The following is a 57,881-nucleotide window of genomic DNA, read 5'->3' as shown; positions in this document are numbered from 1 at the left end:
TGCCGTCCACCATCACGTTTACGAGAGCTGGGTTAGCTTAGTTGAGTCGATGTTGTTTGAAGTCTGACTCCAAACATATTTTCATGCATTTTAAATGTAATTTTTTGTCATTTTTTGGAGGTCAATAGAAAAATAAACGGGACGGTTGGGGCAGAGCTGCTGTAGCCTCCTGTTTATTGGCAGAAAGTGATGACGACATTAGAAAGCGCTAATATAGCGCTAAGCTAGCCATTCCGTTTTCCTCTTTACGGTGGTATTTTTCTTTAATCTTCTTTTATACAACATTAAATTCTGGTCATACATGATTTACAAAAGTAAAGCAAGAAAAAGACGAGCTGCTGGATGACCTCTATTGTTGTTGCTTTTCTAGTTGTCACGCTACAATGGCGGCCTACAGCACCGCAAAAACAAACCGTTCATTGGAAGCGAGGCTTAACATAACAGAAGTCCATCCGATTGGTCAAATGCGAAAAGAGCTCTATTTATTTTGTTAAATACATCAAGATCCCAGCAGATTGTTTTCACACGTGTTAACATTAAAGGTAACCATTTATTGCATCTTTGTCGATACGTGTATTGCACAGGCTTATAACGTAATGACGATAAATTTGAGCAACAGTAGTTCATTAAAAATTCACTTTTGAGTTGTAGGCAGGACGCTGAGTAACCCCGCCCCCCTTCCCATCACCCATAACTTATAAGCACTTTGTTTACATGCTCTCCAGTGCATTTTCTGTCACAAAAATACGCTTTTTTCAAACATAATTTTTACGTTTGCTCCTGATCCACAACAATTTGAATACATAAATATACAAAAATCTGATTTTAGGCTTAATTGTCTTTGAATATGTCCTCCATACCATCATAACTTGCTAAAAAAAACACAAAAAAGGTTTTTTATCAACGTGGGTCATCAAATGATGCTTTCCCATAAGGGATTCTTACACATATGGCAACTGTTTTCTTAATCTGACAGTGGATTACTGTAATTATCCATTTAGAAACACTAAATGTTGAACCTTTCTTCACTTGCACATCTCTGCACATCTCAGGTCTTAGCAGGAACAAAGTTTAAAGCGCCACTCCCAAAATTCCTCCCAGTTCCTTCCATTGACTTTGGGAGTAGGAAGACTGAGTTCAACACCTGTCTGTGTGTTTCTCAGAGAGCCTGTCTCACTCCACGCAGCTGTCCCTCTCTCCGCTGCATCAACAATAAAATTCCAGCTCCGCTCTGGACCCGGCACGCCGCACGTCCTTCCCTCCATTCATCTTCATTCTCCACCATGCTGTCGCTTTTCTCTCACAGCATCGCTCCAGTCTGCCACAGGCGGCTTCCAAATTGAAGCTTTTCCAGACGCACTGATTCTATTGTTGCAGCGTCCCAGGAGATAAAAAAGCTGTTTTACTGTCCACACACACAAAAAAGCCCTTCCCCAGCCCGCCGCACCTCCCACTTCCTGCCTGTGAACAGTGACATCAGGGGGAAGGGGGATGAGCATAAGCCCTGAGGCTCCTCCCCTGGGCTGCAACAACCCCCGCCCCTCATCTTCACCTCCCTTCCTCCCTGGCTGTCCTTTCTCCCAGCTACTCCCACTTGCTTCACTGCAGAACTTACAGCAAAAACAGCTATTCTAAGACTGAAATAGATGTTCTTGAGCAGAATCTAAATGAGAAGAGCAACATTTAAAAATGCAATCATCCACTACGCATCTGCAGTTAAGCAAAAAGCATCTAGAAATCACAGGTTATGGAGGAAGCAACTGATAAAGAAAACTACAGAAAGGAGTGTCAGGTCAGTCACTTGCTGGGTCAAAATAATACACATTTTGTTTGGGTTTTCTGGAAAAAAAACGTATTTTACAGAGTACAAGTTGCCTTTTTGTTACATAGTGGCGAGGGGTGTTATTTTTCTTCATAATAAATAGGCTCATATGTTTGTTATTTTCCTACTAACAACCACTAGAGGGCACTAGAGGTATGTGTATCAGTAATTCCGACTAACAACTAAGCAGAAGAAGAATTCAATGGATTTACTGATTTTAAGCGACATTTGGATTAAATCTGAATTCCCACCCTAATCCCCAATGACTAAAAAACTATACACTGTGGGGGTATATAGTTCCCTGGATTTTAAAGGCAATTCGAACACGATGTCCACTACTTTTCTTTCATTTTTCTAAACGCCGGATATGACGTCACCGATATCACAAAATCAAATCAATACAAAAATGTCACATTTATTTATGACTCAACTGTATTCTGATGGTGAAAATGTGGTTTATTCAAAAATTACAATTAAACACATTTTTTGTTCGAATTTGTTTAACCGCAATGCATTGTGGTCTATATTATAATCTTATACTGGACCAGGTGTGTGTCATTTCACCCAAAATGACTTTCTGCCGAAAATAAAGTTAATACCGTTGCCATTTTTTCATGATATGGACGCTGCCATGTTGGAACCAGAAATCATCCGTAAGCAGCAATTGGTCCAAGTTGGGCTGAGTCAACATTTCTATGGCAACCGTTCTCACCAATCAGGAGTGAGCTTCCCTTAGGGATCCCCACTTGTCTTTACCAATGTAAAGATTATTCTTGCTAGAGCCCGCTTCTACAAATACATCCAGTTTTATAAGAGTTTTGAATAAAGACAACATTAATACATAGCATATTCATAGTCTTTACAATTATTAAAAATTGCACATTTTCCTAATGTTTATTTCTCAATAGAAATTTATTGAATTTTGGCTGTTTGAGACCAGAAGTTACTTCCTGTTTCTAAGGGGGATGGGTCTCTCAGTCCAGTTCTTATATACAGTCAATGAGTACATTAAACTGTGAAGATGCACCTGGCTCTTGAGTGTAGAGCTATTAGACTGAAAACTATCCATCATGCTGACAGACGAATACAATTCGATATCCAGCTTCTACAGTAGGAGAAATGCAAGATTAGTATCTTAAAACCACAACTTAAACGGTCATTAGTGATGTTTCCCTCACTGCCTGCAGAAACGCAGCGTAAATGTTGACAAAGTCAAAGATGCATCGCTGGTCACTCTCACCCCAGTAAGTGGCTTAGGGTTCTCTGGCAGGGTCAGGTGCCGTCTGTCCGTCTGCCGTCAGGATTACTGTCTCCCACAGTCAGATGGCATCATTATGCCAAAGTCATTTAAATGTGTGTCTGCAAAGAAAACAGGCGATGGTCCGCTTTAGTCCATAATAGGGTTGTTAGTGGGCTTAACACCTTGATCCTAAAGAAAAGGATGTTTAACTGGATTTCATTAACATGACCTCATAATTACAGAAAACATTCTCATCAGCCTAATCTGCTTAATCTGTGATGCGTCAGAGAGCTGGTTTATGTCGCCGTGACAACTGCTTGAATTCAATGAATAGTGCACAAGAAATGATCCATACAGTATAATCTAATCAGGAAATCTGATCATTTTAGCAGCCAATGAAATACACAGAAATTGCCAGAATAGCCAAACATATTAAAATAAACTATAAAAAGATGGTTGAAACGATGGAATATGAATGAAAGAATGTGTTGCACAATTCTCTATTTTAGTTACTCTGGTACCTTTAAAAGTGTAATAATGATCTATTATAGTATTCTTTTTACATTTATTAATAGGCGTTCATTTTCAGACATTGGCAGGCAATATTTAATTTAAAAAATGTGTTAAAAAATGTGTTGGCCAAAACGTCACTATTCTTTTCAGTTAAGGTTTCAACAGACTATTTTAGGTCTATAAATGTAGGCTGACTCTTTAAGAAAGCTTTAAACTTGCTTCTTTGATTCCTTATGTGCGACTTCTTGGGATGGCCGGATGCGTCTGCCTCCGAGGCCATAAAAAGCCTTTCCTCTTCCTTTGTTTGAACCAGAAGAAATGACCTTTTCTCCCATCATCTCTGGAGGAGCGTTTAACCGCTGTGTGACCATATTAGACTTCACATCAGGAAAACTTCTGACATCTGTGCGACTGTATTTGCAGACGGTGAGGATTTTTGTTTCAGCAGCTGCCTCGATCCTGGACTGAGAAACAGCGGGGAGTGCTGGCTGTGTTCAGATTGTGTTTAAATTTAGACTGTTTTATGTTTTTCGCCTCTCGCTGGCGTGTCTGTAGGCTGTAATTGTCTCTGTATGGTTAGTTAGGGAAAAAATGTAAATGTTCAAGTAAACAACAGCACAAAAAAAAGGAAATGAAATGAAAACAAAGCTGTTTACCAAAGAAATGTTCAACAGTGTATTAGGGCCACTATTAAAAAATACAAAATAATAGACATATATACAAGAGTAAAGCCATAAATGATAAGAAGAAAGTAGAATTTTACAAGAATAAAGTTATGTGCAAAAAAGTTAAAAAAAAAATTGCAAGAATGAAGTTACGAAATTATGAGAAAAAGTAATAATTTTACTGGATTCATTTTAATGTTAAAAAAGTTTAAAAAAAGCATTAAAATAAAGTTCAAAAATTATGAAAAAAATGCATTATTTTATGAGAATAAAGTTGTAAAATTATGAGGAAAAAGGTCATAAAATAGTAAAATTATTAAACAAAAGTTGTAATTTTACGAGAATAAATTTCTTACGAGAAAAAAGTAAACATTTTAAAAGAATAAAAGGATAAAATTATGAGAAAAAAAGTCATAATTTTACGAGTTCAGTTTTCCTATGAGAAAAAAAGTTAAAAAAATGCACAGAAATAAAGTTGTAAAATGATGAAAAAAAAAACTTGTAATTTTACACAGAGATCTGGGAAAATTTAGGGGAAAAGTCATAATTTTACAAGAATAATGTCCTTATGAGAAAAAGTCACTAGTTTGAAAAAATAAAATCGTAAAATTATTAGAAAATAGGGAAAAAAAGTTACAAGAATAGTTTTAAAAATTATGGAGAAAAAAAGTTGCAATTTTACCAAAATAAAACCACAAGATTGAGGAAAAAAGTTCAAATGTTACCAGATTAAACTAGTAGAATTTTAAATAAAAGTGTTGATAATTTACATTAATAAATTTATAATTCCATACATTATAAATTGAGAATTTACAAGGACAGACCCTTAAATTTCTGAGGAAAAAGTGTCCTTACTTAGAAAAACATACAACAAAAAAAGGACCTATATCATGTTTCAGTACGAGAGAGCCCACTGTAAACTATTTCTTCAGCATTTGTTTCCAAAATAAGGAAATATTAAGACTTTTAGCAAGTCAAAAATGGTAAAATTATGGCTTTTCTCACATTGTTTGAATTTATTCCTGTGAAATTACATTTTTTTTCTCCAATAAATCTACTACTTTATTCTTATTATGTTTTTTTTCTTTATGTTTATATTGGCTTTAATACTCAATCTATCAAAAGTGTCCAAATCTAAAATAAAATAAATGTAATAAACATCCTGAACTAATTTACCCTGTTTATCATGTCAAATATTGAAGATTAGCTGAATGTTTAACAATATCGAATGCAGGCAAAAGTTAAGCACGCTTGACTTTACCATTATTTGTAATGGCAATTATACCATCTGTATCAGGTATGTCAAAATAGGGAAAAATGCCTTTTTGTTCCCTTAAAAGGCCACTGAGCAAAACAACCTGGCTTCATGATGACTCATCCGTCATGACTCATAGCGTCAAAACTTTAAAGCTCTTATTAATGTTTATATCCGCCCTCTTTTTTATTTTTCATTATGCTACACTACTGTGAGAAACTGTGTTTCAAAGTAAAAGTGGTTCCATAAGCAGCACTTTCACATTTGCAGTCAGTAGATTGCAGAAAATTTGACTCACATTTTCACTTTTAGAGGCTTCAAATCCCTAAACTGCAACAAAACTAAAGACTTGAACAATCCTGCATTTGTTTTTGGGAGATTTGCGCGTCCTTCCTGCTGCGCTGCCACTGCGATAAACAGCAGATAGTGCTGCATGCAGGCGACGTGGCTGCAGTGTCAACATGCACTGCAGATTTTTCAAAGGTCGGTCAGCGCACAGGTTGCCCCTGCAACACTGTTTTGTCTGTGCATCGGTGATCACTTCTCGAGTGACTCAGGTCAGCATCATCCATTTATTGTCCCGCATCCACTTTTTTACTAAACTCCTAGAAGGTTTGCAGTGATTTTTGACTGCAGTGACTTAATTTTAGCTGACAGACTCTCAGAAATCCATCATAAAAACACTATTAAGTTAAAAAATCTCCACGAAACAACTAACCCCTAGGGATGACACAATTCTTGATTTAAAAATCTAACTAAATTGCGGGATAAGTGAATTATTGCCCTCCTAATAAATAAATAAATATGTATGTAAAGTATGAAAAAAGAAATATGTATGCACGGATTAATGAAAAGGTGTTTTTTTGTTAAATCTAAAAAAACATGATTACTGTTCCTGTATGGTTTGTATATTTATTTATTTATATATATTTATTTTACATCTTTTGATCTCTTTTAAAATTGTTCCAGATGGTCTTTTAATGATGATTATACCATTTTTTGGGAAAAATCTAAAACCTTCTGTTGTTTTTTAGGATATAGTTTTAGTATTCTGGCAGGAGTTCATTAGAAATTCACCTAATTCAGAGTTGTGGGTGGAGCAAGCCTGCCCTAACTTCCCAATGTCCCTGTGCTTAAACGCTCTCCCACTAGCTTACAGCCCCTCACAACCCCAACATAACATTACTGGTGCAACAAAAATGACAATGACATAATATTGTATTTACATTGCAAATACAATATTATTAAAATGTTTTTTTTCATCTGATCCTGACAAGGATTTGAATAAAGAAATACTCAGAAATCCAGAAAAAATGCCACAAGAACATGTTAAAAACTCCAAAAAGAGTAGGACTAGGTTGATAAAAATCAATTTGAATCAATCAAAGCTAAATATATAAAATATTCAATCCATAATAATACATATCGATCTAGCACATAAAGCTAAAGTATGCTAGCTTGAAGCTAACGTTTAATGGAATTTCTCATAGGACGGCTAATGCTAACGCTCAGTCGACGTAAACATACATTGCTGACTCACAGACATGAATTTTCCAAACAATTTAAGGAAACATTTTTTAAAGTAACCATTTATGGTCTAAAATATCATTTTGTGTTCATACTTTCTTCTTCTTCTGGAATAAGGTGTAATGCTAGAGCGCAATCGCCACCTAGTGGCCAAACTGAAACGCCCTCCAGGACAAGCAGAACTTTTATAGAGATCATTCATTTATTTCTAAACAAATGTGTCTAAATGTGACAATTGTGTAAACAACAAATTGAATTGAATCGAATTGAGTGGATCGAAGGAAATTGAAAATAAGAAAAATCCGATTTGAATCGATCCAGGCTCTGGTCAATCCTAAAAAACACAATTTAATTTTCATAAAGCATATATACCTACACAGCTTAGAAGGATGGCTTGAATGCAAAAATCCCACTATCTTTCTGCTTTTGGGGGGGATTGGCTGCAGATTGCGACATGCAGAATCTGCTGCATCATTTATTTCCTTCTATGATTCAATTCAAAGGATGCTTCAGATGGCAGCTCCCATCTAACAATGTCGACTCTGTCATCCTGTTAGTCTGCACGTACACAAAATAAGATTTTACCAACAAAAACAGTGTAGTTTGACCATATCTATGTGTCTGATGGAAGCAAATACAATCTATCTGGTGGTGCAGCAGCAGAGACTGTCTGACATCCTCCAAACCTTCATAATTCCATGCAAAGAACAGCAAAGCATGGTGGCACACACCAACCCACCACCGCATCCCCTCATGGTGGTCCCAGACTGATGCATCACCTGCTCCTGTTGCTGCATCTTAATGCAACGCGCCTCAAAGGCTGCAACATGCTGATTCACAAGGGCCTCGTGGAGCTTCCCACCATCCCTCTGCATACAGATTCAAGACCCCTAATCCTCGGAACAAAAGACAGAGTGTGGTGGATGATGACAGAGCCCAGCCCACAGCACAGAACTGCAGCAGGGATGCCCACCTGCCACGGAGCCGGCCGGCCGGCAGCCAGCCAGATCCGGGCTAAAATGGAGAAGTGAGGGGGCTGGATAAGGAAGCGTCCAAACATGTTTAGCAGCTGCTGCTCTCTGAAAGGCTGCAGGGCTTTCTAAACGCTAACAACGTTTATTATCACGCAGATGCAGCTCTGCACGAGATAATCAATGATTCAACCGATCCGTCCTCCAGGTGAAGCGGGAGGACGCGGACGTCTGATCCGGCGCAGGGAAGAGGAAGAGCGGCGTCTACTCACATGAGCTCCCGGCAGGAGGGGCCGCGGTGTCAGCTCTGCAGGCCGCTGAGAATGCTCGCCATTGTCGGCCGCCCGTGCTCGCAGACTGGGCCGCGGAAGGGAAAGGGCAGGGTCTGTCTGGGAGGGAAGGGGGACAGCAAGACGGAGGACGAGGGAAAGCGGCGGGGAAGGGGCGGGGCTGGGGTGTAGTATTGGCTGGAAGGGCGGTGGGAGGAGCTAGAGAACCCAATAGCAGGTGGAGGGGCGGGGCGACGGTAAAGAAGGAGACATCTCGAGGTTTCACTGACGGTTTCTTGGCTCACTGGATACTAAGGACAAAGGAGTCTGTTTATTACCTCCATATCAAGGCCGGATAAAGGCAAGGTCGAGGGGGCCTGTGACTGCCCCCCAGATGTGATAAAAAAAATAATATAAATAAAATAAAAAAAAAAAAACAACAGTTCCCTAAAGAAACAAAAATTATCACACACAAATAATAATAACAAACCAGAAAAGTTGCATTGTTGAAAGTAGTCGTTGACGACGCTAAAGCTTTATGCTGAAACTGGTGACGCAATTTACTTTAATTGCTGAAGGGATTTGCTAAAAGACGGGAAATATCATTAAATAACTTTGAAAAAGTGCTGAAGTTTAACTAAATTACAGAAAAATTTGTAGTAAAATTGCACAAAAATCCCTAATACATGCCAATTTTGCTAAATCATTTTGTGTCGCTTAAATATGAGCTCAACTCCAAATTACCCCCCAAAAAAACCTCAGTGGATTTTTAAATTAGCCAAAAAAGCTAGTTTGTTGCTTTAAAACTATAGCTAAACTCCAAAATAGCCAAAAAATTCTCACTAAACTAAACTACTCAAAAACATTAGTTTGTTGCTAAAACATAAGGTAAACTCTAAATTAGCCTTAAAAAACCCTAGATGCCAAATAAAAAAAGAGGCTAGCACAATGCTTACTCACTAGCTAAACTCCAAAACTGCCTAAAACTCCCCAGTAAACTATATTAGCCAAAAATGTTACCAAAATGTTGCCAAATGTTTGAAAATTACTATAAAAGTTTAAAACTTGGTCCATGAATATATTGAAAGGCTTGTTATTAATTTACTTAAAATAATGAAATTTGAAGACTTTGTCATTCATTTCCTATGGTTCATATTGTGCTCAATATTTCAAAAGCTATAAAGTTAATGAATACTAAAAACACAAGCAATAATGTCCTGAACAAGATGAATGTTTTGATACCAAGATTGCATAAATTGCTAGAAATGTGACTGAGAAAGGAGCAGGAGAATCACACAATATTAAACTCCACAGAAAACCACAAACTACAACAGAGTATTAGAGCCACCAGAAAAAGTAATATTATAGTATATAGTATAGTATAGCATAGTATAGTATAGCATAGCATAGCATAGCATAGCATAGTATAGTATAGCATAGTATAGTATAGTATAGTATAGTATAGTATAGTATAGTATAGTATAGTATAGTATAGTATAGTATAGTATAGTATAGTATTGCATAGTATAGTGTAGCATAGCATAGTATGGACTTCTGGCACTTGAATAGCATACAAGTATTTCCATGTTCTTGTGCAAACTTCATAGACTGTTTTAATTCCTCTTGTTTGTTTTGTGATGAAATGGGACATTTTTTTGGAGGAGGGAATGTATGTAACACTTTTCATTCCCCTCCAATACACAGAACTCTGGTGCTTTCTTTCATTAATTTATTACTTTTTTTCTCGTAAATAAATGAAATTTTTTTCACATATATACATTTATTTTTAAAAAGTCATAAATTTAGCCTACGACTTTTAAAAAAAATGGCTAAAGGACTTCATCCTCATAATCTAAAATTTACAACTTTTTTTTTCATAAAAATGTAAGAGAAGTTGTAATTAATTTTTTTTAAGTGTGTTTTTAAGTGTGTTTGCAAACTGGCCCTAACACTCCAAAAACAAGCAAAAAAAACACAGAAATAAAAAAGATAAATAAACTGAATATGAGAACTGGACTAAGTGAGTGTGATGTCACCCATAGAAAATGCCTTACTTCTAGTTCCAACCAAAAGAAAGTCAATTCAGTCAGCATTTTTCCCCAATTCGCTTGTCACCATGTTGGACCCAGATGTCCTCAGTAACCCGTAATTGGTCCGTGTTGGTCTCAGTTTACATTTGCAAGGAAACCACTCTTTCCAATCAGGCATGATCTTGTTAGAAGACCACACCCCTTCCCCAGGAGCCTGATCATCTGACAGTAAAACACTTTGAATGCCACCTATGATTATTGAGGCATCTAATTGGTCTGTTTATAACTTAAATAACTTACCCCACACCAAAAAAATATATATAAATTGGCAAGAATGTGTAAAAAAAGATGCAGCACAGAAACAATGGTTATTCTGACATTGATCATGACTGTTTGTGCTCCTGTAAATGCAGAGGGTAGTGTCTGGAAGAGCATTAAACATTAAATTGACATATCAAATAGATCAAAGGAGACAAATGAATAGATGAACTGATATGATTTTTTTCCATGTATTTTAGTTTCACAAATTGACACTAAAACTCTCAATGGACCTCAAACTCTCAGCACACCCAGATTCACCAACGATTTCCTTTTATATTTTGTTTTATTGTTTATTGTGTGAACCGTTTCCTGTAAAAAAAAAAAGAAATAATGTGCTCACTCATGCAGATTTTCATAAACTACAAAGGGCATTGTGTGATGAACACCTGATTATTCTGCACAACTGGTTTCTAGTGTTACAGGTAAGGCCGCTGTGTGCCTGAAAGGGGAGTGGAAAGTTACAGACCAAACACAATAACTGTGAAGGTCAGCTTTTTATTGCAGCCAAAAACCAAAAAAAGGATTATTTTGAATTTTTTTTAGAATTGTTTTAAATGTTTATATTAGTGGATTGGGGGGAAAAATCTCTCACTGTAGTGCGGCATGTTGCGGTGTAACAGTGGGGAATTTGTTGGGGGTGGGGCTCCCGGTAAACATAGGCATCTATGGGTTTTATTCCGCAAGGTGGCGTTGCTATGGAGACTGCTTCCAGCTTAGTCAAGATGGCTGCTGCAGTGTGTCTGTGGCCTTACAGGCAGAAATTATGATTGAAATCCTTAAAAAACTTATTTGTTAAACAGTATTCAGTTAAACCCTTAAGTTCATTTAATGCATGTATTTCAGGAAGTTCTTAAAACATACTAATATTTCTGTTATATTATCTTTATTTTATTGACTTACATGCTTCGTATAACAGGTCACCACAAAATTAGTCTAGAGTTAAATGACGCAGAGTTTCTACATAAAATGGCAATTTAACAATAAAAGTATCACTTCAATAGGAATTCAAACCCTAAATGGGATCAAGACGCAAGAAATATATGTAATTATGGGAATAAATGAAACAAAACATCTTGGTTTTAGATTCACTCTCTGTATTTGAAACATTGTACTGTTTTATTTGCCATAAAACAAACTCTCATGTAGAGCGGACATAATCAATCGCAACAAATTGAAAGCAAAAACATTTACCAAAACTTTTTTCTGTTTTCATTTAAATGCACAAAACAGTAACTTTTTAGGTCACAAATAAACATATACAAAAATTACAATAACTGACTTCCTTCTTTTAAACGTTGTATTAATTAAAACCATTTAGCACACATGTCATAAATAGACCAAATAAAAGAAGAATTCAAAAGATTTTTAAATTGCAAATCTAAATCTGAGCTCATTTTTTAGGATTTGAAAGTACATTTGAGCTTCATAAAGAAGCAGAACTCTTAAGAAAAAGTTAAAATACAAAAAAAAAAAAAAAATCCTAAACTTTAGTGTTTTGGTATAATCTAAGACATCATTGACCTTTGACCTCTTCCTGGCTAATTGCAATAGCACCCAGCAGTGTTTAAAGTCCTTACTTCATTTTCATGAACCAGTCACTGTGGGTCATAGTTTCAGGCATGAAAATAGCTTTCAAGTCATTTTGCGATCAGCAGCCTTCACTTTTCCACAGACTGTCATGGTTCGGTTCAGATAGAGGGTCTCTTTGTATTCTCAACATTTTTGAGAACAAAAACAAAAGCTGAATTCAGCCAGACTCTGCGAGAGCATCCAGAAATGTCTGCAATTCCACAGAACACTCGAGACAAAAAGAGTACATCTATCATTACCATTTAAAAAGTTACAGAAAAAATAGTCAAAGCAAAAAGAAAACAAATAACTTTCAATTTTCTTTAACACTAAAACTCTTCTGACCTACATCCTCAACACTCCCAAGCACTTCCTCTGCACATTCTCCAGGGCTGCCCTCTTTGAACAACACTCACTGTCAGCTTTTTTTTTCAATATATTCACAAAACATGAATATTATTCTGAATGTGCTAATTTTTCTGTTGAAATCAGCAGCAAACAAGCTGTCAGGATTTCAAAAGCCCTGTTACCAACTTACTGTAAAATACCGCCATTTAGTGGACCAACGTTCATATGACCTTTCCAAAACAAACTTTCCAAAATCCTCAACTTAGAGCTACTTCCAACATTCTTTATTTATACAAGTCAGACAATAAAATAAAAACACAGTATCTTTTTTGTACTACGGAACCCCTAAAGGGACAGAGGGAACATCAAAGTAAAGAAAAAATGTGTAAAAAAAACTAGTTTCTTGTGCGCACCACTTGCTGTGTGTGATGTGCACCAGGTACTGTATTTGGTGTGTACAAGTCACTATATCTGGTGCTCACCAGTCACAATATCTGATGCTCACCAGTTGCTAAATCTGGTGCACACCAGTTACTATATGTGGTGCTCACCAGTCACTATGTCTGTTACACACCAGTCACTATATCTGTTGCGCACCAGTTACTATATCTCGTGCTCACCAGTTTCTATATGTGGTGCGTACCAGTTGCTAAATCTGGTCCTCACCAGTCACTATATCCGTTGCGCACCAGTTGCTAAATCTGGTGCACACCAGTTACTATATGTGGTGCTCACCAGTCACTATGTCTGTTACACACCAGTCACTATATCTGTTGCGCACCAGTTACTATATCTCGTGCTCACCAGTTGCTATATGTGGTGTCTACCAGCTGCTAAATCTGGTCCTCACCAGCTACTATCTGGCTATCTGGTGTTCAGAAGAAACTAGTATATACTTTTTTAACTTTAACCTTTTTTTTTTTTTTTACTTTGATGTTCCTTAGGGAGCTCCAAACTTCACCAAACTGATTTATCCATTTATCTCAATTCCTGACCTCAGTAATTCTTTGCAGTGACACTAAACCTCACATCACATGTAGACAATAGGACTAAATTTTTCACTAGATAATTTTCAGAAAACTAAGGATTATGAACTTTAAACTACATTTGTAATTTAAAAAAAAAGCCTTTTTCTAAACCCAAACCCCAGAATCCACATTCTCATGAAGACTTTCTTAGTTGTTCTGTAGTTTGCTTAAATCTCCGAGGCGTTTGAAAAAGCTGAAAAAAAGTCCGGAGGTCTCAGTCTTCAACCAGGCGTTCCTCTGTGGAACACTTTGATTCTTCACCTGCAGGTGGCTCTCTACGCCTTCTGTGCAGCCATGCTGTGCAGCCTCTGACTCACAGGATGAAGAATCATCTGGTTTAGTTGTCTCCTCTGTTGAAAGAGAATTATTGCCTTCCACACCAGATTGTCCTGGATTATCAGTAAAATGAAACACTGGGAGTGTGTGTCCAACACTTTCTCCTGGCTGTGTTTGTTTGTCTTGTGCCACACGGTTTGGACTTCTAACCGAAGTCTGCGTTTGCAGATTATCCTCTTCCTTTTTGTTTTTAGAGCTGTTGGTAGGGAGAGTATTTCGGCGACCCAGCTCACGTTTTGAGGGTGACTCCGCACCCAGCAGAAACTGCACCAGCTCCTCGTTGGTGGGATCTCCAGGATACCTTTGGGTCTCCTCGTCAAAGGTCAGACGACGGCGTAAGGTGGATTTCGCCGCTGGAGCCTTCGGCTTTTCGAGGGAGAAATCCTCGGATGAGACACTACCGCAGCTGTTCTGATAATGCAAAACTTTTTTAGACGCTTCTCGTAGCTTTTGTGCCTCTTCTTCCGTGTTGTCTTGCAGGTCGTTCTCATCGCCGGGCGTGGTGATGCTGGGGGCTCTTTTGGCTTGTTGTGGTTGGTCTTCAGGATCCTCTTTGGTGGACGCTTTCTTCTCTTCTTCATTTAAACTTTGACCTTTCCTCTTAGTATCACGTAGATGTGAACACTCTTGCTTTGGTGAGAAGCTCCCCGTAAGGTCGACTGCAGAGTTCCACCCTTTTCTGCACATTTCTTTAACTCTCAAAGTGTCTTTCTGATTCGGACTTTCTGACTGAGACGAGAGCTCTGATGTGCTCCCGTTGATTGGGCTTCCATTATCCGACGAGAACCTTCCAGATTTCCTTCTAGGGATGCGGTCTGTGAGTATATTCTGCAGTACGTACTCCAGAGCAATCCCTTTCATTTCCTTGTCTCTGCTGGAGCAGGTAGCCGTCGATCTGCGCTTGACTGTGTTCTGCAATCTGTCTCTGAGCTTCTGTTTCATTTCCGTCATCTCTCTGGCTTTGTTTTCCTGAAAATTCCAGCAGAAGTTAATCAAAAGAAGATAATCTCATTTGCCATTTTTCACTCAGCAGAAGAACATGTCAGCACTTGGCTCACCTGCATGGCTCTCATGAACTTCTCGCAGAAAGAGTTGAAAATGGAGCAGCACTCGTCCAGTTTGAACTTGTTGGAATCTTCACAGAAGTACTCGGCTACAGTATCGCTAACCGACTGCAACTGATCAAGGTTCATCTCTACTTCTTCCAAACAGACCTCAGCTTCCTGTGTCCCAACCAAAATAGGGTTAAATGAATTCAAATTTCATGTCAAGATCTTCAATGAAAAGCCCATCTCACCTTCAGAAAGTTCTCCATCTGTGTCTGCAGGTCTGGCTCTTTCTCGCTGTCTGCTTTGGCGTCTTGTATTTTCTTCATCAATCTTTCAAACTCTGCCTCCACGTCACTTTTATTTATTCTAAAAAAAAGAAAAAAAGTAAAAAGAAAAATGTGAATTGGTTCTTTATCGTGGCCCAAAAGTGCAAATCACAACAACGGATCAATTTAAAGATCACCAGTAAAAAAGCAAAACAAATACTGTAATAAAAACAGCCGAAAGGTGAACAACAACATGTTGAAGGTTAAACAATAAAAAGAGAAAACAAAACAGAATTTCCCCCCTAAAAATAAACTAAACAAAACAAAAAAGTTTCAGAAAACAAAACTATTTACCGGAAATAAAAATTTAATTTTAAAAGATGAAACACAAGAAATAACAGGAAAAGATTATATATTGTTAAACATCACTGATTTGATGATGATGTTTGAGTTTTTTCAAATACGTCTTGTAGTGGTGGGATTATATAAGTTTGCTTCTTCCCACTCCTTTTCAGTCACTCAAACTCTATTTGACTTTAGTTAATAATTAATTAATCAAATATGAATATTTGTTTTTGTTTGTTTGTTTGTTTTATTTTAAATCAATACATTTCATCGTTTCTGTCATAAGCTTGAAAAATCTACTTGATTTTTTTTTGTGTTGTATTTTCCACAATTTATGCTTGAAATAAACCAATAAATCAATCAGACTTTAATGTCCGCATGATTAGTATGGAGCATTTCCAGTATCACTTCAACTCTCGGTTAAAATAATGGACAAATGTCATCATCCAACCAGCGATGTCCCATTGTACTGTCCTTTTTTGGTTTCTTCCTTTGTTTCATTTCCTTTAATTTCTGAAAATACTTTTATTTCCCAAAATGTTTTCTTTTTTTTATTTTACAGAAAACGAAAAAGATGTGTACGATGCAATTAATAGGATGATTTGTCAAAAATTTTAATTAAAGTTATTTTAACCAAAAAATCCTTGGCGGTAATGTCCAATAGTAGCTACCTTCTCCTGTTTTTTTTATTGTGTTGGGTTTTTTAACATTTCATTTTGGTTTTTGGAAAAGTCTCATTTTCATTCAGTTTAATGTTTTTAGTGTTGTGTTTTGACTGGAATTTAATTCTGATTTCTAAAATGTAATATTTTTTATTATATTATATTATATTATATATTATTATTTGTTTTGCTTTTTTTATTATGTTTTAGTGTTGAGTGATTTGTTTGTTAAATTGACACTTCAGGGCCACAGTAATTCTTCCCATTGCACCAAATCGCTAACCATTGTGAAAAAAACAAGTTACAGCAACAGCAATGAACAACTTTGCTATTTTTGAATGAACCACGTGTTGTTTCTGAAGGTTTCTGATGGAGAACTGAAGGGAAATAAACACTTTTGTTGGTTTAACGTGAACCTCATAAAGCACTCCACCCTCTTTGTTAACCACACCCATATCAAACAAACAAAAGCTGCTGGTCAGAGGTGGATCAGGCATATGTTTTTGGAAACGAGCTCAGAAAACCTCATGTTTAAATATTGTCTCAGACTTGTAGCAGACAAAGTTTGGTTTCCAGCACTCAAATGTGTTCATCCCATCGCCGTGCGGAGGATTTGGTCTGTCCAGTAAACTCCTCCTCCCACAACCCAATCCATCAGTTCTCCATCTTTGTGATCCGATTTTTGTTTAGTCAGGATTCCTTTCTACTCTGCCATTTGATATTCACTGAAGTTTCTATTGAATTCTCATTATATTATGTTATATTCTCTTTGATTGATTTTTGGCAGCACATTTTCCGTTAGATAGGCAACTTTTTCACACAATCAGTGTTTGAAAATTTAGCTACTAAAAGTCAAAGAAGTCAATTGAAAAAAAGTGAATAAATTGAGTGCAAATTCATTAAAGACACACTCCAGTAAAATTATTTTTTGACAGTTTTTATTATGTTCTCACAACATTTACATAATGAAAACTAACCTTAAAATTGCATTTCTGCGTGTTTCTTCATTCAATTTGGTTTTTTTTCCCCAAATCAGACATTTTAGGAGTTTTCCTTTACCAGGACGGAGGGTCTAAGGACAGAGATAACCAGATTTATTTAGTTTGTTTAGTTTAACAAGTTTTTATTTTATGACCGACCTTCAGCTTCTGGGCAATTACCGGCATGAAGCCCAATGAGACATTTTTCTTTGTGATATTGGTCTGTATTAATAAAATAAAATTGAATTGAATTGTTGAAAAAATACCACTACGGCAAGCCACAAGCTCCATTCTGATATATCCACCTGTAGACAAATAGATCCATATAAGTTATGTGGCTTAAAGCTGTACAGCTGGATAGATGGATGGATAAACAGATGGCTGATGGGAAGGAGGCGGGGTTACTCCGCCCTAATGGTCCCGCCCACAACTTAGAGATAAATTTCTAAGGAGCTACTGCAGCTCTGCAGAAACTATGTCCTAGAAAACATCAGATTTTTTTTTTTTTTCTTGGTTAAAAATGGCATAATCATATTAAAAGACCACTGGAAATGATTAAAAATAGATCAAAAGAGGATCAAAGTGAGACTTTAAATTATATTTTTGCCTAAGTAAGGTGGTCTGGTGCGAACCAACTGGAATCTGAGGGTAAAATCTGGGAAATTAGGTTGTTGCGTATTTAGACAAAACCTGTTTTTGAGCTTTTCAACAAACTGCAAAGACTTTTTTCACTCTGAGAGTTGAAAACATGAGTAAGGATTGTGTAACAGTGTAACAGTCATTTAAGTCTTTGTTTAATTAATGTTGGTTAAGTTATGAGAAGTTTATTTTGAAAGTAATTTTATTTTGAAAAGACCGGAAGTTGTTTGCGCAAATGCTGAAAAGACAGAAAAGAGAGACGCTGGACAGAGCATGTTTTCACGCGAAGGATACCACGCGTTGATGAAAGCACACTAAGACAAACACCCATCTCGGCATGCAGCCAACGAGGTGATTTATTTCTTTTGTTTGAACTTTCTGCTTATATTGTATGTTTATTGGAAAAGTATTCATTTTACGTTTGTATGTACAGTTTTCACGGTGGATTTGGAGAGACCAAATAAACCCGTTAAGAGAACCATTTGCGTCTGTGAATGCCTGGGGTGGAGTTACATATTGGTTGTTTTGTACCTTGCAGCACCTTCAATGTGCTTCAGTTGTTCGGGGAAATGCAGAAGGGCTTCATCTGCTTTCTGCGCTTGCTGTGGACGACATTAAAATCTACGTAAGAACAATTTTTAAAAAAGGGATAAACCAGTCAAAAGTATTTAAGGGACGCTCACCATCACGACATAATGCATGAGATTCATTCCAGGTTTGTTTGCCTTGGTATCAGCCAGCTTCAGCAGAGACGACATCCGGAAACCAATGGCGCTGCCCGCATAGCCACCCTGAGATCAAATAAACGTGTTGAGATCAAAAGATGGACGAGAACAAAGCAAAGTCGTCCGACACACGATCTACTCACAGCATTCATGTAATTCCCAGTCTTCAGCACCAAGCGAATGACAGAATGGAGGTTTTCACACTCTAACAGCTCTAAAAGAAGACATATGACGATGTAAAATAAATCCTAATTAACCCTTTAACTCCTGAGGTGTCACGGAATCTTTAACATACTAAAAACTTCAGCGATCTTAGGAAAAACAAACCTCTCCCAGCAGCTGTCAGAGTGCCAAGGAACTTTTTAAGCTCATCCATAAGAGGAAAAAATTCCTCCTTTAGCACCAAGCAGTTCAGACGCTCTTCATAGCTGAAAACATTCATAAAATAACATTATAAATCATCCATTTAAATGACTTCTTCCTAAATACAAGTTTCATACCTGGGGGTTTGGACCAGCATTAACATGAAAAGATCCGCTTCACAGAGAGCAGAGAGGTCGCCTTTAAACTTCAGGAGTTCCTTAACCTGAATCCATAAATGAAAACGATTTGTGCATTTTTATTTTTATTTTTAAGAGTATCAATATAGAGGAGAAAAATTACCTCCCCGTCATCTGGCAGCATCTTGCACAATTCCTGCAGCTTTCCGAAACCAAAACTGTTCCCACTTCCTGATTTAATGTCCTCGATCAAGTCTTTTACAGGTCTGAGAATAGCAGAAAAAACACACCAATTTACAGCTAAATTGTTACTTAGTGTCACTTTTTTAAATGTATTTTTATTTAGCCTTTAAAACAGATACACAAAGTTCAAAATAGTTCAAAATTCAAGACTCCAGATTTTTTAAATTATAGTATAAAGGAAACAGAAAACAGCAACGAGGGTAACTGCAAAGGGATACAAGTCTGTATTTGTGTTTATGATTGTTACAAAATAAGATATAAGACAGGAGAAACCAAAGTAAAAAGGGAAATCCTTGTCACATGTTTTGTAGTTTGCATGATCTTGTGGAATTTTTCTGATAATGAGGAAAAATTAAGCTGAAAATTGAGTATTTATTTCTTAAAATCCCAGTGAAACAGGAGCAGAGAAAAAAATATAGTTAGGAAAAAAGCTTTTTTGTTTGGTAAAAATAAATTGGGTGGGTAACAAGCTCCCTGCTCCACTCCATTGTGATGGAGTAGATGACTAGATCCATGAACGTCTTTGTTTTCCTCGTCTGAGCTGGTATCTAACTTAAATAGGACTGCTGGTAGTGTTGGGCGGAATTCAAAATATCGATAGTATTGATCTCAAGATAATATCGTTATCGGATCGATACTGATATTGATATTTCCACTCTTGTTTGAATTTTTTTCTGAATCAGTCGCTGACTCACTTGTCCTTTTGAAAAGTTACTTTTCATCTGTTTTTATTGTTCTACTTAAAGGCTAAGAAATTATTTATATTTGTACAATTTTTTTTTTAATTGTTAAACATTTTTGTATCATAGTTACTTGTTTCTTTTGGTTTCTTGATTGTTTTGATTTCACTTCTTCACTTTTTATTTAATTTTGAGATGTTTTTATTTTAGTAAACTATTTCCATTTAATTGAAAATATTGTCCTCATTCTATTTGAATGTTTATCGAGTACATTCAAAAAAGGACATTTCTAAATAATAAAAAAAACATTCACGGCGATTAAAAACTATTAAAATTTTGAGGTTCAATTCACATCCACTGCATTTACGAAAAACATCGATATCTGTATTGATATCGGCGATATTGACTGGTATCGGATCGATACCCAAATGCTCAGTTTCACCTAACCTTAACAGCTGGATTGTTCCAATGCTGGGCTGCATTTTTGTTGCACCTGTAATGTCTGGTCGGGGGTGTGAGGGGCTGTTAGCTAGTAAGAGAGTTTAAACAGAGAGCTCTCAGCAATGGGGGAGGGGAAGAGGGGGTGGGGTTGCTCCACGCCAACGGTTCTGCCAACAACTCTGAGGTAAATTTCTAATGAACTACAAAAACTCAAACTATGTCCTAGAAAACACACTTTTTTTAATTATTCATAATAAAAAATAACATGGAACACTTTTATCTAAGACGATTCGAGTGGGAAAAATGAATGAAAGAATGACAATTGGGAGCATTTGTCTCCAAGCTTCTAAAATGACCTAAAAATCATTTATTAATTTAGAATTCATGAAATAATGTGATTTCTATATAAGATCCTGATGCTCTTAATACATTTTATTCCATGGATAAATAAGGACATTCCTGAAGATCCAGTTTTTTTCTTACAATGCCTCAGTTATGGAGCTAAATCCTAAAGGGAGGTCACCCGTCGGGGGCGTTGAACCGACCTGGGCAAACAGACCTGTCAGGGCATGTGTGGCTTTTCGGAGATGTTACCGAATAATCCATCTGCCTCATCTTGTGCTGTCAGGGAGGTTACTTTGTAGGAAAAAACTGAGAGGGAACGGCATCTGACTCACCGCTTGAACTGCTTCAGGAATATTCCAACGTTCATGCTCCTCTTGGAGCTGAGGATGGAGACCTGTGAACGGACACAAACACAAACCGATCAGAGGCTGAGATAACTTCACCTTTGGCTCTGGAAGCTTTTTTTTAGAATTACAGATACGTCCGAGTTCCACAAGAGCCACTTGATTCCAAAGGTTAAGGTTTGCCTCAGCTGATTGTATTGAACAGTCTGGTCAAAGTTACTATGTTGTATCAGTGATACCTTTTTTTAGTGTCGCTTTTTCAAGAAGGTACAATGTTTTTTACATTTTTTAAACACGTTCTTTTTTTTTTTTTTTTTATAATTGTTTTAATGTCTTTTAAGTTTTCAAGGTGAAAAAACAGAGCTCCAAAACGCCACTGCAGGCCTTTGTCCAAGGAAAACAACAAAACGTTCCTTTGGCAAACATATTTGGAGAACAGTGAGACTCCACCCCGTGATGTTTGACATCAATACATGACCGTTTGAAAACGAATACTAAAGGTCATTTTACTAATTAGTGTATTTTCCAGAGTTTAAGTCTGTGGTTTTTTTTTATAGTTTAGCCACTTTTTTGTGATTTTTTAAAAATAGAAATAGGCTCATATATTTGTTTTTTTTCCACTAGCAACCGGTTTCCCTTAAGCGGTTGTTTCTACTAACAACCACTAGAGGGCGATGTATTTTCTTCTGACAGTGTCAAAAGAAGAAGCAAAACAAACATGGAGGAGAATCTGATTGTTTTTCTCTTAAACTATATTTTTCTCATTACATCTAAGAATTATTATTCTTGTTTTTGTTTTTTGCCATGGCAAATGTAAAATGCAACTTATACTCCAGAGAGACATATAAATGGTTTTCTTCTTGGTTAGACATTTTTTGCTCCTGCGACTTATTCTCCGGTGCGACTTATAATACGGAAGACACCTTTTGCTTTCTTGTTTTCTAAAATATGTATTAAAATGGTGCTTTATTTTGTAGAGTTTTAGGGCTGCTTTCTGTTGATCTGAAATCCATACTTTCAGGGAGAAAAAAAAAATCAATGGAGGTCAGAAGAAAGAGTCAACATATTTCAAAGTTGCATTGCATTGACCAACAGCCTTACAGTCAGTTGACATCATCACATGTATTGGTACTTGGTAAAAGCAGGACACGCCGTTTCGTTGTACTCACCATTTCTGTTCCTGTGCCAGAAACCGGAAGGCCCCTCAAACTTTGACGGTTCAGGGCCCTGGTATGTTGGTGGCCCTGGTTGTGACTGAACAACTCCTCCATGTGATCAGTGTCCAGCTCATACTCTCCGTCGTCTCTGTCTGCTGTCCAGATGTTGTGCTTTCCGATCACGCTGTGCTTGGGAAGGGTTTCCCAGTTGAAATTGCGCATCCGAGAACGCCGGCGATCCCCCTTCCCAAAAGGTCCATGGTGGGATAGAGGGGGCGGCGGAGGTGGTGGTGGGAGAACGGGTGGCGGTGGTGGTGGAACTGGAGGACCTCTTGGATGCATCTTTTAGAAGGATGGTTTTAGTATGTTGGAGAAACCTTCATGATTCTTGTCTCCCTGGAAAACATAAGTTTGAATTATTCTGTTGCCGTAAGCTGGAGTCTTTTCCAATAAGTTAGGACAGGCATGTCCAAAGTGCGGCCCGTGGGCCATTTGAACCCTGCATTTAAATTTTACGCAGGTTCCTTTCATAAATATAATAATATGCAGACCACAACAATTTTCTATGATTTCTTGATCGTGCTTGGTGAAATTACCTTTTAAATCATTGTTAATTTGTTGTAACACCATCAGTCGACCCTTCTGTGATACTATCTAGCTCATTTCTAAGACGTCCACTGGAAATAAAAAAAGGAAAGTTGACAGTGAGGACCACCGCTTCCATAACAAGCTTTTTCAAATCTTGGGTTTTTGTCTTTTCCTGATCCTAAACAATTAGAATGAAGAAATACTCAGAAACACAGTTTTAAGCTTAAATTATTTTATGAATGTCTTCTATCATGAGAAAAATGAACATGTTAAAAACAGAATTTTCACTGGAGTGGGTCTTTAAGGCCTGACATTCCCATGGATATCATATTTAACACAATAGTTTATGCTTAACTCTGTGACTGTCACATAAAAAGGCATTTCAGCTTGGGACTTAAAAGGTTAAATTATTTACATTGAGTGTCATTAAAGAATGGCTGACCATCAAACATTTTAACCTCACCAAATCTTTGTAAAAAGTTTGATTTAGGACAATTACACTGAAACAATCACAACAATCATGTTCTAAAAATGCCCCGTTTTACCACAATGAGAAATATTCAATTATTTTAAGGGTTGTTGAATCTCAAAAAAGAGCTGACAAAGTGAAAACATAAAAAAACCTTTTATCTAAAGTTCACTGGGACAGAAATGTTCAGTCTCTCTTATCCTCTTCAGTCATCATAAGCATGTGACAGTGATTTCAATAAGAGGAATTATTGAAACTAAAACAAAGTTTGTGAGTTAAAATGCATCAAAAGTGCATTTTGTAACATTGTAATGTCAATATTCACAAAAAATGATTAAGTGTTGAGAAATTCAAATAAATAGGAATAAAAACTTACTCTCATTTGAAGTCATAAGCAGCTTATTGCAGTGTTTTCTTCTCTCGAGTGACATCAACGTTGATATGGCAAACAGCGAGTGTAGAAATCACCTGTGGTTTTGACGACACACCCAGGTAACTCTCCTATTTCCATAGTGGACCGCTCCTTCTCCAGCGGGAAGAAGTCAGGAATTTATGAGTGTGTTTTGGGCGGTTGGTGTCCCGGCATGTTAGTGGAGTCTGGATGTGCTCTGCTCTCTGTCCAGTTCTCAGGCTGTGTAGGCAATCACATTCTCTCAGATAAATGTCCTAGCAGGGAAACACCTATTGATTTTTTTGTTTTTTTAAGTTTACTTTAAGATTCTCTCAACTTAAAACAGTCTATTTTATAATTTACCAGGTAAGCTATATTTTGCACCTAGATGTTTATTTATCATTTTTTTCAATAAAAAAAAAGAATGATCTAACATGTTTGTTGGGAAACAAATTGGAAAAAGGAATGACAGGTCATGTGACAAAAAGCACCCAAAGTCCACAAAAGAGAACCGACCAATAACAGGCAATTACAACACTCGAGTTAATTCCAATGACGGTTAAAAGTTAATCAGCAAAAAATGTTCAGAACTGGGATTTTCAAAATAAAATAGGATACATGTAAAATATACAAGGTGACCGTTACGACTCTAATAATGGTAACAAGAAAAAAAAAATTAAGCAAATAAAATCTTGAGTAAACACAGTAAAATATTTTATTGGCTGCTCAATGAGTTATTTGTTTTTATACTACAACAAACAGTAAACTGGGTCAAACAAAAGGTAGGCCTATAATCTATATGTCAACACCGTTAATTCAGAAGTCTTGTTTTCTTTTCTTAAACATGTAATGAGTGTGACACACTCACAAATATGTCTATGTGGAAATTCATAAATACACTTAATTCCACTTTTTATTTTTATTTCAAGCACTTCGTTGTGAATTTGTTTATTTTTTAGAGATATTTATTATGCATTATTGTATATTATATATATATATATATATATATATAGGTGTTATTATTATTTATTTGTTCTTTTTTTTATCAAGAATTTGAGCTGAATAGTAACAAATCCATGTCCCCGTTGTGGGATAAATTGAAGCTCTATCTCTCTTTTCTTATAAAATGAGTCCTTACAATGTAAGTTTTAAAATAAAATGCTTTTTAATGGGAAGAAAAAGTGTATCAAATGAAGTTTAGATGCTATAGGAGGAAGGAAAAAAATATTTATGACTGTGGTTTTTTTCCTACTTTTTAAAAAAATTTTGAACAAAATCCTTCCATGTATATAGGTACATTTTAGGTTTTTTTTTAAATTATTCTTTACATTTATTCATTTTATTTAATTTATTAATGAAGGCACATCTAAGTAAGAAAAAACAATATAATAGATTCTCGTGCTCACCAGATACCACCTGGTACTTACCAGATCCTACGAAGTTTACCAGTTACAACCTCAAGCTCACCAGATACTATAGTCCTAACAAGATAGTATCCGGTGCGCACCAGATACTACCTTGTGCTCACCATGTACTATGATGCTCAACAGATACTACATGGCACTCACAGGACATTAACTGGTGCACACCAGATGCTGTGATGCTTACCAGATACTATGATGTTCACTAGATACTACCTGGTGCACACCAGTTTTTACTTTGGTTAGTTTTCACCTGTTTCAGTTTATAAACAACTCTGAAAATAACATCAAATCAAACTCGTAAGGTGTGTCTGATTGCATCTCTGTAGTTCAAATCTAACATTTATCCTGAATTGTGCAAGTTGTGGTTTTCAAACCTTAAAAAAACGGTTACAACAAAGTGGAACATAGCACACAGCACTTTATTGGAAATACAGAACAAGAGAAACACAATAAGCAGACAAGAACTTTAAAGAAATCTCTTTAACACATTATACAAACAAGGGATTAACACACCATGACAAATGTACGGATACATTCTGTCTTGTAAAGGATATTGAAAATACATTGCAACCTAAAGTGCATTTGGTGTATGTATTCAGTCATTTTTTTTTTTTGTTTCAGAATTTGAGACTTCAAGAATGAGTCTGAAAGTCTGGTTTTGTTGCATACTAGTACCTTCTGTGTGACACAGTCGTGGATAAGGATCATTTCAGTACCAGCTGTGACTAGTATCAAAGCCTTTGTCATGTGGACTGATGATGGTTTCAAATCAACATGTGGTCAGAAAGAAAACTAGAACATGACTGACAGCATCAAAACAAAGTAATTGTGATAGTGACTTTTGCTTGAAAAAACAAACAAAAAAACTCCCTATATATTTGTCTAATATGTGCTCAGTTAGGCATGTCAATAAGTACCAGCGAAACATAGTTAATCTGAAGAATGATGCCTTATCCTGAGGGGTTTTTTTCTCTTTAAACTCTGTAAAAAGTTCTGAAAATAAATACAATTTGAGACAATATATTGTTACACTATCAACAGAGGTACTTTTATATTCCAATTGATTGAAATATTCCAATCTGCTATGCACTGAACTATTTAAGTGTTTATTTAAGTGTAAAAACTGTAAATAATAATGCATGTGCAAAACTGCTGAGGGCAAATTCCCACACTACGCCACGAGTATGTGCATAAATAAATGATACACATGGAAATGATTGTCATAACCATAAAAAATAAGAAAATAAGACAAGGAAAGTCCTCTTTTTTTCATCTCATAAATGATACTGAAAAACCTTACAAAAAAATGTCTCTGCTACTACTACAATACCCTCTTTAAGTATTCCTTTTCTTGTCCATCTAACCACAAAGTCACATTTTCCACTTATGAGAGTGTAACTGTATCTGTCAATCAGCTCAAGCCTTCGTGCTCATCACTGCTCCTCCAACCAGGACGGCTTGTCTGAACCTGGAGGCTTTAGCTTGACATTAAACTGTATTAGAGTTTGTTCCAACTGCTGCTGGTTGCCAGCAAAGTATGCAGAGGTTGCATTGTGGAAGAGAAGCAGCTGCTTGTGCATCACCTTTACCTGCAAGACACGACACAGGGAAACGTGTTAGTTGAAATTAACAATATTGTATTTTCCAGAATATAAGTCACAATTTTATGCATAGCTTGGGGGTGAGACTTATATTCAAGAGCAACTTAAATGTGTTTAAAATAAATAAATAAATAAATAGTGGGGAAGTCCCAATCAGAATTTTTTTGTCCCCATCCTGATTCAAAGTCATTTCATTTTGATACTGATATAGAATACTTATCTGATACTTTTGCAACATTTTTTAAAAATGAATACATGACATAAACAGACCCAGGTTTTACCCAATTTTAATTTTATTAAATTTTATTTGATCTTTTAACACTCAAACAGAGCACTTCTGTGAAGTAGCTCGATCAATCAAGCAAAAATAGTGCAACTATCAACTAGAAAAATAGCTAACTATAAAGGAAAAGAGAAAGTTTGTTGATTGTAGCTTTATTTTCTGGAGAACTGTTAAACATTTTTATTCATAAGTGATTTATATCTTCACTAAAATTCTTAAAAACAGCAACGACTTTCTTTTAAAATTGCTGTTGTAGCATGAATATGATACTGAGTGATTAGCTCATATCAATGTAAGCAGTTATTAGTTTGAGTTGCTTTTGAGACATTACTGGTTTGTTTTTTTTAAGACTTTTTTTTCACTTTGTAGACGCTCCCTTAGTAACCGTCTGTTATATCTCTGTTGGCAGCACAAAGACAGCTATTCTCATTAAAAAGAAATACAAAAGTGATCATTTTCCTCTCAAATGTCTTTGTAGGTTGTTAATTAAGTTAAGACAAAACAAAAGAGTGTCAGTTTTAAATGTTTATTAGACGAGTTATTGAGATTCATTCAGAATCTGTAAATATTTTGCTAACTTTACAGGTTTTTGTGCACTTCCTGCTCTAAGTAGTGCTGTAGTTCTTCTGTGCTTTACAGAAATACAATGTTGTGATCAGTTTATGATATGAAGACTTATAGTCGAGTATTTTTCTGTAATAATAGGCTTGAAAACCACAGCGCTGATCAAAATTACAATAATACAAGTGATCAAAATTAAACATCCGATTCCATTTAAATCTAAAACTACATGATCAAATGTGGACATCCCTAAAAATTACTACTTGTGAGAACTTGAATATCTTAGACCTAAGAAAGAAAAAAGACAACAAAAGTGGTTTCAAACAGGGGTCCCCAAAATACGGTCCAGCTCGCCTCCACATTTGGCCCGGCCCCTGAACAATATCACAGATCTAAGGTTTTTTTTTTTTTTAAGTCTGAGAAAAGTGTATAAATTATGTGTAATAAGTTTTACATATGTAGTCCTAATTTGTGGATTTTGGCTTCAGGAGTTACTTTTAGTATTTAAGTCCAGTAATAAATAAGGAAAGCTGTCTGTTAGTAGAAATCCAATAACAAGGAAACCTATTTTTTTACTTTTTGACAAAACAAGAAACATTTATGAAAAAAAAATAAAGAAAAAGCTGCAAAAAAAGAACAAATTCTCAATTTTTGTTTGATTTTATGTCTAGTCTTTGACTGAAACATGTAAAAATGACTAAATAAAGTTAGTGGGTGAGGTTGTGTTGATTAAAATGATACCAGCTAAGCAGAAAATACAGACACTAATTTAAAATTAGACAAAAACAGAATTTTAGGTTCAGGTTCCAACGAGTTAAAGAAATCACACTGGTTAAAAAACTTCCAGCGTCACAGGCTCAGAACACACCCAGAAACTGGAATACCTGGGTGTGAATGAGCCCACATCTGTGCCTGTTTGCACATGTGTAACCACCTTAAACTGTAGCGTCATGAGGTCATCGCTGCAATGAGATGACACGATTTGCACGGCACAAAAACCATTTCAGCGCTGTAACTTGATCTGTAAGGGTTAAAATGATTCATAAAAGGAGTTTTACGAGTGGAAGCTTTAACTTTAATAACCAGTATTAACTGAAATGAATATTTCACAAAAGAAATCAGCATTAAATAATTTTAAGAAACACCTCAATAGAAAGGGAAACGAGTGAGAGACAAACCTTGTTTTCCTCCAGGAATTTCAGCTTAATGGTGACATCACTACGCAGCCTTTCATATTTATCTCTGTGGATCTGGTAGTCGTGCTGAGCCATCTCAATGCGAACCATAGAAGCGGCGTCTCTTGGGCCCATGCTCAGCTCCTCCAGATCGGAGCGATACGCATCAAACTCCAGCCTGCAGTGACAACAGACACACAATCTAATTAATCTAAAGGATCTCAGTCTTCTTTGACTCTAAAAACAATCTCAGAGCGCTTACCTCGCATTTTCATAATGCTTAATGGTCATCAGAGTATCCTCCATGGTTTTATTGACCAGCGTGTTCACACTGGAGACGAAGAAGTTGATGGCACCAAGCAGAGACTCGCCGTTTTTACACAGCAGCTTTTGCGTTTCTGCATTATACCCAAACTCATCCTGAAGGAAAAGATCACATATGTAACTTCCCGCCTTCACGCCACGTCACGAGGAGAGATTAGCTGTACCGAACCTGCAGCTCCGGAGACTTCTGGCTCAGGTCGGTGAAGGTGTCCCCCAGGGCCTGCTGCGTTTGGACCATGCTCTGGAAATGGCTGATGAGCGCCGTGGCCAGTCTCAGGATGTTCTCGTACTTGCTCTTGGTGTCTTTCAGCAGCTCTATCTGAGCTTCCAGTTCCATGTCAACCGTCCGAGAGCCGCGGCCAAACTTCTCAGAGAACATCTGCTTTGTGCACTGAAAATATAGGTAAATAGGGAGAAGTGTTACAACCAGCAAGCAGTATCAGCATCTTTTAACCATCATTTTGTTTTGTTGGAATATATATGGAAATGCTGGTAAAAATGTGTATTTTTCTTCTTTATTTTAAGAGATAATGTAGATTAAAATGGATACTGACAGAGAAATTCCTGCTGGTATGATGACTAAAAAAAAAACGTCTCCCCTTTTTTGTCATTCATGATTAAGCCGTTTATCTTTGAAAATTATACTTTCTTCAGCAAATTTTGCTACAACATAGTAAAAAAAACTCAGCCAAAATTTTATGACTAAAATCTACTCCAATGAAAACTGTGTTTTTGGTTTTTTTTACATGTTCTTGTAGCATTTTTGGGCTATAGAGGGCATATATAAAATTTATACAAAATTGCATTTCTGAGTATTTATGCAAGTTGTTGTGATTTAGGAATAGAAAAAATAAATGTCTTTGGAAAAAGCTTGTAGGTGTGGCGTAAGTACTACAGCTGGTGAGCGGCTGACACATCCGCCTGAAGAGAAATAGATCCATGTTTGTCTTCATCTGAGCTGGTATCTGGCTCTGATATTGATCATCATTTTTGTTGCGTCGCTAATGTTAGGTTGGGGGTGTGAGGGGCTGTAAGCTAGCAGAAAAGCTTCTAAGCAGATGGTTGACAGGAAGTGGGGTGGGCTTACTTTGCACAAACAGTCCTATCAAAAACTCCAAAGAAAGTTGCTAATGAACTAGTGCCGCTCTGCAGAAACTATGTCCAAGAAAATGACAGTTTGGGTTTTTTTTGTATGTGACAAAGCAGCGTCACAGGTTGCAGAACAGCGCCTGAACACTTCAATTATTAGTTTTTTTTTTTTTTTTTTCTCTGCTGTCATCTCCCAGTCCATCAGTTTAAATAGTTTGCAGCAGACACATGCACACATCCAGGCACACAAATCACTCAGATTCACCACAGCATCATTTTGTTTAACACTAAGGGTGCACACTTAGTTTTAATAGAATGTTACTTACCATCCAGGTTTCCTACCAGAGCATTGTACACATCATCATACATATAGGAAACAGGAAGTGATGTCACATGTCAGAACTGTAAGGTTTTTTTTTTCCTTCCGTAATAATGCTTTTGTTTCAAATTTATTTGTTTTGTTATGTTTTTCTTTAAGGCTCGGTCATCTTATTTTTAAGTTTTTCTTTCTTCACTGCAAGAAGAACCTCCGAACATTTTAATTTAGCATAAAATTAGCATAATCATAATAATAAAAAAAAAACACTGGGAATACTTTTACAACATATCAAAAGATGATTGGAGTGAATATTTAAGAGTATAAATATGGAGAGCAATAAGTATCACTGTGGATTTGTGCGAGCGTAATTCTTCATTTGTTACTCATAAAATACATTATCTGCATAGCTAAAAAATTTTGAAAATTGAAAAAATACAATTTACACATGTGCAAATTTAAATTACAACAGCTTGAAAATAATTACACATGTCCTCACAGAATTACGCACACATAAACCGTGTTGATACTTATTTTTCTCCATATATAAACTAGGGGTGGAACGGATCACAAGACATGACCGTGTCATGGTTTTAGGGTCACAGTTCAGATAATTTTTTGGATCAATAAAAAAAGGAAAAAAAACATGATAAAAGCCTAAAATTAGTTTTTTGAAAAGCTTCAAAACATATATTTGATAAAAACATATATAAAGTACTTCAAAGCATGAATATACAAACATATTACATTAAAACATTTGCTCATTGAGGCTTATTTATAAAAACAAAACATATTTGAACACAAACAAAACGCTGAAACGTAGTTTCTGATTACATTCACGTCTTGGGACCAAATCTAAAAAAAAAAATTAGGAAAAAAAAAAATACTTGAAAAACAGTTTTTAAAATACCAAATCTATCTCGACGACCCCTTGGAATGCAAATTTTCTCTCCTCCCACCCACAGACACACATGTAGTGTCCAAATTAAATCTTAAATAAAACAGTTTAAATTTAACTTAAAATTATTTTTTTTGATATTATTTTATTCAAACCAACTGTGGAAACTCTTAAATACTACAAATAATCATTATGAGTAGAACCTGTGCAGGTGAGGCACAGCCCTGCCTGCTTTTGCTGGCGATTTATGACACATTTTGCTTGCCATACTGCCGTCCATTGACCACATCTCCCAGTTATAGAAGGAGAAGCGGCTTTCTTCAGTGCGGGACACCTGATCTCTCATGATCCGCGTCCTCCATGATGAGCTCGAGAACAGTTTTTGACCGTAGCTCCTCCCTCACGCGGCGGGAGCTCCAGGCTAACACACTTTTGGACAACCGTCAAGCAGCAACTTTAACGTTTGTTAAACAGAAAACAGTGTGCATGAATATGACGCAAATTGCATTCGGTGTGAACGGATAATTGATTTAAATAATCTGCGAGCAAGGTGATTAACTGTAGAACATGTGCAGGTGAGGCACTACTCTGCCCACTTTTCCTGGCGATTAATATCTTTTGCTTGCCATACTGCCGTCCCCTGATTCCGTGATCCGTTACACCCCCAGTATAAACATTTTTATTGTCATTTTCTTTACTACAAATTTCCTGTTAATAACTGACCTTATATGTGTTAATTCCCCATTTCTTTACACTATCCAACTTTTCCACCGCCACACCTCGGGAAACCTCCTCAGTTGGACTGGTGTTATGATTAGAAGACCCTAAAAATAAATGAACAAAATGAAACAATACTGTACGTATAGTTTGAAGGTGACAGTCTATTGCATGGATTGTGACATTAACAGAGGATAGAGTGAACATGGCGATGAGCTTGGTGGATACCTGGATGCTGGTCTGAGTGGTGGGCAAGGCGACTGGCTGAGGAGTGACTGTGAGGTAAGTTAACACCCCTGGATTTCATGCGAATGTCTGAAATGAGCACGATGGTGATGATGAGGAGAGAGGAGGGAATACAAGACAGGATGAGGTGAATATAAAACATGGTGCTAAGATGTGTAACTTTATAAATTAAATCAAAGAGTCAAATTCGGTGAAGTAAATATGCAAAAAACAAGTTTTGACGATCCAGATGCAGTTTTACCATGCAGTTAAAAAATATTTTAAAAAATGAATGAAAGTGAATATCATATGATGAAAAGATTGCATCAGGTAGACGATTCAAGCACATTTCACAGCTAGCTCCAATAGGGGGAAAAAGTGTTTATAGACAAACGAAAACACTCAAAAGTTAGAGCATTCTTCAGTTTAAAAGCAGCCAAAACATTTCTTTATGCTGCAGATATGAGCCGAGTTGGTATGAAAAAAAGGCTGCATACAACTCCAACAGCCAGGCAATCTCAGAACTACTCAGAGGAAGGCCAAAAAGCTCTCAAATGCATAAAGGGAGACAAAGAAGGAAGAAGAAAAAATGTTCAGCGGCAGACAAAGCAACCTGGTCCTGGCGCAGGAGCTCGTCTTCTGTCCAGATATTCAGGATTGTAGTGAATTGCTGGCCCTAAGGAATATGATGTTTGCAACATAAACTAATCTGAAGGATAATGTTGCAGTTACACATTATTTCTAAAACTTGCATTATCAATCAATCAATCAATCAATCAATATACTTTATTAATCCCCTGGGGGGAAATTCATTAAATTGTAGTGGTATTTGGAAAAGTCTGGAACGGCTCACAGCAATAAAGTGAGGAAAAATGTTGATATTGGAAAATGAAAAGAAATGAATGTGATTAAAACCAATAGACACATTTAAACTTGCTAAATTCTTACAGAGAAAAGTCAATATTTACTTTAGAATATTAAAATGATAAAAAGAAGTAGAAGATTGCAGTCTGGTTGGTTGGAATACCTTTGATAGTGCTAGTGGGGATGATGCCCCCTGCAGGTCCTCCATAGCCACCGGATACGATGCTAGTTTCATTCAGGTTGGGTCCAGACACCATCACCTGCTGCAGATCCTGTTGGGTTAGCAAAATTAAAAAAATAAATAAAAATTATTACCATATAAAATCAAAGTAAACGTATTTTTCTAATTAAGCTTCAAGTAAACCAAACTGTTAGAAGTAAATGAATAAATCTGAAAATCTGTGACTATGAATTTTAACTAACAATAGCAATTATTGTTTTATTTTGAAAGGGCTTGCAATTGTAAAGACTCAAGAATACATGAATAATTGAAATAACAGCTATAGGACAGACAATGTCATTATTTATTTAGTCAATTTTTTTGAAACCAAAATAATAAAGTTAGCTTAGAATATGTTGTTTACAACTACAAGGACCTACAATTGTTTTTAAGCATACATATGTAGGTATATATTTGTTTTATTCCATTATTAAATACATTATTAAATAAATATTTTTTCTTATCAGTTAAAAATGTTGCAATAAATTATTTTCTCATGGAAAAATTCCTAATATATTTTAATTACACCATATTTTCATTTTTAAACACCATTTGAAATAGTGTTTGTGTCCATACTTGTAGGCCTTTTCTCGGTTAGGTGCATTCTGGCTTCCGTAGTTTTTTTTTTTTTTTTTTTTTTCATATTTTAAGAAAAAAAAATACAGAGGTGAGTAAAATATATGTATTTTAGACACTTTAGGTGCGAAATGTCTTACCTGCTCCAGGCTGTCATCCTCAGGTAGAGTCCCGGTGTCTCCATTGCTATTAATTGGGATCTCCATGGTAGCAGCCTTGCTCATAATACTGTCTGCCATTATTCAATTTCTGCAAAATTAGCGACGACACACAAAAAATGTTAAATGTTAGCTCGATGTCAAATTCTAAATCATGAAGCATTTGAAACCAAACAGGAGTAAAAGTAAAAATAGTGGTTACCCGCACGGATGCTAACGTGGCGGACTAACGGCAGCGGTGCTGATGTGGCTGGTTGTTGTTGCTACCGACCAAGCTAGCTTTTCAATCTTGACTGTTGTGTCAATGACCAGACGTAAAACAAACATAAAGGTCGTAAATGGATACAGAACCAACTGCAGGTAAAACAAAATTAACTGCAATAATCCATCTCTGTTAAATTATTCCATGCCGCATGCATGATTGTTTAACCCCAAATTCATCACATCGTTACCCGTCAGACTAAATCCCTGCATCTAGCCAACGTCTCACTTCAAAATAAGAGTTCAATTAATTCAATTTTTACTTTACACCCACTACATTTACTTTTAAACCAAACAGAACCTCAAATATTTTGTCATTTATGATAGTAATTGTTCGCTTTTCAGCACAAGTCTGGATAAGATCAATAACGTAAAACGTATGATTTTATTTTGAAGGTTAAACCCTTTAACTCTGCTTCATCGGGACGCTTCCGGTTCTTCCAGCACCATCTTCCACGTTTGTGCTGACGTAGTATTATCCTGAGGCTGCAGTCTCTGTGGGTGAACTGCTACCAACAGCCTGAAGAGGTCAGTAGCTCTACATAACAGAAAGACATTTTGTCTTCATGACGTTTTTCCATTCATGTTTTATTGAACATCTTATTTTACCCTGAAAATGTGGTTGTAGCAAATGAAACCTTAGACACAAATGGACATTTGTTTTAATACACTTCTGTTAGTAAATAGTTCACATCCTGAATTTTGCTATTTTTTTCTTTTGTTGGTGATTGTGAGATTTATTATTATGACTCATGCAATAAACAAACCAAGTCCAGTCATTAAGAGTATGTTTTGACTCATTCTACTCATGCTACAAGTATAATTATTCAGTTATGGGGTATCATTGTGTGCCGTGTGGCTTAAAAGAAAGTATTTGGTTCTTTAAAGAGCCACACTGGCAAAAATGGTCTTTGTGAGTTTTTAACGTGCTCTTGGGGTATTTTTTGACAAAAAAAGTTTAAAATAGTATTTATGATAATATTTTTAAGTTGATGTAAAATCAGGAGCAGACAAAAAAATGTAATGAGGAAAAGTTTGTAGGTGTGACGAAGGCTCCATTCTTATGCATCCACTTGTGCACAATTCGATTCATATGTCTTCATTTTTCATGTCCGAGCTGTCATCTGACTCAAAACTGTAGGACTGGATAGGTCCAATATTGCTCACCATTTTTGTTGTACCACTAAGGTTTGGTTTGGGGCTATAGGATACTTTGAGAGACTGTAAATAAATGGATGATGGGAAGTGAGGTAGGCTTACTCAGCACAACTCAGGTAAATTCCTAATGAACTTCTGCCACTCTGCAGAAACTATGTGCTAGAAAACGACACAGGTTTATTAATTTTGTCTAAATGCGTCAAAATCCTAATTTAAAGAGTACTAGAAAGGCTTCTAAAATAGATCAAAAAGATGATCTGTGTGTGATTTTAAAATAACATAACATAGCTTCATGTATAACTGGAATGTTAGGGAAATGTCATATTTAGTAATAACCAAAAAAGCTGATCAGTAGAAACATTTGAAATTATCTACTAAGCAGGTGAGGAAGCAGCTATGATTTCAACCGTTTTCTAAGCACTTTAACATTTATCAAGTCACCTTTAGTCATGAGCAATTCAGTGCCTCTTCATCGGCTTTCAATTCTCAGCCATCTGCCAGACTGTTAACTGAAATGGGGTCTTAGCAAGACCATTATTTAAAAGCATATCTTACAAATCAGTAATTTAACAGTGGAAAAAGGAATTCAGTGTTACAATGGCTTAGGCAAAGTCTTAGATATAACTGGTAGGAACTCTGTTTTTGACGTGTTGCCTCTGGGGAAAACTTTGCTGTGCAGTTTACGTTCGCAGCACCTGTCTGAACTAAAAAAACAGCTCCTCCATAAACATTTTATTTTATTTTAAGCTAACATTCTACAGGGAACTGATCTTGTTCTTATGTAATTATACTAGCAGTGTTTACAAAGCTGAAATAGTTTGATCTTAAGTTGAACAACAAATTTCTCTTGTGTCAAACAACTGAGTATATTCTGCCTTAGTTACATGCACTCTATGGGAGTTGACCCATACAGTTTTTTTGTACTGTCTAGGCCCATAGAGGGTTGTAGAGAGGAGCAGCTGCATCTTAAGGGGAGTGCAGGTGTGTCTTACAGTTCCCTTGAGACTCATGTAACCAACTTAAAGGATGTAATGACAATGGAACGTACCATTGTTGTGCGTGTGGTAAGTGTTTTATGAAGTATTTGAATAATGTAAGTTACAGTGAGCCTCCCCCATACTATGACATATATGGGATGCTGTCATTCATTATCAGTGCGTATAGAACACCATCCCCCTTACGTAGGGTACCATCCCCCGTACGTAGGGTACCATACTCCGTTCGTAGGGCACCATTCCCCGTACATAGGACACATCCCTCGCTTGTAGGGTACCTTCCCTTACATAGGGTACCATCCCCCATTTTGTAGTTAGGGCACCATTCCCCGTACGTAGGGTACCATACTCCGTTCGTATGGCACCATCTCCCGTTTGTAGGCAGGGCACCATTCCCCGTACGTATAGGGTACCATACTCTGTTCAAAGGTGACCAATCCCCGTATGTAGGACACCATCACTCATTTGTAGTGTACCATCACTTACATAGGGTACCATCCCCCATTCGTAGGGTACCATACTCCGTTCGTAGTGCACCATTCCCCGTAGGTAGGACACATCCCTCGTTTGTAAGGTACCATCCCTTACATAGGGTACCATCCCCCATTTTGTAGTTAAGGCACCATTCCCCGTACGTAGGGTACCATACTCCGTTCGTATGGCACCATCTCCCATTTGTAGGCAGGGCACCATTCCCCGTACGTATAGGGTACCATACTCTGTTCAAAGGGGACCAATCCCCGTATGTAGGACACCATCACTCATTTGTAGTGTACCATCACTTACATAGGGTACCATCCCCCATTCGTAGAGGCACCATCCACCATTTGTAGGACACTATCTCCTATATTTATAACACCATCCCCCGTTTGTAGGGTACTATCTCCCGTATGTAGGGTGCCATCCCTCGTACGTAGTGCACCATTCCTGCTATGTAGGACACCATCCTCCGTAGGCAGGGTACCATCTCCTGTATATTGAATACCATCCCTGGTACGTAGGACACCATACCCCGTACATAGGATACCATCTCCCATTTTTAGGACACCACCCCTATAAGTAGGACACCATCCAACGTACATAGGACACCATCCCCCGTTTGTAGGGTACCATCCCCCGTACATAGCGTACCAAGCTCCCATATTTAGGGCACCATGCTCTGTACTCATGACGTTCGAGGGATGGTGCCCTTTACGCAGCACTCCAGTCTTTAGTAAAAGTGAGGGCACTGTCTACTTAATCCCTGTGCACAACTGCTGATATGAAAGTGTCTGTAGGATGCCCTTAAGATGTTCATAAAAACTCAACTCAGATCATCTCATTTTCTCCTTTTGTAACAGTTAGGCTGTAGACAAAGGGAGCAAACCTTTCACTTGAACAGCACTAACAGACTCCCTACATAATTAAAATTAATATGCAACACCTGCATCTTACCTACTTTGCTCTAACATGCTGTGTAAGTGTAAGCTGATACCTGCAGCATATCCGTTTGAAAAAAGTGTGCACGAACATTTCCGATTTATTTCACCACGGGGTCTAGGATCTTGAAATTTCCTGCGGTTACCCGTACAGGTTTTGCCATTTTTCTCCCATAGACAGTCCGTATCCACCAATAAGGACAGTTGAGGCTAACACATTTGTTTGTCAAGAGATTTTGAGACAATCTAATGGTAAGTTCTTATTTGAGCAAGGATAATCATTTTTGTAGATACCAATATCAAAGATTGAGTTGTACAGCAACACTTGTGCTTTGAATGCTTGAGGATATAGACATCACTAAACAAAATTTGCATGCAGGAAAGTGTAAATTTGTCAAAGCCCGTAAAGCTAGAACAAGACCAAATGAAGTTTTAAAGGTCTCAGTCGGGGTCTCCTGTGAGACCTCACTGCTTGTCACAAAAGCACTTTATGTATAAGAGGCGAGCCAGCTCTTAACCACAGCGAAACATTTTAGAGAATAGTTCATCTTGATCTGTAATGATCATTAAACATGCTTCCAGATGTCGGGAGGGAACTTTTTTGGTGCTCTTAATGCGTAAAGCAAAAGTCTGGGATCAAACAGCCAACTTGAGAAAAACAACACAAAGCAGTGCCGACTGCATCCACACTGATGGAGTCACAAACAGCACTCAGCTTTTACCAAAGAGCATATGGAAGTGATTTTTGTTTGGGTATCTCTAATATGCCATTGCAAACAATCAATCAAAATGTCCCCAATCTGTGGTTCAATCAACAGAAAGACTAATTAATCATTCTGATAGTTCTGGATGTTAAAGAAAGTCAGGAAAGACAACAAATTATCAAGAAAAATAGGCATTTGTGTTTTTTGCCTTGTAGAATATTAGTCTTACTGTAAAAGCAAATGTATTCCTGCATGGAAAAAGCATCATGTTTTTGTCTGTTTGAAGCGTTGGACAGGTCAGGTGCAAACATAGTTTCAGGTGACAAGAAACCCTTTTGACTGACAAGTGTTTTCAGATTAACTACGGCCGACAAAGACCCTCTGTTCCACACTTCAGCCATCATGCTCTTTTTGAAAGTGATAATTTAAAAACAAACACAAAGTTGTCAGGAGTAATTTTTTATTGTATTTATCTAAGCCAAGTCTAATGTACCTAAGGAAGGTAATACCTTTAAAACGCTGAAAGAAAAACAACGATATGGGCCACTAGGTTGTGCGTTGAAACAACTGCCAATGTTTTCCTTCCAATTTCCAAGTCAGACTATCTGTGTTTTTCACAAGCTACCACGGTGGCACTGACGACAGCTATCCCGACTACATGGCGTGAGAGCCTTGGTCGTGGTGAAAATACAGGCTTCGCTGTTCCTCTGATGTTTCCAATTACATTCACCTGGATAATCAGAGGGACAACCAGTGAGAGGCCGCAAATAAAATGAGAGGGCAATTTAGGAATCGTAAATCCCTCGAGGGATTGTCGACATTTCAGTAAAGTGTTAAAGTAGCAGCTATCATGTTTTTTTTTTTAAAGCTACGTTTTGTTGGACCACAGAAGCTGTGGTCAGGATATGCACGAAAGGCAATGTTTGGTTTTTGTTTACTTACATTCTCATGCAATCTTGTAAAGGAGGTTTCCAGTGTTACAGGGAAAAGTTTGTTTTTGTTGTTTGTTTTAATTTCACAGGACCATTCATTTCCATGTTTCCCCATTCTTCTGATCAAAAATTCCAAGAAGCAATTTTAAATCCATTGTGAATGTGTTTATAAACTGTTCAGAAAAGACACAAAGCAGATGCAAAAGGTAATTTATTTTCCCTTTACATCAGCTCCTGAGAACTTGTTCTTTTTTTTTTAAATAAAAGTTTTCTGTTATTCCTTGTAGGTAGGGGTCTTCATGCCAGTCACCACTGGATTCAGAATAAAGACATCACTCACTACGAGTTCTACTCTACACAAGCTTTGTGATTTTTTTCCCCTCTGAAGGATCAAAACCGTGCCTATAATCAAAACTTGCTGCTAAGCTTCAAACCACATTCTCTGAAGTTTTTCTCAGTTTTACACATATTTATCTAATTATGTTGCTAAAGTGGCTCTTTTTTTAAAAATACTTCTGTGACTTCACATAGTTGATTAAAGCTGCTTTTATATTTGCTTGTATTCACCAGAGACACTGTTTCTCTGGCTTACAGTTGGAGGAACAGCACCTGTTGAAGCTATCACAGAAACAGATGCAATAATGCAACAATGAAGTCAAGTGACATGTGTTGGCCAAGATCCGCTCCGCTCTGTCAACGGGGGATCAGAACCTACGAGTCCCCTGAAAGTGGTGCTGCCTTTAAAGCTGTGCGCATACTACTGTAACGATATCACTCATTGCTGAGCAAGCTGCAACACAGATGTGTCTCTATTAGAGGGATAGAAAACACTCTTTCGGGCCCCTCTCTTTTGTCACTTTTATGAAAAAGGACTTGCATATCTTAGGTTTTTTTCTTACAAAGTAATAGAATTCAAATTCTCATGCATGGAGAAAAACTTACAGAGAGGATATACTGGCAGAGAGTTAGACAGAATTATGGAATCCCCAAAGAAAATGATGATTTGACTGTTTATAGTTGATCTGGGCCTCATTTGGCATTTGTATCTCCGTAAATATGTCCTAAAAGGAATCATACTCAATGACAAAACCTGTTTCAACACTCAAGAAAGGAGGCTGCTTGCTATTCTAAACACACCCCAGAGGTATTTAGTTAAGATCTAGTAAAATTTAAGGGCTATATGTGTCTTGGCTTTTAATCGTTTAAAAAAAAAACATGAAAATTCTTTAAGAAAAGGTTCCAAGGTAGTGGCGGAGTTGGAACATTTTATATATGTTGTACTGTTGTTATTAGTATTAAAACAGTTCTTTGAGTTTTGGTGCTATGGCTAATGCTTACAGAGTTTGTATTGATGATTTCTTAAGCTTTGCCAATACTGATACTAAAACTGATTCCTAAATTAGGGGGGTAAGTGGTGGGCAAAGCTTTTTATTGAAGGGGCAGCAGCCCCCCTTGTCCCCCTATATATCCGCCCCTGTTCCATGGACTGATTTATTTTCTTTCTTTCCTCTCAAAAGTTTCACTTTCCATTTTGGGTCAGGATTTCTGTGAATAGATCATCCGTATTGTTGCGCTGATAAAATCAGCATAGTTACTTTCAAAACATCTGCAGGGCGTAATTAAAGAATTAAAATAACAACGAGATTATTTAGTGTAAATATTGGCAGGCGCATACTTGGCAGAAAAGTAAGGATTAGAGTGTCACCTTTCTTTTCCAAAAATCTGTTAATCCAGTTTCTGGCTGCTGTGTGTGTGTTCTGCTTACCTCTTATGTATGTAGGAATAATACCTAAAGTACTGGAGCTCTGTTTTAGACAAAGGTCCAAAAAATGTTGTGAATGTACATAAAAATGTGTTAAAACAGCTATAACATTTATTTTGTCTTAAGATGCATAAATGAGCTAATGCATATTTGCCTATAATTATCCATCTAAGGAGCATTTCTAAAGAAGAGGAAGAATATGTAATATTCTAGAAAAGGGTGCATGCTAATGCTACGGTAACAAATACAACCACCTCCAGTGAGGTATTGTCAGAATTGTCAAGCCCAATTTTTTAAAAACATTTTTGGCGTGTTGTGAAATTGGGTAACAGCTGGGGAGCCACAAGGTGGTGGAGGCCGGGTTACCAGCTAGCAGCTCTGATTAAACGATGTGTAAATGTCTTCGAATGGTGGCTGTCCATATCAAGAGCTACTGGCCGTTAGTCGTCCCGTAGCCCGGGGGTTTATAAAATGTGGGTCATTCTGCAACCTTGATCATTTACATCTCAGATTTTGTGCAAATTCACAAATTTTTACACAATGTGCTACCCAAGAAAGTTCAACGTTCTGTCTTCTTCACATTTTTCTCAGTATCAATCGCAATTTGTCAATAAACAGGTCTCTGAGTCGCTGTGGTGCTATCAACGCCATGATGAGTTTTGTGTAGCATTGATGCCTTCTCCTCGTTTGGACCCACTCTGGCCTGAAACGCCAGATTGCCGTCTGGTCATCGCTGGGCACTCAACAGTCCTCGTTGAGTGCCCGGCAGCACAGGGACAGAGGGGTGGCAGTCTGAAATTGACCAATCATCAGTCGATTTTGGAGACCTTGAAGAACCTACTATCAGTCGATTATTGGCTGCTGCCTTCCTGCCACCCACCTGCAACCGGGCTGCCACCAGATGACCTGCAAATATTTCCAGCTGGCCACTGACTAATGTCAAAAAATCAACTTGTTTACCTTAGAATCTTAACTTTTCTTGAAACCTCTGCTGCCACCTGCTGAATTTGATGAAAAAATTGCATTTTGGTCACTGAGAGGTGGCATTTTGGGCTCTAAGGAGCCATGCTTTTTCCCACTATGTAGACATGCTGTCTTAGCTGCGAGTTAAGATCTGCTATAGATCAGATCCACCATTTTTTCCAAGAATAACTCCTTGAGAAGCTTTTTTCCCAGTCTGCACCATGCTCATTTTTCTTTGAAGTCGCATGTTCTGTTAATTAGCAACTCATTTGCTAAATGAGTTTTAGCACTCCACCCAGTTTGCTGACTCTGCAACATCGAGGAACATTAATGACTAAACTGATATTTCATAGTTTGCAACCAAGATGCAAAAAGAAAAAGTTAAGAAAAAAATTATACCAAAGGTAAACTCATGTTTTACTTTGCCATAGGTCACTGCAGTCAGCATGAAGGATCCTCTGCACTAATTCTTAATATTTAATGGGTCCGCAGTGGTAAACTAGTTGCATAATAATCTGAGGGTAAGTCCCTCATGACTTTCTATCCTTGAGTAATCCACTAAAACCTACTTGTTCTCCATCTTCCTTGAATTAAACAATGAACTTTTGTTGAGTTTCAGAGATCAGAGATCTTAATTTGTACATTTTTTACAGGTACAACCTATGATCGCAATCCTTGTATAAGTCATTCTTTCATTTTTCAAAATAATAATAAAAAAGACAAAAAACTACCGCTTTATTTGATTTGAATAAAAAACAAAAAACAAATGAGCCAATAATCTACACATTATCCACAACTCTATTCTTTGTTTTCTGATTTTGAAATGTTCTAATTTATTGAATTAATAAATTATCAAGAACATTACAATTGCCAATATTTAGTTTAAATGTGAATAAAAACTAAAATAAAGCCCACTATAAAGACTTAAGCTTTAGGAACTTAGTAAAACTAAAAAATAAAGTTTAAAGTAAGACCAAAACAGTGTAAGAAATGTTGTTAATCTTTGTAAAAGGCCAATGAAACTCCCTCTGGGGCCTTTATTGTGCCAGGGGAGCTCATTTGAAGCTGTATAACAGAAAAGCACAATCCCATCTGAGCTGACAATTATAGGAGGGATACTTATGAGCAGCTGCTCAGTTGATCTGGGTTCATTTTTTTAAGCACAAGGTAAAAAAAAAATAAGGAGGTAGATTAGATCTGACCTTAAAAGAGATTTAAGAAAAAAAAAATCCAACAATTTACAGTATTTAAGTTAAACAAAGCTAAAATGCTGTAAATGTGCTCATGGTTTAAAGTGCTGGTTAAAACACATGTACATTATAACATTCTCTGCACTACAATATTCTAAATCAGTGGTGATAAAGGCCCAGAATTAAGTTTCAAAATGCTGGCACAGCAAAAAAGGCTTTGCATAAATTGTGCAAATGAAGAATAAATAATTTAGATTTTTTTTTTTACTTTTTTTACAAAAAAGAAGGGATGAATCTTGTTTCTAAAACCGTGCACAAAAAACATGATCTGAAATTGAATTATGAGATTAATAGTAATGCATTTTTGTTTTAATATAGATGTACAAAATAAGATGACCAAGGCAAAAACGTAGAAGAAAAAAAAAACAATTGGATTTTATCATCCCAAAGAAATAAAGACAGAAAGATGGGAGAGCTTGTTGCCACCAATGACTTATATAGGACAGAGACGCTGCGCTACGAGTTACGTGTGCAAAGTGGGACGCCCTATTGGACAGAGCAAGATGGCAGCTCACTGCTGTGCTACACTTGCACAAACAGAGCTGGAAAAACAAGAATTTGACTCTTCACAAATAAATCCAAATTAGGAAACTCTGAGTGAGTTTACTCTCAGAGTAGTGAACGTTTAGGCTGATCTTGTAGTGATGATGGCATTGTTGACACCAACCAAGCCTATTCAAAGTCAATAGTAGCTTTGACTTTGCACTATTTCCGTGCTTTCTGGAAGGACCACCAATGCTTTTTTGTTTTTTGGTATTTCAATGTGTGTTTGACCTCAGATCAGACGAGACGATCAGCTGAATTAGGCATATTACAGCAGAGGAAAGAAACCAACCAGGATTGCCTTAATGGGTCCTTCTGATAGAGGCTGGATGGGATCCACTTGTGGGACTCCTTGCTCAGCCTTGCCTATACGTTCCGTCAGGTGCATTGCGACCGGCTTCAACTTGGCAAAAAAGGGCTCGGGGGGCTGGGCTGGGGTGGCATGGACTGGAGTGCTTGCTGCTCCATCTCTCCTGTCCGCGGGGCACACTAATCTCAGTGCACTATGCCCTTGTGCGCCATCCAGGGCAGGGATTGGTCAACGTACAGTGGTTGGAAGAAGTCTGCAATGATGTCTGCAGCGATGTCACCCATCTTGCTTCTTTAAACATGAAGGAAGTCTAGTATTATGTGTAAATCTTAGCATGTGTGCAGATCTGAATATAATCACAACCATACATCAGGTGTGCAGCGGCTGGATGGCTTTGTTTGTTCGGTGTCGGACTGGTGCAGAAAACCTGGGCTCTCTTCCCAAGTCATGCAATGAGCTTAATCCAGAGTGGGTCCTCAGACAAGACCCTTCACACTACTGCCTATCTATGTAGCCACAAGGGAGCCCAAGACTGGGTCTCCCTGCGCCGATCCCCAGCCCGGACAGATATAAGGTTTTGTCAGGAAGGGCATCGAGTGTAAGACTCTCTGGCAAACCAAGTGTGCAGATCAGTGAAAGCTGGTTTGCTGTGATGACCCCTGAAGGGAAGTGCTGATAGGTGAACAACAACAACATGCATCAAGTTTGAATTGCATTTCCTATATAATATTTAAATAGTAAAGTTTGAATATCGTTCATCTCTTTGTACAAAAATATTAATATGATGGCCTCAGTCTTATTTTTGTGAACATTAACATTTTTTCTTTTCAAAATCAGACCAAAATGAAGCGTGCCATGGTCATTTTTCTCTATCTGCTAAGCCACGTGTCTTTGTTTACTGTCCTTCCCTATATGATGTTTGACATTCACTGGACAATAGCAGCAGGCTGGCGTAGCGTCTCTATCCTTTATAACTCATTGGTTGTCACCACTGCAATCAAGACTGCTCCCTCTAGCTGGAACAAAGTCCTCCTTTTATAAAGAGTCAGCCCCTCCCATTGGCCAATTTCTTCAAAACTAGTTTATACTTCACAACACAGAAAATTCCTAAATAATAACCAAAAACTAGAAATATTCTAAATATTCTTATCTTTTGAAATACAGAAATAAGTTAGAAACATAAATCATTTACACAGAAAGAAAAAAAAACTATTTCTGACATGTGATATCACTTCCTGTTTCCTGTTTCAAATGGGTGATGGCGTATACAACGCTCTGGTTTGAAAGTTTGTGGTGGGAGGCCTGGATGGTGAGTACAATTCTATTTAAGGCAAAGTGTGTACCCTTAGAAGCAAACATGGGGTGGTGAAATGTGAGTTGTTTATTTGTGTGTGTGCATGTGAGAGATGGGTGTGTCTGGTGGGAACTATAGAGACTGCTGATGGACAGAAAGATTACAGAGGAAAAAAATAACAATTCAGTGATCAGTTTTGTCCTTTATCACACAAGCAGGTGTTTTGATCATTGTTAAAATAATTTGTTTTAACCCTTGTGCTCTCTTATGGGGTCCAGATGACCCAAGCCTTACATTGACGTGTTATCCATCTCATCATGAAGGTGGACAGGTTTTCATGTCTGCCAGTGAAAATCAAAAATCAATAAAAAAAAAGAGTTCACTGCGCCGTCTTGTGGGGTCCAGATGACCCCGCTCCCAATGTCAACATACCTAGGATTGCACGAGGTTAAATTTGTTTAGTTCTGGAAGCTTCCTGAACATCAATATATGTTCAGAATTTTTGAAGTTCTTGAGGAAAGCTTTTGAAAGAATAGACTTTGAAAATATGGATGACTTTGCAAACTTTTTCCTCGTCATTAGGATTTAAGAGGAGAACTGAGATTCACTTCCTGCTCACAGCATACTAAAGTATATCTTTGAAGTCCTGACACACAATGGCACGTCAAAACTCAAGTTTTGCACAGGATTCATACAAAGCAAACACAATGTACTACTCACAAAAACAAGATATTCATTCATTAGGCAGATACTTATATGCAATGTCATGCAGTGGATCTGCAAGAGATTTCTTTTTAATACCTTTTAATGCCTAAATTCCTTCACTATTCAGTGCACCACATAGTACACTACATACACCACACTATTATTTTGTATTGCTGTATTAATATACAATTCCAAAATCCAGAACCCTAGAAATTTCCCAGCAGTCTCTGCAGAAAACCAATGTGCATTGATGCTCACTAGATCAAAGTCAAAGTTACTTTATTTTTCTGGTTGGAACTTCCTTTGCCGGTAGGAACACAGAGCAGAGACAGTCGTCAGTAAATTCAACACAACAATAAAATAATTAGATTTAATACAACACACATACACTCAATATGATACAGATTAAATAAACTCAGACCTGCTGAATCAACCAAATTAAAAATGTATTAAATGAGATAAGAATTAAAAGCATATGCCCTTGCATGACGTAGCTGTTTAACGATATTTTTTGTACATTTATTGACTCCTGTTCTTGGCTGACATTTTTACTACTGATTTTAATGATTCTCTTAATTGTGTTATGATTATTGAGAACCAAGCGACAATATTGAAAGAAATTATGGATTCAATGAGGCATTAATAAAAAGCTTCAAGGATGAGTGGATCTATTTGGAGTTTTCGATGTTTCCAAAGAAAAATAAGAGCTGTTGGCATTTACCAAAGTGATATTCACCGTCAAACTGAAATGTGAGTTTGTGGTCAATTATGGTCTTTTATTAACAATTATATCATCAGTAACACACTGTGTGTGCGTGATGGATTGTACACGGTGAAAACAAGAGGGTCATCTCTTTGGTCTTTGACACATTTAAGTGCAGTTGTTTCACACCAAGAAGAGAAAGTGTCACATCCGGATTCATGACGTCCATGATGAAGATATCGTCTTATGTGTCCTCAGATTGGTGACTATAGACCACAATGCAATGCGTTGCATTCTTTTTCATGTGATAAAATTAAGTTTTTCACATAAGCCGTCCAAGTTTTCATCATCAAAACACAGTAGATTCATAAATAGTCTTTGTAAAATGTTTAAATTAAAACCTTTGGCATCGTCAGTGATCTCACCTGGATTAGTGGAGTGTTTCGAGTCATTCTAACATCCACTCTCACCCGGGCAATGCAGCTGAGGTTTATCAGATCCCAGTTTGAGTCTAGGTAGTACTACCCATCCACAGTTCCTCTCTCCTAATCCACTGCCACCTTGAGACTTCTTCTGCTCCCTCAGTGACCTCTATACTGGCTTTTCGCTTGTTAGCACCAGTGATGCCCAGCATGTTGTTTCCCTGCAAAGCGACTGGCCTTTGAATCCCTTAGATTCCACCCTAATGGGCTTGCACTTTGCCTTCCAACCGCTCTATCTAGTCTCCTGTCTTTATATGAACTGAAATCTTTTTATTTTCACTTTTTTACTGTTTTCTTTTTTGCAAATCTCCATTCATTCTTTCATTTTTTTTCCTATAACTACACTAAAATAAGAACAAGATGTTCTTTCTTGTAAAAGATTCATTAACCAATCTCAAGTGTTTGCATGTGGCCAAAGATCGTTAAGACTGACTTGGGAATAATTCAACCACTTTTCTTTTTTACAGGTTACGCTTCAAAAACTTAACTCTACTACTGAGTTTGCTGCTTATATATAGTTATGTACAGCTGAAACGTTAATCAAAGTTTTAGTGAAAAGAATCCAACTCGACTAAAAAGCAATATCAGGAAACACTTCAAAAGATGTTTCAAATACGTAAAACAAATAAATACATAAAAATGTTTGTGCTTAAAAAATATTTGTAGTGGTGCATTTAGATTGGATGCATTTGGTTCGTTTAAAATTAACCAGAGATTGCTTCCTCCAATAATCTGGTACAAATTATTAGTCTGAATGCACCCAAGTGGACCCTGGTCCGGGACCAGAAACTGCTCTTGGACCGTCTTTTTACGTGGTCTCGGTTCGTTTCCGATTGGACTGAGTTTGAGTTTGTTCTGAGTTGTCTTCAGTCTGAATAGGCTCTGTGCTCGGAGTGGAACAACTGGACCAAAATGGCCACCATAGCCAGACATTATGGGATGTAAACAAAGTAGTGGAGCAACGATAAGACACAGAAACTCATTCAAATGTGGTAAATGTGGTCAGATGAATACAGGCTCATTAGACCAACGTTTTCTCCCTTTGTTTTCCAGACTATCTTAGTGTCATAAACACTTATCAACACTTAGATTTCTTAGTCGTTGTCTCCTCAGTAACCATTTTGTAGCACGCCTCCACTGTACCAAATTTGCAGTAAAAAGTGTTTTAGCTGATGTTGATACAGATGGTCAAAACTGTTCAATGAAATATTAAGTGTTAATAAGTGAACTATCCAACAAGGATTGCAAAGCTAAGTACTTCCACTATTCTTTCTCTTGATGCTTTACCCCACCCTCATAATTCATGTCCAATAACTTAAGAGATTTTTAGTCACATGGTTTTGTTTACTAGAAAGTCAGCTTGACAGGAGTCTGACAGCAAACCAAATACAATGTTTAGGACTCGATCCGGACCAAATTAAGCGGACTTGGCCCGGACCAACAGACTTTTCCTGTCTGAATAAGCCCCAAAATTCCCACCTTCTGCATGTAGTAATCCTGTTTTCAGTGAATATTCTCAGTTATCCAGGACACATCATTGCAGGATTCTGTTCTTCAGGGCACATGGACTTTAAAAGCTATTTGAAAACTTTTTGCTTTAATCCAAAATCCAAAAATATAATTGTAGAAGTACAATAAACAAAATATGCTTACATGAGTGAGGAGTTTGTTTCTGGTGATGTCAGTCACATGTATATCTCTGTTCACAGTTTTATATTGAGATGTCTTTTGCAATGTTGGTAAAAGTTTTTGGTACGTTGCTGTGGTACATTTTGGGGGGGGCTATCAATGGAGGGCTGCAATTTCTGCTAAGGTTACTTTGAGTTTTGGTATTATTTTTCCTTACGAATACAGATATTTGGTATTTAAAATCCCATAAAATATATTCTCAGCTTTCAATCATTAAATAGCCATTGTTTTGGGTTTTCCCTCTACAAATGCTTCTTTTAAGTCGAGGTTTGGCAGCTGTGGAGTAAACTGTCAGAACAGCAATGGCCCCAAAACCTGTGAGAACAGCTTTTTAGTTTCTGGGAAACTGTTCTGTTGTGATCTATGAGTCCAACTTTTCTCAGGCAGTTTGGGGAAGTTTTTGGGAGGGTCGGCATCGAGTATCCGAGTCTAAAGTGATACAGGAGAAAAAGTACGGCATCCATCAAACCTTATTTTAGAACTTTAAATTATTTTTCATCCTTATGGATTCCTAAACATTTTTATAACCCACCGTCTCCCTTTTGGGGTCACGGGGTTGCTGGAATTTAACCAGAAGGTGGGCTACATCCTAAACAGGTCACCAGTTTGTTGCAAGGTAATGTCTTACAACAAATTTTAGAAGTCCTTTGAATCGTGAATTTGATTGGCCAGTGACACAATGGTTTTTAAGTGGATTCATGAATTGAATTTTAATAGGATGTTGTTGGAAATGTGTAAGTAACTGCATACAGAAATAGTTTCTTTGAAAATGTCCTCAAACAAACTCACAAAATACCTTCGTGCTGGTGACCTAAATGCTACCAGGTGGTTGTATATTTAAACGCTGTGCGTTGGAACTGGAGGTTTTAAAGTCTCCCTATGACATTTTTTTTATTTAAAAAATTCTTTCACAATAGTGTTTTAATTGTGATTATGAAGTTTTTAATCAAAATCTCTCAACCTAAATGTCTTAAAAAACAATTTTTCATGTTGATCTAAAGCCTCTGTTTCTCAGATCTCCTCTGAGGGGGCGTGGCTATTGGAGCTGAGCTGAGAAGCCCCGCCCCTGATCTCTCCTGTCTGATTATGATAGCTCTGAGTCCCGCCAGTGTAAATCTTCATCACTGCTACATAAATATGTCCAGCAATATTGGTAATGTCCAGTTGTATCATTTTGATCCGGATGTCAGCTGGGACGAGGAAGTGAAGATCTTCATGGACCGAACTTCCTCCCAAATCCTGATTCTTTCTCCTTCCAGTTCACCAAAGACTCTTTTAGCTAATTCTCAAATGTTTATTGACGTTGCTGTGATCAATACATTCAATCATTGGTTTCTCAGAGTTCTTGATAAAATAATCAAAGCTAACATCAAAATGCTCTTTCATTGATTTACAATCCTTTCCAACTGCGGTCAAATGAGCCGCCGTTCACATTTCCGTGGTCACATCAAGAAGCTCCGTGGAGTCTGGTGGAGATTTTCCAGCGTTCTCAGTCCTGCTACCGTAAGTCACACAAAAAATCCAGTGACGACTGATTTGACCACAGAAATGTGAACGGCGGCTCATTTGACTGCAGTCAATGTGAAGATACCATCTTCTCTTCTCCAGAACCTGAACTAGACACGCTAGAGGAACAGATGAGGGTTTAGTGCATGTGCAGCAGAGCTGTTGATGGAAAGAAGATCATTCATTCAAACAGAGTCTGTCCAAGACAGTTTGATTGACAGCGATTTAAAAGGAGAAATACTCGGAAATGCAAAAATGAAATGATTTCTTATTACATTTGTTCTCTTTCATAGGAAAAATGCCACACATACATGCTAAAAACTCAAAAAACAGGATTTTAATCGGTTGGGCACTTTAAGAAAAAGTTAAAAATTTTTTGGAGACAAGACGATTATTCTCTTATAAGTTGACATCAGTCAATAGCTGCCAGGGCCCATTTGAAGGTTACGTGGTGGCAGTCCAGTATTATGAAAGTCCGGCATTATGAAATCGGGCGTGGTAGCTGTAATCGCTGGCAGCTCTGACTATGTAAATGTGTTAAAGTGTCCAAGTCCCATCAGCCACCCTGTTTCAAATAAAAAATGGGTCATTCTGCACCCCTACCTCTACATTCATGACCACACCAATGATTTTCAACAAAATCAGGTGGCAGTGACAGTTGTATCTGTGACTTAGTTGATTCAAATTATCTTATGAATAAGATAAGATCCACAGGATTCAAAATTTTTGTTATTCAGTGACTAAATATTGACTTTAAGCCTGAAAAATACTGTAAAAAGCAATGTAATGATCTGTGTTGATGGTAATATTTACAGGGAAGGATGTGAGGATTTTTAACAGGAAGTTCAATTTTGCAGAGCAGAATGGAATTACCATTTCAAATACAAGCATCAAGGTCACCCTAAAGCCTTTAGATTGTCCCCGGACGATTATTACTGATAAAACTCTGGCTCCATCCGGCATTTTGGTGCGTACTTTCACCGCAGCTCCATGGTGGAAAAATGCAGTCATGACTGCATGATTTATGATATAATCTTTGAGCATATAAAGCACACCACACAGACAAGTTAACAAGGTGGAAAGTATTTTTTTCTATTAAAGATTTAGGTTGTATAAGTTGTGTAATAAATCTGGATCAGGACGAGTTTAAACGAAAGTCATTGAAAGCCCGGTCCAAACCCAATACTGCCATGACATGTATGTTCATGATGAATGTAAGTAAACACCCGACCAGAATGAAAACTCCCTCTGGAGTCTGAGGCTTTAGGACATGAGCATTCCATTACTTTTATTTTTTGTTCAAATGGTATAAAAAAAAAAAAAAAATCAAATTGAATCAGTTTGAAGACAAAAAAAGAGTCAGAAATATTTAAATAAAAAGGCCTTACCCTGTAAATATTTGGTAAAATGTCAGAAACTATGTGTATTGCTCAAAGTATTATCTAAAAAAGCATCTTGGATCCGTATTTTTCATAAAATGTTAGTTAAATCTATAAAGGTAACCCTCTACTTTTATCCAAAAAAGGGATTTATTCATATTGTCTCATTTATACATAATTGACATGAATATTAATTAAGAAATTAGCAGTAAAAAACAACATGATCATCTTACTATTCTATTTTTTTCTAAACTTTGAAAGAAAAAATATTTTAAAGCAATACCTTTAAATATTTGACAGTAACTATCTATACCTCATATACTATATGTAAAAAAATATTTGACAATAGGCTTTCTCTTTAAATTTAATTTCCGGGGCCCCATTGCAAAATATTCAAGAGGCCCATCCAACTAGTGTTTTTATTCATAATCTAAACTATTTTAGCATATTTCTGTATAATATTTCATTCTCTCATAATTATGATCTACTATTTTTTTAATGTACACACTATTTAAGAACAAGTCGGTGCCTTTTAAATATTGCCTTAACAATACAAAAAACCTCTAAAGAGGAACAATTACGTATTCAGTCTAAACCCTAATAATGCAAACAGAATGTAGTGAATAGCTTATAACAGACAGATCTGTATATTAAAAATTATTTTTTGACTTGCAGTGAGGAAATGAAAGTTTAAAAATAAAATAAATAATTGAAATAAAAACTATCCAGTGGTTTATAGTTCATAAGCAACAGTCTGCCTCGTTTGTTGGCATGTCGGAGTTCAACAGAATATATTTTGAGAAACTTTAGTGGTTCAAATCCAGGCGTGGTCCTTTCTGTTGTAAGTTCGTATGTTCTATCTGTACATGCATACAATTTTTTCTTCTTTTCCCCTGAAAGTCCTAAAACATACTTCTTAGATGAAGTAGTGATTCTTAAATTCTCACTTTAGTGTTAACCCTTTAATACCAGAGCTCCGGTGAAAAGTTACAGTTAGTGAAAGATATTGTGTTTAAGCGTCACCGGTGACGAAACTACAAAATAAATCTGAAACAAGAAGCCCTGTAAATACAAAAAAGTAAAAAACAAAGTTAGGATGGTTGGGATTGGCACTACTCACAAGGCAAAAACTGAATCATAAGAAAGTAGAAGGACCTCGGTTGTAGTAAAAATTGTCTTATTTTTTATGTCTTGTTAGAAAAATGTTCTTATTGTCAAAGTTTTTTTTAACAGCAAAATCATCCTTAGTTAAGAAAATACATCCTACTGGCAGACATTTTTTTTTTCTTGAAATAAGAATTCTTGGTTAGACCATTTTATTCCCCGTTGGCAGTTTTTTTTTTTTTTTGGTTCATTAAAAAAAGAAACTTCTCAAATTTAAGAGTTTTTGACTTATTTACAAGGCATCTGTTCTTGTAGCAAGCAGATTGGAAGTTCATAATTAAGCATAGAAGAAGTCCAGCAAACAAGTAGCTAAAAATAGACAGAAAATTTGATTTTTAAACATTTCTTTAAAAAAATAAAATTAGACAGTAAAAAATGTTCCAAAAATCTGTTGCAGTTGTTTCTCTAGCCATCCTGTTTGGTTCCACAAGAGAAAAGATTGCACAAACCTTTACTGAAAACAGCTTAATTACAACTTTTGTCAAAGACTAAAGACAGTTTGGAGCAGAAGAAACCAAAACACAAAATTTATTTATTTTTGTTCCCACAAAGAGCAGTATGTCTTATTCCTTTTTAAACAGAACAAACGTGTTATATAATTGACAAAGCGACATGTGCTCCAAAAAAAGTGTTGTTGGGGAAACACGTTTCATTCAGCACAAGAAAGCTAACAAAACACCCATTTTATTTTCATCACCAAGCATTTGTTTTTGTTTTTTTTGGGGTTGCAAAACTAAGGACAAAAACATGTTATGTAATTATCAAAACATCTCCAAAAACTGTTGCTGTGAAACACTTTCTCCAACTTTTGTTTTCTACGGTGGCCCTGAGGTGCAAATTGCATCAACAAATCACTCAACACAGAAATATTTTAAAGATCACAACAAGTAAAATAAACAAACAATAAAAAAACATTGCATTTAAGAAATTCTAAAAACACAATTACAAAAGAAAATATGATGAAATAAAATTTCAAAAAACAAAAGTAATGAAATATTAAAGTGAAGTTTCCAGATTTCTTGTATTTCTTGCAAGATAATTAATTGTATATTAAATATGTGCACAAACAATAAAAAAAAACATGAATTGATGGCAAATTCACTATATTTTAGTTTCATTAAGTTTATCTTAGTGTTGTTTTTCCACATCAAAATAATGCAAATTATGAAAACATTTTAATACAACATTTAAAGAGTTTCCACACATTGGATTCTAATGATGATTGATTATTTTTTGCAGCTGTCTCATGTGTTGTCTGCTGTGATGGCACTTGGTTGTTTTTACATCATAGCAAAATAAACTGTCTCAATCTGGATGGTATTTTCTAAGATCAATTTAATAATTTCATTTTCATTTTGAAGTAATTTTATTATGGTACAGGTATAGAAATTGATTCATCGATAAAACATTACATCCCTAATCCAAATATATGATCTTATAGTACCTTTGGGAAAACAGGGGAGGATTATTTATGAAATGAGTTATTTTCTTGAGCTCTTTTCCTACCTTGGAATAAGACGCCTCGATCTCCTTTTTGGTGCATGACTTCAATCTGGAGCCGGCCTCGTCAGTGTGTCTGCGTTTCGCTCATGAAAACAAACGTGATCGGAACTTTTGCAAAGATGGATGTTCAGATAAAATGAAAGCATTTTTCAGACCATCGCTAGCTCTGCATAGAAAGCAGGAGTGCTGGCAGCGCAGACTCTTCCTCACTTTCTCACTTGTCTACGTCACAATGTGAGAATCTGCTCGTTTTCATGGATTGGAAGGGGCTGGTGCTCAGAGCGCAGGTTTTTAGAGGAATGCCTGGAGATGTGTGAATGGAACAAATTACAGCTTTGGGTTTGTTTTTTGTGAGGAATGAACATTATAATACTCTAAAAAAGCTAAAAAAAAAAGTGGATTTTGGATGATAAAGGCCCATTGAAAAAGAACGCGATAAGAATGATGATGTTTGAGTTTTGAAGTTTGAGTTTTTCCAAATGTGTGTTCCTTGTTCGCGCACTAATAAAAGTGTTATGGCTAGTATGGAGCATATTCAGCATCGCTTAATGCCAAAAACCTTTAGGTTGAAATGATGGACAAACATCTTCGCCCAATCAGTGTTGTCCCAATTGTACCTGTCTTTTCTGGTTTCTTCTTTTGTTTTATTTCTATTTTTTTAATTTCTGGAAATTATTTTGTCTTCCGAAATGTTTTGTTTTTTTCTTTTTAGTGAAAACCATAAAAAGTAGTAACTATAGATGATGATGTTTATCCTTCATTTCCACCGGAGGTTTTTTGGCAGGAAGTTATGGCGGAAATCGTGTGTGCTTAGAAAACTTTAATTAGTGTGAGGATGTTAAAAACACATTTGAAAAACTTTAAATCTCAAAAGTCATCATCCAATCGGTGATGTCCCAGAGTTACGACCCTTTCCAGTTTTTTATTGTGTTTCGTTTTTTAACATTTTTCATTTTTTTGTAACCGTGTTTTGGCTTCTGGAAGTTTGATTTCTAAAATGTAATGTTTTCTTGTTTGTTTTACTTTTTTAAATTGCGATCTTTAACATTTTTTTCGTTGAGGGATTTGTTGGTGTGATTTGCACTTCAGGGCCACCGTAGTTTCCTCCTACGTCGCCATTGTTTTGCAGTCACAACAATCGCTTCACAGACATTTGAGAGCAATTTCAAGCTCTGACTCGAGCATTACTCAGAGCTGGCGTAAGCCTTTATTGTAAATATGATTCCTTATAAACAAGTCAACACAGCAGGAGATATTTTCCGATTTGTCAAACTCTTCTTGATTAGTTATTTGTCGTTCCCATCATCTGTTTCTTTCACAAAGCACCAACAAATCATTGAGGCCAAATGGCATTACGCTGCGGCTTGGAATGCAGTGCATGCCTTTGCAGCAGAGATGCATGATGAAAATGAATTAACTATGAGAGATTAATTAAAATAGACTGACTTAAACATTGCAAGTTTAAGACAAGTTGAAAAGGGTTGAAACAAATCAAAACAAAGTAATGACTGAAACACAAGCATATGGCCCGGTAATGGGAAACAGGTTGGGATTGTTGCTAAGTGACAGGGTTCTAAGATGAGGCTCCATAGTTTGGCTGTGGTTTTACAGGGGAAAACACTTCTCCTCTCTAGTCTGAGCTGCTCTCTTTCCCCCATAGTGCTGTGGTTCTGACGCTGGAGGGGCAGGACAGAAGGCAGGCCTGGTCAAATGAAAAACAGACCCCCTTCACCCCAGTATTGCCTATTTCTCCCTGCGGCTTTTCTGTTTTCAAAGAAAAAAAAAGGAAAAAAAAGGAACACACCAAAAATAGATTTGGGGCTCGCGTGCCAATGGGTTTTGAAAACTTTTTTCCACACCCTCTAGTCACGCAAGTAGCCTGGCAAGACCTTGAAGGGAGAGAAGGGAAAAACCAGAACTCTAAAGACAAGAGGATCTTAGAGGGGAAGAAAGTCTCTCTCCGTGTTTGGGGGGAGGATCATGGTAAGCTGAGAAAGAAGCATCCCTGGACCCAGAGCTAAAAGTGCAGGCAGCTCCAGGTATGAGGGGTTTATGAGTAATCCAAGCTTGAGCATAAGAACTTGACTCTGGTCTGTCCTACTTTTTAACTGAATGGAAAGCTTCAGCCTCACCGACGAGCTCAAACGCAAACATTCCCATTCTGTCTCTTCACACCGTACGGCTCTCTGCAGCTGGAATTCATCTTTTACGTGTCACAACATATTAAAGTGCATGTCCTCCGGATGAGATCACCACTGAGATTATAAATAAAGTTACCGCTAAGCTCTGGCCAGCTACCTGTTTTTGTAGTGTCGTTACGGTAAGAGTTTTCGGAAATTAAAGGGAGGAGAAGTCATGGCTACAGAAGCCACCCTAAAGCCATCACATCCTCCAGTTTGCACAAGAATAATGCAAATATAACTGCCACTGTGCAAAGGGGAGGCGTCTGAGGCTACATTTTGATGTCGGACGCATATGTTTGGTTTTTTTTTAAAGAGAAAGTAACTATTCGCACAAAATGTTCGAAATACGTGTGGCCAGTATTGAACTTCTTTCTTGGCTGCACGGACTTGAGGAAGCCCAGCTAGTATATGCAGTGTTCACTTTCACAAGATAATAAAATATAATTATAAAGGAAAAGAACTTTAGGTCACAAAAGGAAAATGAAAACAAAACCGATAGAGCCCGAACAGATATCAACAGTAAGTAGTTTGTCTAAGTGGTGTTACCGTAGTATGACGCCATCAGTAGTCGCAAACGCCACATGGATCCTACACCAGCTAGGGCTGGACGGTGGGCGACCATAACAAGTGCCACCAGGTAGCCTAGGGGTATATAAAAAGTGAGTCATTCTGAACCAATTCTATCACTGATAGTCGGACGGTAGTAGTGGGACTGCATCACAGGAGCAGGAGGGTGGTTGGAAGGTGGTACTTTGAAATCGCCTAATCATCAGACGATTCTATGGATCTTGGAGACCCTCCTATTAATCAGTTATCACAGTGGTCCCC

General features: G+C 37.0%; 3 protein-coding genes and 2 long non-coding RNA genes across 12 annotated transcripts in view; 2 read left to right on the top strand and 3 right to left on the bottom strand.

Annotated features, from left to right (window-relative positions):
• Positions 1 to 8,814, bottom strand: part of LOC112149449 (tripartite motif-containing protein 3) — a 19,509-nt gene extending 10,695 nt beyond the window's left edge. The window contains exons 1-2 of one of the 3 annotated variants that reach the window (XM_024277142.2): positions 8,266 to 8,814; positions 3,063 to 3,181 (exon numbers count right to left, since the gene is read on the bottom strand). The gene's annotated coding sequence lies outside the window, so the exon portion shown is untranslated. Of the gene's footprint in view, positions 1 to 1,144; positions 1,597 to 3,062; positions 3,182 to 8,265 lie in introns of those variants that run through there. The other 2 variants (XM_024277141.2, XM_024277143.2) reach the window with 2 other exon arrangements.
• Positions 8,815 to 13,442: 4,628 nt separating this feature from the next.
• LOC112149450 (FH2 domain-containing protein 1) lies at positions 13,443 to 24,561 on the bottom strand. Of its 2 annotated transcripts, XM_024277145.2 has the most exons (13): positions 23,704 to 24,561; positions 22,867 to 22,947; positions 22,283 to 22,666; positions 21,102 to 21,163; positions 19,224 to 19,326; positions 19,061 to 19,146; positions 18,888 to 18,988; positions 18,704 to 18,774; positions 18,519 to 18,626; positions 18,367 to 18,437; positions 15,192 to 15,309; positions 14,953 to 15,117; positions 13,443 to 14,863 (listed from the first exon to the last, which is right to left on the bottom strand). In XM_024277145.2, exons 3-13 carry the CDS (start codon positions 22,610 to 22,612, stop codon positions 13,706 to 13,708), a joined length of 2,373 nt encoding a protein of 790 aa, XP_024132913.1. In that variant the 5' UTR covers positions 22,613 to 22,666; positions 22,867 to 22,947; positions 23,704 to 24,561; the 3' UTR covers positions 13,443 to 13,705. The 2 variants fall into 2 exon arrangements, with proteins under 2 accessions (XP_024132913.1, XP_024132912.1); XM_024277144.2 differs by lacking the exon at positions 22,867 to 22,947 and having other exon boundaries at positions 23,704 to 24,559.
• LOC112149451 lies at positions 17,955 to 18,824 on the top strand. Its single transcript, XR_002919784.2, has 3 exons — positions 17,955 to 18,186; positions 18,374 to 18,460; positions 18,551 to 18,824. It is a non-coding gene; the product is annotated as an uncharacterized LOC112149451 (long non-coding RNA).
• Positions 24,562 to 25,540: 979 nt separating the features above from the next.
• arfip2a (ADP-ribosylation factor interacting protein 2a) lies at positions 25,541 to 34,674 on the bottom strand. 5 transcript variants are annotated; one of them, XM_024276679.2, is made up of 11 exons: positions 34,352 to 34,674; positions 34,132 to 34,240; positions 33,359 to 33,467; positions 32,945 to 33,007; positions 32,335 to 32,421; positions 32,113 to 32,213; positions 30,502 to 30,513; positions 29,256 to 29,477; positions 29,025 to 29,182; positions 28,766 to 28,940; positions 25,541 to 26,731 (listed from the first exon to the last, which is right to left on the bottom strand). In XM_024276679.2, the coding sequence occupies exons 2-11, from the start codon at positions 34,228 to 34,230 to the stop codon at positions 26,576 to 26,578; spliced, it is 1,182 nt and encodes a 393-aa protein (XP_024132447.1). In that variant the 5' UTR covers positions 34,231 to 34,240; positions 34,352 to 34,674; the 3' UTR covers positions 25,541 to 26,575. The 5 variants fall into 5 exon arrangements, with proteins under 5 accessions (XP_024132447.1, XP_024132448.1, XP_024132449.1 ...); XM_024276680.2 differs by lacking the exon at positions 30,502 to 30,513 and having other exon boundaries at positions 34,352 to 34,669; XM_024276681.2 differs by lacking the exon at positions 32,945 to 33,007 and having other exon boundaries at positions 34,352 to 34,669.
• A 127-nt stretch (positions 34,675 to 34,801) lies between these two features.
• On the top strand, positions 34,802 to 39,953 carry LOC112149173. The gene is made up of 3 exons (XR_002919757.2): positions 34,802 to 34,938; positions 39,707 to 39,823; positions 39,905 to 39,953. It is a non-coding gene; the product is annotated as an uncharacterized LOC112149173 (long non-coding RNA).
• The last annotated feature ends 17,928 nt before the right edge of the window (positions 39,954 to 57,881 follow it).

This window comes from Oryzias melastigma, linkage group LG13 (genome assembly GCF_002922805.2).
Source record: "Oryzias melastigma strain HK-1 linkage group LG13, ASM292280v2, whole genome shotgun sequence".
NCBI classification, from domain to species: Eukaryota; Metazoa; Chordata; class Actinopteri; order Beloniformes; family Adrianichthyidae; genus Oryzias; species Oryzias melastigma.
Note: the sequence above shows the minus strand (reverse complement) of the source record. Positions and strands in the feature narration are given on the sequence as shown.

Bases quoted from the DNA above. Each gene is read 5' to 3' on its own strand.
- LOC112149450 (XM_024277145.2), bottom strand. From the start codon at position 22,612: ATGCATCCAAGAGGTCCTCCAGTTCCACCACCACCGCCACCCGTTCTC. The intron at 19,327-21,101 runs GTGAGTCAGATG...TGCTATTCTCAG, and splicing joins TTCCTGAAGCAGTTCAAGCG to ACCTGTAAAAGACTTGATCG. The intron at 15,310-18,366 runs GTACAAAACAAC...TCTTTTTTTTAG, and splicing joins CACATTGAAGGTGCTGCAAG to AATAAATAAAAGTGACGTGG.
- arfip2a (XM_024276679.2), bottom strand. From the start codon at position 34,230: ATGGCAGACAGTATTATGAGCAAGGCTGCTACCATGGAGATCCCAATT. The intron at 32,214-32,334 runs GTATCCACCAAG...ATTTATTTTTAG, and splicing joins CCACTCAGACCAGCATCCAG to GGTCTTCTAATCATAACACC. The intron at 29,183-29,255 runs GTTCGGTACAGC...CTTTTCCTTCAG, and splicing joins AGAAGTCTCCGGAGCTGCAG to GATGAGTTTGGGTATAATGC.